Consider the following 72089-nt stretch of genomic DNA (forward strand, 5'->3'; position numbering starts at 1 on the left):
TTTGTCACTTGTTATTTAAGGTAACTTTGTGTCTTTATTTTTCGAACACCACCTTTATATGACCTTTCTTCTTAAAAGGGTAAGGCGTGAGGCAAATGTCTTGATTCATTGTTCCGCTTTCAAGATGGTGAGTTTTCCGTTATTAGCAAACTCCGCATGTCTTTTAATATGTTCTACATTTGTTACTTGTTATTTAAGGTAACTTTGTGTCTTTATTTTCCGAACACCACTTTCATATCACCTTTCTTCTTAAAAGGGTACAGCGTAAGGCAAATATCTTGATTCATTTTTCCGCTTTCAAGATAGTGAGTTTTCCTTTATTAGCAAACTTTGCATGTCTTTCATTACTGATTGGATATGCCTTCTTATTAAAATAAAACATTTTTGTGTAAATAACTAAAGAACAATCTATGCTTCAATATGAAAATATTTTCTAGTGCGTATAAGCAATTAATTATCTATTTACCACACAATTATATTAGTTAAATGCTAATCAGTAATGGCAGCATTCTGTTTTATATTAAAGAATGTTAAAGTTCATGCAACTAAAATTGATAAACATAAGTTGGTATTTGCCTTAAGGATGATATTTTTTTTTTAAATAAAAGGGACCTTTGGGTGAATAAAATAGGTAAATATGGGACCTTTGGGCGAATTCAAAAATAAAAAAATAGTTTCTTCATCGGAATTATTTCTTTCCAATATTCTATTTAATTATTAGTATTGTATCAAAAAAGGACAATAATATGTTCTACATTTATTACTTGTTATTTAATGTAACTTTGTGTCTTTATTTTCCGAACACCACTTTTATATCAACTTTCTTCTTAAAATGGTACAGCGTAAGGCAAATATCTTGATTCATTTTTCCGCTTTCAAGATAGTGAGTTTTCCTTTATTAGCAAACTCTGCATGTTTTTCATTACTGATTGGATATGCCTTGTTATTTAAATAAAACATTTTTGAGTAAATAACTAAAGAACAATCTATGCTTCAATATGAAAATATTTTCTAGTGCGTATAAGCAATTAAGTATCTATATACTACACTGTTATATTAGTAAAATGCTTCTCATTGAAGGCAGCATTATGTTTTATATTAAAGAAGGTTAGTTAAAATTATTGCAACTAAAATTGATCAACATAAGTTGGTATTTGCCTTAAGGTTGATAATGTTTTGATCAATTAAAAGGACCTTTGGGTGAATAAAATAAGTAAATATGGGACCTTTGGGCGAATTCAAAAATAAAAAAAAAGTTTCTTCATCGGAATTATTTCTTTCCAATATTCTATTTAATTATTAGTATTGTATCAAAAAAGGACAATTAATATTTTCTTCATCTGTCACCTGTTATTTAAGGTAACTTTGTGTCTTTATTTTCCGAACACCACTTTCATTTCAACTTTCTTCTTAAAATGATACGGCGTAAGGCAAATATCTTGATTCATTTTTCCGCTTTCAAGATGGTTAGTTTTCCTTTATAAGCAAACTCTGCATGTCTTTCATTACTGATTGGGTATGCCTTTTTATTTAAAAAAAACATTTTTGTGTAAAAATAAAGAACAATCTATGCTTCAATATGAAAATATAATTATTCTAATGCGTATAAGCAAGTAATTATCTATGAACTTCACTACTATATTCGTAAAATGCTTATCATTAATGACAGCATTATGCTTTATATCAAAGAAGGTTAAATGTCATGCTACAAAAATTCATAAACGTAAGTTGGGCATTACCTTAAGGTTTGCAGTTTTTTTATAAATAAAAGGGACCTTTGGGTGAATAAAATAAGTAAATATGGGACCTTTGGGCGAATTCAAAAATTAAAAATAGTTTCTTCATCGGAGTTATTTCTTTCCGATATTCTGTTTAATTATTAATGTTGTATCAAAAAAGGACAATAATATGTTCTTCATTTGTCACTTGTTATTTAAGGTAACTTTGTGTCTTTATTTTTCGAACACCACCTTTATATGACCTTTCTTCTTAAAAGGGTAAGGCGTGAGGCAAATGTCTTGATTCATTGTTCCGCTTTCAAGATGGTGAGTTTTCCGTTATTAGCAAACTCCGCATGTCTTTTAATATGTTCTACATTTGTTACTTGTTATTTAAGGTAACTTTGTGTCTTTATTTTCCGAACACCACTTTCATATCACCTTTCTTCTTAAAAGGGTACAGCGTAAGGCAAATATCTTGATTCATTTTTCCGCTTTCAAGATAGTGAGTTTTCCTTTATTAGCAAACTCTGCATGTCTTTCATTATTGATTGGATACGTCTTGTTATTTAGATAAAACATTTTTGTGTAAATAACTAAAGAACAATTTATGCTTCAATATGAAAATATTTTCTAGTACGTATAAGCAATTAATTATCTATATACTACACTGTTATATTAGTTAAATGCTTACCATTAATGACAGCATTATGTTTTATATTAAAGTAAGTTAAAGTTCATGCAACTAAAATTGATAATCATAAATTGGTATTTGCCTTAAGGTTGATAATGTTTTGATCAATTAAAGGGACCTTTGGGTGAATAAAATAAGTAAAAATGGGACCTTTGGGCGAATTCAAAAATAAAAAAAAGTTTCTTCATCGTAATTATTTCTTTCCAATATTCTATTTAATTATTAGTATTGTATCAAAAAAGGACAATAATATTTTCTTAATTTGTCACTTGTTGTTTAAGGTTACTTTGTGTCTTTATTTTTCGAACACCACTTTCATATGAACTTTCTTCTTACAGTGAGTTGCTTATAGGTGTTACTGTAAAATTTTACCTATAGCTCAACCTGTTTTTAAAATTGTCAACACAATAGGGACATTTGAATTGACCAGTTGGTATTGTTAGATTTAAAATATACCTTGATTCTACCTGTACAGATTTTTATTCACCTAACCTAAAGTTTCAGCATGCTTTTTTCCTGAAGATTTTATTACCTAGGATTATTCTATTAAAAATTGATAGGGAAGAAAATAGTTTTGGTTTTCATTGTTTTAAATCCCTGATATATATGATTTATCTATTTTTTACCTAAAATTCTAAATCAGTAAAAGATTAAAATAAATATGTATTAATTTGTTTGAAAATTTAAACTGTTTTTACACCAAAATGCTTCTTTAAAATTCTAACCCTTATACATGTATAGTATTCTAACCCTTATACATGTATAGTATTGTCCAGCTGCCAGTGAAACAAGAAATAGCTGCTCAGGTGTTTACAGTTTAAATTTTCAGAGGGATATGTTGTTCTTTTCTTCACATGACCCTTCAAGATTCTCATTTTGGATTATTATTTGCAATATTTTAATCTTTTGGTGTCATTGTGTGTACAATATTGGATTTATTTTATTTGAATTCACTACTCAGACTTTTTATAGCAATTTTGCTTCTTAAAATGTGGTGTGTTTCTTTCAAGATTTTATTGTCATGAAGGACATCAAGGAGGAAATAATTCATTCAAACCGTTTTGTGGTGCTTACATATGATGTTGTACATATAAAATTCAAAATAATTTTGGAGTATACCTTGATGTGTTTTTTATTTGAATTCAATTATAATATAAGTGGGAGTTTTGAGCATAAAATGCTGTGATCACTAAAGGAAATTCAATTTTTCATACGATGGGATTTAGTTATGTTAAAGATTTAAAAATTTCAAAACTGGAATTCAAGTAGGAGATATAGTGTGTGTTCATCCAACATGTTTCTGTGGCTTTAAATGTGATTTTTGAAATATTCATTATTAATTTTGGGATCTATTACAAATTTAAGATGATTCCCTATTTAAATGGGATCTTGGAAATGAAATAAAATGTTGAAGTAATGCAGTGGATATAGTCTAATCTAGTGATAAAGTGAAAAATGAAAGTAAAATATTCTAAAATACTCCTAACATGAGTCAATGTTTTAAGTGAATGTGAAATTGTTAATAGTCATTATAAAATTCTGAATCAAATATTGTTTGATTTGGAAATTTATTATAGGAAATGAAATAAAATGTTTACTGTGGATATATTAAAATCAGGTGATATACAGTAAAAATATAAATAAAATTTTACAAAATATAAGTGAGGATAACTATTTGGAATAAAGTAATGGAAATGATTCTGAATTATGTATAAATTCTGCACCTGTTAAATTAGGATGTATATCATTGGAAGTTAATCAGAATTCATACTATGGATTTAGAAAAAAATCTTGTGAAGTAGTGAAAAATGAATAAAATTGGGAATTATTTAAAATCTTTGGAATTCTGGATGAGATGTCAAATATTAGTGTAAAAAAATAAAGGAAATTGTTTATTCAAATATGATTTTGAGGTTTCATTATAGTGAGTGAAATATTACGACTGGATTATTTGGGGTATTAAACACTGCTAGTAGTGGCTATGCAAACATTTAGATGAAATGTAGTGCATTTTAGGTCATGCAATTTTGAATTAACTGCAAGAAAATAAAATATATGATAAAGTCATTCTTGTTTGGCTTGATCACTCATAAGATTTTGAATGACAGTAAAATAAAAATCTCTCAATAGAATAATCCTAGGTAAAAAAAAGTTCAGGAAAAAAGCATGCTGAAACTTTTGGTTAGGTGAATAAATATTTTTACAGGTAGCATCAAGGTAGATTTAAATTTAACAATACCAACTGGTCAATTTAAATGTCCCTATTGTGTTGACAATTTTAAAAACAGGTTGAGCTATAGGTAAAATTTTACAGTAACACCTATAAGCAACTCACTATAAAAGGGTACGGCGTAAGGCAAATATCTAGATTCATTTTTCCGCTTTCAAGATGGTGAGTTTTCCTATATTAGCAAACTCTGCATGTCTTTCATTATTGATTGGGTATGCCTTTTTATTTAAATAAAACATTTTTGTGTAAATAAATAAAGAACAAGCTATGCTTCTATATGAAAATATATTCTAATGCGTATAAGCAAGTAATTATCTATGAACTTCACTATTATATTCGTAAAATGCTTATCATTAATGACAGCATTATGCTTTATATCAAAGAAGGTTAAATGTCATGCTACAAAAATTCATAAACGTAAGTTGGGCATTACCTTAAGGTTTGCATTTTTTTTTTAAATAAAAGGGACCTTTGCGTGAATAAAATAAGTAAATATGGGACCTTTGGGCGAATTCAAAAATAAAAAAAGTTTCTTCATCGGAATTATTTCTTTCCGATATTCTGTTTAATTATTAATGTTGCATCAAAAAAGGACAATAATATGTTCTTCATTTGTCACTTGTTATTTAAGGTAACTTTGTGTCTTTATTTTTCCAACACCACCTTCATATGACCTTTCTTCTTAAAAGGGTAAGGCGTGAGGCAAATGTCTTGATTCATTGTTCCGTTTTCAAGAATGTGAGTTTTCCTTCATTAGCAAACTCTGCATGTCTTTCATTACTGATTGGATATGCCTTGTTATTTAAATAAAACATTTTTGTGTAAATAACTAAAGAACAATTTATGCTTCAATATGAAAATATTTTCTAGTACGGATAAGCAATTAATTATCTATATACTACACTGTTATATTAGTTAAATGCTTACCATTAATGACAGCATTATGTTTTATATTAAAGAAGGTTAAAGTTCATGCAACTAAAATTGATAAACATAAGTTGGTATTTGCCTTAAGGTTGATACTTTTTTGTTCAATTAAAGGGACCGTTGGGTGAATAAAATAAGTAAATATAGGACCTTTGGGCGAATTCAAAAATTAAAAAAAGTTTCTTCATCGGAATTATTTCTTTCCAATATTCTATTCAATTATTAGTTTTGTATCAAAAAAGGACAATAACATGTTCTTCATTTGTCACTTGATATTTAAGGTAACTTTGTGTCTTTATTTTTCGAACACCACCTTCATATGACCCTTCTTCTTGAAAGGGTGTGGCGTGAGGCAAATATTTTGATTCATTGTTCCGCTTTCAAGATGGTCAGTTTTCCTTAATTAGCAAACTCTCCATGTTTTCGATTTCTAATCGGATATGACTTTGTATTTAAATACAACATTTTTGTGTAAATAACTTAAGAACAATCTATGCTTCAATATGAAAACATATTTTAGTGCGTATAAGCAATTAATTATCTTTATACTACACTATTATATTAGAAAAATGCTTATCATAAATGTCAGCATTATGCTTTATATTAAAGAAAGTTAAATGTCATGCTACAAAAATTCATAAACATAAGTTGGTCTTTACCTTAAGGTTTGTAGTTTTTTGATAAATAAAAGGTCTTTCACTACTGATTGGATATGCCTTGTTATTTAAATAAAGCATTTTTGAGTAAATAACTAAAGAACAATATATGCTTCAATATGAAAATATTTTCTAGTGCGTATAAGCAATTAATTATCTATATACTACACTGTTATATTAGTAAAATGATTATCATTGAAGGCAGCATTATGTTTTATATTAAAAAAGGTTTAAGTTATTGCAACTAAAATTGATCAACATAAGTTGGTATTTGCCTTAAGGTTGATAATGTTTTGATCAATTAAAGGGACCTTTGGGTGAATAAAATAAGTAAATGTGGGACCTTTGGGCGAATTCAAAAATAAAAAATAGTTTCTTCATCGGAATTATTTCTTTCCAATATTCTATTTAATTATTAGTATTGTATAAAAAAAGTGACAATAATATGTTCTTCATTTGTCACTTGTTATTCAAGTTAACTTTGTGTCTTTTTTTTCCGAACACCACCTTCATATGACCTTTCTTCTTAAAAGGGTAAGGCGTGAGACAAATGTCTTGATTCATTGTTCCGCTTTTAAGATGGTGAGTTTTTCTTTATTAGCTAACTCTGCATGTCTTTCATTACTGATTGGATATGACTTGTTATTTAAATAAAACATTTTTGTGTAAATAACTAAAGAACAATCTATGCTTCAATATGAAAATATTTTCTAGTGCGTATAATTAATTAACTGTCTATATACTACACTGTTATATTAATAAAATGCTTATCATTGAAGGCAGCATTATGTTTTATATTAAAGATAGTTAAAGTTCATGCAACTAAAATTGATAAACATAAGTTGGTATTTGCCTTAAGGTTGATAATTTTTTGATAAATAAAAGGGACTTTCGGGTGAATAAAATAAATAAATATGGGACCTTTTGGCGAATTAAAAAATTAAAAATAGTTTCTTCATCGGAGTTATTTCTTTCCAATATTCTATTTAATTATTAGTATTGTATCAAAAAAGGGCAATAATATTTTCTTAATTTGTCACTTGTTATTTAAGGTAACTTTGTGTCTTTATTTTTCGAACACCACCTTCATAGGACCTTTCTTCTTAAAATGGTAAGGCGTGAGGCAAATGTCGAGATTCATTGTTCCGCTTTCAAGATGGTGAGTTTCCTTTATAAGCAAACTCTCCATGTTTTCCATTTATAATCGGGTATGCCTTTGTATTTAAATACAACATTTTTATGTAAATAACTTAAGAACAATATATGCTTCAATATGAAAATATATTCTAGTGCGTATAAGCAATTAATTATCTATATACTTCACTACTATATTAGTAAAATGCTTATCATTAATGGCAGCATTATGCTTTATATGAAAGAAGGTTAAAATTCATGCAACTAAGATTGATAAACATAAGTTGGTCTTTGCCTTAAGGTTGATAATTGTTTGATAAATAAAAGGGACCTTTGGGTGAATAAAATAAGTAAATATGGGACCTTTGGGCGAATTCAAAAATAAAAATAGTTTCTTCATCGTAGTTATTTCTTTCCAATATTCTATTCAATAATTAGTATTGTATCAAGAAAGGACAATAATATGTTCTTCATTTGTCACTTGTTATTTAAGGTAACGTTGTGTCTTTTTTTTTTTCGCACACAAACTTTATATGACCTTTCTTCTTAAAAGGGTAAGGCGTAAGACAAATTTCTTGATTAATTGTTCCGCTTTCAAGATGTTGAGTTTTCCTTAATTAGCAAAATGTCCATGTTTTCCATTTCTAATCGGATGTGCCTTTGTATTTAAATGCAACATTTTTGTGTAAATAACTTATGAACAATATATGCTTCAATATGAAAATATATTCTAGTGCGTATAAGCAATTAATTATCTATATAATACACTACTATATTAGATAAATGCTTATCATTAATGACAGCATTATGCTTTATATTAAAGAAGGTTAGATGTCATGCTTCAAAAATTCATAAACATAAGTTGGTCTTTACCTTAAGGTTGAAGTTTTTTTTATAAATAAAAGGTATCTTTGGTTGAAAAAAAATAAGTAAATATGGGACCTTTGGGCGAATTCAAAAAATAAAAAGTAGTTTCTTCATCGGAAATATTTCTTTCCAGTATTCTACTTAATTATTAGTATTGTATAATAAAAAATGACAATAATATGTTCTTCATTTGTCACTTGTTATTTAAGGTAACTTTATGTCTTTTGTGTCAGTTGCATGGATAACAACAATAAATTTGTTCAGAAAGTATATTTTTGTTTTAGATAATTATGTTACTTTTTAACAGCTACTAGTATGAATAATGCATAAGATCATGACCATATTAACATTTCCTTAGTAGTTATTTCCCAATGTTATATGAATATCAATTAACCTGAAGCAGTTAGATATGAATATTCATGAACTGAAAGCAGTTTTTTGTACCTAATTTAAATATTTCGTAAAAAAAAAATGCTAACGAACTGCCTAAAACAGCTAAGGAACTGCTTTGAACTGCCAGAATAACTGTGAAGGTTTAGAAAAACTGCTATTTTTTTATATGAAGTAACTGGTTAATTTTGAAAGGTTAACAACTACCAAGCATCAGAAACTGCTAAATTTCTGAACTGGGAAGGCTAAAAAACTGCCAAGAAACTGCCTTTAACTTTGACTTGGGATATGTTATTAGATTTTAAACATATACATGTAACACTTTGACATACGCTTGGTTCAAATAAGTGCAGCAATTTTGCAATTTCGAAATGAATTTAGTGAGTGGTTTAGTATTTTTTGATTGGAAGTATTTATGTAAATTTCTAATACCCCGTTTACACTTGTAAAAGAGATCAATCTTTCTTGAGATCGATCTTTTTTGAGACCGATTCTTAGTCTAATGTAAACGGGAAAGATCGATCTTTAATCGGACTTAAAAAGATTTGAATCGATCTTTCTTCAAGTGTAAACGCTAAGATCGATCGCAATCGATCGTGATCGAGCTTTCTTCAAGTGAATGTTCTATTTGGATATGAAAATAAATCTGTGCATGTTCGGTGGCAAAAACACACGTGTTTAAAAACGATGAATGGGAAATGATTCCGCCGTTTTTGGATCATTTTTCTGAACCGATAAATTCTAGTTCTTTGCTGCAAATCCTTATCTTCAAAGGCATTGACAGTTTGTTTTTAAGTGATAGTCGTCTCGCATTTCTTTGTTTAATAACTTGTGACTTGTGAACCAAAAAGATAATTGATAACTGCATACCACATTCCAATGATCCAACTATTTTCTCCATAATTTTGCAGTGTGTGATAGTCCGCGCGAAATGCGCTCGTTATTATTCAATTCTATTTTTACGATTATTTGTTTACGAAATGTAAAGTAATCAGATCAGACCGTTTCTGTTTATGATGCAGTGTAAACGCACTAGATTAAATAAGATCGATCTCGATCGATCTTGCTTTTGCAAATGTAAACGCGAACTGGTCTTTTTAAGATCGATTCAAATAAAGATCAGTTCAATTTCGTACAATTGTAAACGGGGTCTAATATTTTAAAGAAGACGTGTTTCGTGTAGTATGTGTTCCGTGACACAAATTCAATGTTGAATCAAATGCTTATTATAAATATTATACTTGTTGCTTTCAAATTTAATCAATACTGAATGGTAATAACTGAGGACAATCAATAACAAGCTTTTATAGCCGACCATATGGTATGGTTTTTTTCTCATTGTTAAAGGCCGTACGGTTGTCTTTAATTGCTACATCCACTTCATTTGAACTTTGATGGATATTTTTTTTCGTTGGCAATCATACCACATCTCCTTATTTTTATTTTGTTTTGTATCCATATTGTTTTAAAATAAAACATGAAGTTGTTAATTCTTTTTTGCTTGTTTTGCTTATTTTCATTTTAATTTTTCGTTTAATCATTTTGACTTTTCTTTTTCGTCTTGTTTTTTTTTTTTACTTTTGGAAAAAGGGGGAATAGTTTATTTTTTCAAATTATTTTTACAAAACGTGGACTGTTTGAATTCAATTATAATAATATATTTTTTCTTTAAAGGAAAGTATTAATTGGTTGAGTAAATAAATTATTTATACTTAACTCTTACTATTGCATTACAGTTTTTATTAAGTTATGTGAATTCAAGTGTACAGAATATTCTGCAAAGTAACCCAAACTATTTTTTATAAACAAAGGGAATTAACCTTTATATGACAATATTTCATGAAGTTAGTTTTCGAGCGTTCTTTGTCGTATTTGTGCATGGAAGTAAATATGTATTCGAATTTATAATCTGATTAATTGACAACAATGGATCGTGAATAACGCAACCATTACGTTCGTCAGTGTATTTTTTTTTTAGCAGAAATTGAAAGTTTAACTAACTGCATGATGATGTGAACAGTGAATAAATCTAACGTTACGGCGCTTTTTGGTTCTTTTAATGCTGGACCTTGCCGCCTTTGACGCACTGGCGCCTCGTCAATTCGTAACACATTTACCTAAACTGGCCATTGTTGTAAAGATGATATGTTGTAGATTGCGTGGAGCGATGGATCTGTAACGTGTAACCAGGCGTTAATATCCCAAACGTCCGTTCCAGTCAATACTTGGATCCAAGTTGTCCACAAACAATACGGTAATGCTAAAAACTACAACTATCTAAATTATGCACAATGAACTAAAATATACACATTGACTCTTTGTCGATATAAAGTAACAATGGACAATTATATATATACAAATATAATACAATAAACCAGCCTGTCCTCAAGATGGGACGATGTGTCACTGATAGACAGTTTGGCTGGTACAGCTTGTCCTCCGGATGGGACAGTCTGTCAATACAAGCAAGCGGTCTGGTACAACTTGTCCTCCCAGTGGGACAACCTGTCACTACCAGACAGTGCGGGCTGGAACAACTTGTCCTCCGAATGGGACAACCTGTCACTACCAGACAGTGCGGGCTGGAACAACCTGTCACTACCAGACAAGGCGGGCTGGTACAGCCTGTCCTCCGAGTTGGACAGTCTGCCTTGTCAATCCTGTCAATGTGTACGTTCACTTTGTACTTGGTACAAAGTGTCCTTTATATATTAAGGCTCTTACTAGCGCTTAATATAATCAACGTACGCTCTGTTGACTTGAGACGGCTCATCGACAGCCAACCGACAGCCTCGAGTGCCGTTTCTCACTCTGTTATATACCCCAGGGCGACTATACTATTTCCTTGATAGGGGTGTTCTCTAAATGTTACCCTTACGGACAGCCAACCGACAGCCTCGAGTGCCGTTTCTCACTCTGTTATATACCCCAGGGCGACTATACTATTTCCTTGATAGGGGTGTTCTCTAAATGTTACCCTTACGGAGCATAGCAAGTCCTTTACGATCACCCCTATAACTTTCGACCCTGCCACTAATTTCCCCGCCAAACGTCTAAATCTGCGTAACTCTTTCTCGAGCGTAAACCATACATTGTTACACTAAGATTCTACTTGATTTATAACCATAACGACCAATAAACATTACATAACCCACGCCTCAATCTACATGCGTCCCGCATGATACATTCAAAATTACAAAATATAATTCAACAAAATTTAGACACAATATGAATTTCACTTATTTACATTATCAGCCATACATGCTGGTCTCTTACTCTCATGACGACCATTACCCTCCTCTAATCTTATTGAGACACGCTTCCTTTTCATTTGGCGTTTTCTCTTATAACACTTAGCACAACTAGCGACATATGCCCTAACGTCGGACTGTATACCAGGCCAATAGTAAGACTGACATATCTTCTCTCGAGTCGTACGCGTACCTAAGTGACCAGCATAGTCTGTGTCATGACAGTATTCTAATACTTGCTTGCGCTCCGACATTGGAATTACCGCTTGTAATTTCACAATGTTCCGCTCCCGATCGTCGTGACGTCTAACTACTACATCACGAAGGACTTCTAAACAACCAAACTGACTCCATAATGACCTTAGAGAATATCCCTTACTTGATACCTCATTGCACTGTGGCCTTTGACCTTCTGTCAGCCACCGCTTAACAAGTGTAAGGTCCGAGTCATTTGATTGCAACTCTATTAAAGTCAAGTCTTTACTTTTGTCGGGCATCTGACTTTTAACTGTATTCACCTGACTTTGTTCTCTCTTAGAACAATCAGAAACCGTTATTGACTGTCTGTCTGATGTTAACCGACATTGTTTTCTCTGAACATCAGCATTTCTATTTTGGGTACCTTGAACACATAGGGGGACCTTGACGTTATCGATGTGTAATACGTTAGCAGACACGTCAATCAAACACTTATTTTTCTTCATAAAGTCTAAACCTTGAATTCCTTCGACTTGTAGGTCAGCTACAACAGCCTCTGAAGTAAGCTTCTCTTGACCAAAATCAAGTGTAAAATTACCTTTTCCCCGAGGGCTTAAATACTTGTCACTGACGGACTTTATCTGTGACCTAGTTTTACTCAAATGTGGCCTACATAAATCAGGAATTGAATCATATACTCTTGTAGAAACTAAAGTAAGTGTAGCTCCGGTATCAACCACAAATTTGACTGGTACACCTTGAATGCTCAGCTCAACAAACATTCCTGCATTCTCTGATGCTGTAACAACAACAGCGCCTTTGTCATTATACTTAACCTCAGACTTCAGTGTCTTGACCGTACCGTCCGTATATGTTCCGTTATTATCTGTTTCCCGAGTACTAAGTATCTGAATATTATTGGGACAATTTCTTGCAAAGTGTCCTATTTCTTCACAACTAAAACAAGGACCACCCATTTTACCTTTACTTTGTAAGTTATTTATCTTTCTCCGTGGTTGGAACTTTCTTTGGGACTTTAAATCTTTAATTTCTTTTGTTAAGGATTGTATACTATTTTCAATTGTCTGCATCCACGTCGTCATTTGTGTCATAGATACAGCCGTATCAGGACTAGTAGGTGCTTCTGTCCGTTCGTCACTAGTAGTCCGTCGTAAGTGACCTATACTTTCTATTGCTCTACTCTCAGGTTTGTTATATGCTTCAAGTTCAACTGCCAACCGTATAGCATCGTTAAGACCTTTTGGACGAGACTGTTTAATTCTCAATCTCATTTCAGAGTCTACTAACGCATCTATAAATTGTTCTTTGGCGAGCGTGTCTCTTAATTCTAACGGAGCAGTCGGGTATGCCAGATTAGAAAGTCTTCGAACTGACTGACCTAACCCCGGCAAAGTGTCACTTGCTTTTTGTCGATATTCCTTGAATTGTACACGATACAGTTCAGTTTGACAAGATGGAGCAAAGCGTTCCTCCAATGCATATACTAGGTCTGAAAATATTTGTCTCTTTTCCTTTGGTAAATCACCAAGGACTGCTTGAGCCTTTCCAACCAGTGACACGGCCAAGTACAAACCTTTCTGGTATTCAGACCACATATTAACAAGTGTACACATCTCAAAGTGTGCTAAGTAATCTATCCAAGGAGTATTGCCATCATATTTTGAAGGTTTGATTTTCAAATCATTCGAACCATAGCAAACAGTATGAGCAGTACTTTGATTTTTCGTTAATTCCTGCTTATGATTGAAATATCTATCTTTATCTTTAACAACCATTGGACGTACACCCTGCTCTTTAGGTGTAGATGATATAAAACCTTGTCCATGTTGTATTGTGCTTTCACTAAGAGACTGTATTTGTCTACTTATTTCTGCAATCTGATCGTCAATATTTGACATATTTATTACAGTACAGTGTAATCAAAATAATACAATTTTTATTAAATAATACACTCGTGTTACAACTCAGCCGTGACTAATAACTATGCCTCACGGTTGATCCGCTTTAATCTTTCAAATCAATACTGAAAACACATTAAATGACGACAAATCAATCCAAAAATTAATTGATAGACAACTTGAATCCCAACCGCTAGCCACCAAATATGTAACGTGTAACCAGGCGTTAATATCCCAAACGTCCGTTCCAGTCAATACTTGGATCCAAGTTGTCCACAAACAATACGGTAATGCTAAAAACTACAACTATCTAAATTATGCACAATGAACTAAAATATACACATTGACTCTTTGTCGATATAAAGTAACAATGGACAATTATATATATACAAATATAATACAATAAACCAGCCTGTCCTCAAGATGGGACGATGTGTCACTGATAGACAATATGGCTGGTACAGCTTGTCCTCCGGATGGGACAGTCTGTCAATACAAGACAGAGCGGCCTGGTACAACTTGTCCTCCCAGTGGGACAACCTGTCACTACCAGACAGTGCGGGCTGGAACAACTTGTCCTCCGAATGGGACAACCTGTCACTACCAGACAGTGCGGGCTGGAACAACCTGTCACTACCAGACAAGGCGGGCTGGTACAGCCTGTCCTCCGAGTTGGACAGTCTGCCTTGTCAATCCTGTCAATGTGTACGTTCACTTTGTACCCGGTACAAAGTGTCCTTTATATATTAAGGCTCTTACTAGCGCTTAATATAATCAACGTACGCTCTGTTGACTTGAGACGGCTCATCGACAGCCAACCGACAGCCTCGAGTGCCGTTTCTCACTCTGTTATATACCCCAGGGCGACTATACTATTTCCTTGATAGGGGTGTTCTCTAAATGTTACCCTTACGGAGCATAGCGAGTCCTTTACGATCACCCCTATAACTTTCGACCCTGCCACTAATTTCCCCGCCAAACGTCTAAATCTGCGTAACTCTTTCTCGAGCGTAAACCATACATTGTTACACTAAGATTCTACTTGATTTATAACCATAACGACCAATAAACATTACAGATCCTTGAAAAATATGTGAACAATGGGTATCTTTTCGGGGGAAAACTCAAAATTTTGTTGATTTTCTTCAAAATTAGACACCTTATTGACAACATTGGATTAGGATACCTACAAAACTTTACTGTTCTCAACTTCAGGATGATGCATGTAAAATTTTGATGTCTGTTTACGATTCTATAAATAGCGCTAGGTCCCGATAGCATATTAAATTGTTGCATATGATAGCGAAAAATAAACGTTGTGGATAATATTACCGATTTTCACATTGTTATGAATTACAGATACAAAAAGGTAAAATCTATAACTTTTAGCCTAGTTTGAAGAGCTAAAATTTAAGTTTCCTGTGATATTTAATTTTTAACGGACATCGAGTGAAAAAGTCTTTTTTTGTAATTTTTTACCAACGTCGATAACACCAATTATGCATTACGGCAGATATGAGTTTATTGACGTGACGTTCCCACAGAGTCCTTACTTATATGCCATTAAAGGTATGCTGATTTTTTTCAGTACATTAAGACACCATAAAGTGTTGCTTTGACATGCAATGATTGTCACTTTATTTGAACTTAAAACAAAAGAGCTGTGTCTGCTTGAAATTGAGGAATTAACATAGCAAGCAATGGGGCCATGAATTAGTGGTGTACTTCCTATTACAGAGAATCATCAGAAATTCAATTTTTAGAAGTTTTACCTATTCCAATGAAAATTGGTCATATTTGATGTCAGTAATCATGATTAATCAACTTTTGTGGATGAACAATTCTGTTTATGCCAAGTTTCAGCTCTTAAATTGACACAATAAGGTATTTTAGCCTTTTATGGTCATACAACATGCATGCAGTTAAGACTTGTCACCCCAAGTTCTTATTTTTGCATTATTTGGGATTTAAATCAATAAAACATGCATATTATGACTTGTTTATTTTTAAAAAAAAATAGCTCTTGGTCAAATAATCCAATGATTTTTCAAGTTTTATTGGTTTTATACACTCATATAAGAATTCCAAAATCTCACTGTACATGCAATTTTGAACCAGTTTTGCATGTTATCCAGCTGAGGGATATATAAATTGCTCTCAATAATCTGTATTGTACCACAGAAGTTTGGTTTGTACCAAAAATGTCCCTTTTCTAATTTGAAGAAAAAAGGGGGGACAATATTCTCAATTATGTCTTAGGTTTGGACTAATATATTTTTATTAAATGAACATCCTCTGACAAAAATATGACTATTGGTAAGCACATTGTTTTCCTAGTTTAAATTAACAAATAGAACCACGATATTGAGAATAAAAAAAATCATACTGGCCATTGGTAATATCCCTATATGCAGGTTTTTTTTGCATAACACATATGTTACTACCAGTCCAATTTGAGCTTAAAATCAGTAAAATAGTGTTTGGACTAAAGCTTTATATGTTTTTTATTGCTTAGAATATATCATAGAATGAAATTAAGAAATGCTGAAGTCAATATGGCAAGTTTGGTTTTGTTATAGGTGTAACAACACTAATTCGGGCCCGGCCGGAAAGCACATACCATTGCCAGAAAGTAGTACGTATTTAACACAAAATAGTTCCTACGCATGGGTGTAACTTTCAAAATATGTAGAATATTTAGGCAATTTTGATATCAAATGAAAGCTGAATGACTGGTGATCATTGTTGAACACTTTTTGACTTATAATTTTTAATAATAAAAAAAATTGCATGAAATTTAAAAAAGAGGGTACATTTTGCCTGTTTGTCAGATCTGAAGTACCTATTTTGGTACATCCGAAGTTTTGGGAACCAGTTCTTTCTTATATGCCATTAAAGGTATGCTGATTTTTTGTCAGTACAAGACACCATGAAGTGTTGCTTTGACATGCAATGATTGTCATTTTATTTGAACTTAAAACAAAAGAGCTGTGCCTGAGTGCTTGAAATTGAGGAATTTAACATAGAAAGCAATGGGGCCATATGAATTAGTGGTGTACTTCCATCATGACATCTATAGTTGTGCACCTTGCCATTTTAATTATTTATCTGGTCAAAATTGTGGTCAACATCCTGAGGATTTAATACCAATGTGGGAAAGTAGTTTTGTCATGGTCTTTACTGTTGTGAATTAAAGTAGTAGAGATAACAAGAAAAATAGTGTTTGGGGAGATAACTCTTACGAAGAAAGGCGTTCAGTTAAACTGGGTCAGTTTCAATAATGTATAATCTGCTTGATATCATATATAAAATAACTTGGAAACATCTTTTTAAAACAAGAAAACCTTGCAATTTAAAGAATAAGACGGGGGAAATTTTTTTTTTTAAAAATTGTTCAGAGAATAATTGACTGAGGTCTAATTCCACCAAAATTCACTTAAGATAAAAAAAATAATTGATAAAGTATGACTGGTAGCAGAAGATACCTTATCTCATATTGATTTTAAAAATACAATGTTTAAAGGGTTTTAGCTACAAGAAATATAATAAAGCAAGATATAGTTATTTTTGGCCAAGTTCATTCATAGTCAAACAGTGAAATAATAATACGCTTTTAGTGGCAAGTTTGCTTCAATTTTGACAAAATAAGCTCAGAAACATTGCTGATGAACTATATTCACTTGCAAGTTTAGATACTCTTCATTACAGATTCTTGTGTTATTTGGAGGAAGGTTCAAACCCATTTTTCGGTGATTCAGTGTTGAACTAGTAAATTGGATACGTCTACAAAAAACCCAGAATGAACATTTTTGTCTGTTCTTTGAATAAATGTAGGTGAAAAACTGTTGAAATGGGTGCAATTTGACGTATTTACACTTGTATGCAAATTTGTCCGCCATTACGTAGAATCACACAGGTTCCCGTAAACTTTGACATAACAATTCACAATAAAAAAGTGATTATTGCTTGACGTCAAAGGGTTATTTGGAGGCGATCTAAGGTCATTTGGAGACAACATCCAGCCAAATACCAAAAGTGTAAAAACGTTTAAGATAAAGTACTGATAGTTAATTTCAAATAAAATAATACTTATTTCGTTTATCATACTTTTATCTTTTAGCAGTCCGAGTTTGTGATAGGCTGAGTCTGTTATAGACCAAGTTTGTGAAGCCGACTTTGTAATAGGCCGAGTTTGTTTTGGGCCGAGATATCTGGTAGTCCGAGTTGAGAACAATTATACTCGGCACAACCCACAACATGGCGTCATCCTCGAAACCTAAACGCAAACGGCACCGCTCAAATTCAAAAATTTCTAAACATGACAAGCAGACATCCTTAAAAAGATATATTTGATAAACCGATATATACGCCTCGTTAAAAGTTTTTTTTTCTAGCAATGAATCTCACGTGATGAAATACATCACATGTAATGTGAAGGACATTTGATTTTATGTACAATCTGTAGAAAATGAAAGTTATATATATTTTGAGATTTACACTATATATAATATTACGAGTTTATCAAGGTATGAGACTTCCAAATAGAATTTGGTTTGTCTGGACATCGGTGGACATGCAACTTTGCCAAACCACTCATTTACAAATGAAAATCAACATGTGTTGATGTGTGACGTCAGCGACGTAAGCTTTGTTAATGTAGCAAATCAAGTCACCGTCCCGCAAACCAGCTTTTCCAGCAACGCTCTTGGGAGATACCTATAATTAAAGATCTAATAATATAACGTATACAAGTATTAAACTATAATAGACTTTTGATATTAATACCATTAATACTCATCGTTGAAATTAAAGGGCGTCTCCGTATGGATGAATACATATAGATCAAATAATTTTTTTATTGATTACTGGGTACTTTTTACATAAGAGAAATATTCAGCTACAATAATTATGGGATATGACTATAACAACTATAATATAGGTCACAATTTATTTAAAAAAAGGAGCGACAAACACCTCGTTATCATTTAATCAGACCAAGGAGGTTATATGTCTCATATAACCTCCTTAATCACTGAGACAAACAAACGAAACTGATAATTATAATCTAAGACTACTGTGATTACAATATATATATATAATATATTATATTATGTTGTGTTTATTTGTGGTCATTCAGGTCACAATTGTTTGTCGGTATTTAGCTAACAAGTGCTGCGCATGACTTTTAAATGGTTCTGGGGACGTATTCCGGTGCTGCATTCGAACGGTTCTGTGACCGTACCGGCTGCCGTATACTGATGAGTTGAGAACAATTATCCTCGGCACAACATGGCGTCATCCTCGAAACCTAAACGCAAACGGCACAGCTCAAATTCAGAAGATGCTCCACTGTGGACAAATAGATTAGATGGCGATTATTATTCCGCATCAAGCGATAAGAAGAAGAAATTAACTGCACTGAGTAGTTACATTCCGCGTGAAACAAGTGATTGGACGATGAGCGAACTAGAAAATCTTCAGATTAATTGGAACTGGATCGACCCATCCACGAAGAGCATTGATGAATTTTTCGACATGTTTTCAAATATAAATGCAGGTTTGCCACCCCTCGATGCAGATTTAATCAAGATGATGGATTATTTGAATGCTAACTTGACATTTGACACAAGTGTCAAAGAACTTGAACAGGAAAATTATGTTAAAGTTAGAGAATATCTTGTTAAAAACTTTCTTCCCAAAGTTGATGCTGATTCAGATGAAGAGTTGATGAAAACTGTGGGTAGTAGTTCCAGGTAAAATTAAAATTACCATCTTTTCATTCACTACTGCAATGTCAGTCAGGTACTTCTCAAGTTCTTGTAGCTTTCATGTCAATCGGGCCCTTAGTCGATCCGCCCCAATATAAAAAAATATTTATAGGGAATAAAAATTAAGATACGATGCAGTCTTGTAACTCCGCCCATCTAAGGCTTTGATCGTGTATATTTCTTCTTTATTATATAAAAATTGCATCAAATTTGATTTGAATCTATTCACTGAAAACTCAATGTTACGTACATTTTTTACTATCTTATTTCCGCAATCATATATCTGAAAAGATTTGAAAATCAATCAGACAAATGGGTCACCTCTGTTTTCACAGAAGTGTGGTTGTCCGGTAAGTCCGTCCATGCGTAGTAAACATGTATGGATGACAGGTTTATCATCATGATCATATATTAACGAACTAGAACTTAAGGAAATGATGTTTTATCATGTTTATAAATGGACCACTAAGAAAGGAACTTTAGATGAACAAAATAAAAAAATTCAAGCCAATATGATAAAGAAATTGTTGAAATAGAAAAATAAACCAAAAATATAAAAAAAAACAGAAAATAAAGAAAAGTAAAAAATATGATTATAGATAAAGATAAGAATGTCAATAGCATGGTTAAAAGTATTTTCTTTAAAAAAATGCCCTCATTCAACATGTTCGGTATTCTGAATTGCAGTTACTTAGACACCATCATCCTTGTCAATGGGTTTAAAGTCTGTGCAGTATCATGAGTATATAGTGGTTTTAATATATAACCCAAAATTTTAATTTCAGAGTCAATATATTTTATTTTCAGTCTTTAAAATCGAAAAAAAAACCACCAAAAAAACAGAAAGCTTGTGTCAAACTTTTCCATACATCATTGTACATATTTATTAAAGATAATGGATCTTTAAGATTTTTTTTATTATTTTGCCTTATATTAAATGGCATTGTCTCCCTTTTTAGATCACCGGAGCCCAAAGGGCCCCATGTGAGCTTATGCCATCACTTGGCGTCCTTCGTCGTCTGTTGTCATAAAATATTTCAAAAATCTTCTTCTCTGAAACTCCGAAGATTTGATCCATGGTCAAACATGGCCACCATGGCTACAAATAGAACATAGGGGTCAAATGCAGTTTTTAGCTTATATCTTAAAAACTAAAGCTTTTAGAGCAAATCTGACATGGAGTTAAATTGTTCAATTTGTCAAGATCTATCGGCCCTGAAATTATCAGACAAATCGAGCAACCCATTGTTGGGTTTCTGCCACCAAATTGGTAGTTTTAACAAAATTTTGCAGTTTTTTGTTATTATCTTGAATATTATTATAGATAGATATAAGAAGAAGTCTTAAAAGCTGTACATGTATTTCATGCTTATCTTCGAAAAGCAGCAGGAAGAGTTGATATTCCTGCTGAGGTCCTGACAAACGTTATTAGAACTTCTAATAAAAGATCCAACTATAAAGACCTTGAATCAGGGCCGTAACTACAATGAGGCAGACGAGGCAATTGCTGGCAAAAAAAAATAATAAGGGAAAAAAAGAAAATGGAGAAAGTTAGGCATGCATGCAGAGGGTAGAACACATCCTTGCATTTTAACATCAAGAATTAAGTAATGCATACTTCGAATAGTAATTTATGTTGACGTGCAGCTTCTGTACTTTTATTTCAACGTAATATCTCTGTATCTGATTACCATCGCCAGTAAACCGGCATTTGGTTCTGTAATTATTTATTTCCCGTTAAAATGAATTATTGATAATGGATATTTCCAACATTATCAGTTCGCAAAGTAAATCAAAATTAAAATAGTTTGAATTCTTCACCTTGCTCAGTTAATATTATTAAAGAAGCATTCACAGATCACACATGAATACCTAAACACCCCACAATTTGTATGTAGTTCTCTTTCAAATAAAATGAAGATTTGAGGCATTTTCAAATGTTTTGCTACAAACCTGGCTGCTATTCGAAAACAAAACATTTATTTTGGATGGATGGAGGATTTGTTTGGTTTAACGGCAAATACATGAAGTAGGCTTTCTTTTAGCTATATATAGAGAGCAAGTTACAAAATGTATGTGATTATTCCATTCAAATGTTAAAAGGACAGGACAAGACCTTGGCAGAATGACAATTTGATTGCTTGATACTTTGAATTTCCATGGAGTATTGTGGGAATACTTTGGGCTTGTGAAATAAAGACGGTCGCACAATTAACCATGGTAAAGGTGACTAGAGAGTATTTAATTTTTATCATTATTGATTGGGTGTAATAAAATTGAGAATGGAAATGTGGAATGTGTCAAAGAGACAACAACCCGACCAAAGAGCAGAAAACAGCCGAAGGCCACCAATGGGTCTTCAGTACAGCGAGAAAATCCTGAATCCAGAGGTGTGCTTCAGCTGGCCTCTAAACAATAATGTGTACTACAGTACACACAGAGAGGATGTAATGTCATACTCCCTACACTGTAAAAACTTGGTGTCACACCAAGAAATTCCAGCAACTCTCTCCAAATCTTGGGAGGAAACTTGGACTAATTCCTCCCTAAAACTCCTTAATTGTTTATTACCTTGGTGTGGTTTCTCCCAACAACATGATTTTTATTGCTATGATTACCTTTGAAGTGTGCCATTAGTAGATGACTACAATAAACATTTCTTGTGTTTCCTGTCATTAAATGACAGTCACAAAAATGATGAAAAGTGTGAGATTTGTTAAATTTAATCAGAGACATATTATAATCTGATTTTATTAAAGAATCCTGTACAACTTTATTTATTATAATTATATTCAGCATTTGTTCTGACAGTGTTGGTTTTTCATACCTAAGAAACATACAAAAACAAACAAAACATCACCTGTAAGTGGAGTATTATTAATAGAAAATAAAGACATATATATTTTAATTGAATTTATTCAATCGTTTTTTCTAAATTTAAATGATAAGAAATAAAGGAAGATTATATAAATATAATATATATATGTAATTTATCTACATTATTTTATTTTATTCATTATTTTTTTTTTGTATCATTACTATTATTTTTTAAACCATGTATATGGACCATAATTTGCTATTGGGCTCCGTTTCCTATAACTATAGAAAAGTGATAAAATGTGAATTACTGTAAGAAAAGTTGCAACTACATCTAAAGATGCCATTATTTTTATCAACATACAAGTGTATGCTACTCTTCCCTAGAAAAAAAAATAAAATATACGAATATCAAAGATTCTACAACCGTATTTTTGTGTCGTTTCTCGCGACCAATAAGAATAGTGAGAAGAAAATGCCCAGAACTATAAGTATTTATGTAGCAGATGTAAGAACAGTGGCGTGATTTTTGTGTCGGATTTCGTAACGCAATTTTTAGATGATGTAATCTGCTTTGTTGTAATAGCATTCTTAAAAACAATATGCAAATATGAACTCTTGCGAGATGTTCAAACAGATAAATCCAAGATGATTTACATTCTTGTTTTGATCTTCGTAATAATTAAGTAAGAAAATTACTTTATCGTTATGCGTTACATTTCACAGGAAACAGAAGTCCAGTTATATATTAAAATTGTTTTTGTCCTAAAGTTCTAATCATTTCCAGTCATACGTGAAACATGTGACTAACATGTGATAACGCCATTACGGCCGGATGTACGAAATACTAGGTCTAAACATTGTTTTTGTTTCCAACGGGATGTTAGCAAACATAATCTGTAGACTTGTTTCGTCTTGTTTAAAAGAGGAAAATACAATTGTCAAAGAGATTGCGCCGGTGGTCTGTTATTTTTCCTATGTGCATAATGTTAAATACGATCCTGTGTGAAAATAAATGCACAATGACTTGACAAAATCGACTTCATATTTGACAGACGTTAGAACACACTTTGTTTCCCGATATTTTACCGTAAATATGAAACAAAAACAATAAATATGATACAAACAACGGAGGTAACAAGATATATTTCGAACCATAATGTTACAATTTTCGGCCAGGGGGCCTCAATCGGCGGCTCCCATTAAACCCCTGCCTCGTCTGTTCCCAAGGCCTAGTTACAGCCCTGTGAATTGTTTATTTAGAGCTAATTTCCTAATGCATGTAGAGCAAGACTTTCAGGTTAGCTTACTTACTTGCTTTGTTTGTATATTGTACAATTTTATTGGGATAACGTCCAATTAAATGTAAATATAATATATACAGGTTTAACTATGCCTATATATATTGTTTGAAGATGTCAAAGCTTGAGTTAAAAGTTTATACAAACAAAGCAAGCAAGCCACCAAAGTTTTACTCTACAAGAATTAGGAAATTAGCTCTTAGTAAATTTTAATAGCTATGATTTTAATTGAATTAAGTGATTACGACCAGCCTTACTTTGGTTCACGATCATCAGACAATTGTTGAATAAACAAACCAATTACAAATGTATCTATAGACTAATGATCATTATGGTAATTACATTATTATGTGTTCCAGTGGATTGTGAATATCTATTTATCTCTTCTATGTGTCGGAATTGAATATAAACTTTTCCCAATTGTATTCTGAGTTATCATGGAAAATAACTTCATATTCATATAGAGTGGGGTGCTCATTTTCGCCATATCTTTCCATGTTTTCTTCAGTTTATGTTCAGGTCTTTATGTTTTTGAAGTATACTGATATTTCTATATGAAGATAACTTCAAATGCAAAATATTCTTAGCTTGAAAGCGTGTTTGTTTTGAGTAAAATCATCTGCAGAGTTGGATTAAAGGGTGTTTGAAATTTCCTAACATTTTGTCGATGGGAGACACATATTCGCCGTTTTGACATATCTATTTAAAACCAAATAACTGCAGCTTTTAACTTTATTTATCAAATAAATTTCATTATAGACGAATAGCAGACATTTGAAAGATGTAAAAAACTGAAATTTAGGGCAATCAGTCAAACAATTATTTAGGAATGCTTCTTTGAAATCGTTTTTGTCATTCAGGAAATTGGCTGAAAATCGTTGTCCATTTTTCGGTCCTTTGCCGTAGGTGCCGAAGTTTAGTCACATTTTCTAAAATAATCATATTTGTTATAAAAATATGATTTAACAGCATATTTCTTCCATTTCAACCATCCTTTGAAGTTTTTACACCTCAAAATCATAAAACGGCGAAATTGTGTCCACGGCGAATATGAGCGCCCCACTCTACTAATATCGATGCTGCTTAACAAATTGTACAAATCATACTGATTACTCATTTTTGTATCGATTTAAAGTAATTCATCTGAATGTTTCTCTAAACATGCTAAAGGTAATATTAGGCATCCTTCACTTACCTGCTGTCACTATTCATCGATACTTTTTACAAATTCCATTTATACTGATTCAGATATGTCACAAAATCCGCCGAAGTTAATTATTCATTATTATTTTATTATAGGGCCGGATCAACTAAGGGTGGATAATAATAACTTGTACAAGTAGTACCCCTGACTGAATGTGTCAAGTTTGCAGCATTCTAGACACTTCAGCACCGAGACAAATCGTCACCAGCATGGTGACAGACATTATGTTCTCAACAACTTTGCTTTATATTTTAAAAATCACATTTTTCTAATACTGGATGTTGACTTGACAATGGTAAAACATGGACCAGAGACGGATATGTTAAATCTGTGTACGTTTTCAAAGCACGATTGCTTTTAAGAAGTTCTTCACAGTTATTTCTTCAGGAAAATACTCTAAATGAATGTAAGATAAAGGTATCAGTGATAATTTTAGCATTTTGGAAAATTTGTATGCATAATTAAACCTCACAGCTGTAAAACTGTCAGACAACTTCTTATGGGAGTTATTGCCCTTACACATGGAAATGACAAATGTTACCATTTTTTTTCCATTTTTATACGACTGCAAAAAAATTTTTGTGGTCGTATATTGGTATGAAGTCGGCGTCGTTGTCGTTGTCGTCAGAAGACACATTGGTTTTCGCACTCTAACTTTAATTTAAGTGAATAGATCTCTATGAAATTTTACCATAAGGTTCAATACCACAACAGAAAGGTTAAGATTGATTTTAGGGATAATGGTACCAACAGTTAAGGAATAAGGGGTCAAAAAGGGGACAAAAAAAACCTTCCAGACATAACTTGTGTGTTAGTGTATGGATCTCTCTGACATTGTACCACAAGGTTCCATATCACAAAGGGAATGCTGGGATTGATTATGGGGGTAATTGCCTTAAAATTTTAGGAATTAGGGGCCAAAAAAGGGGCAAAAAACAAGCATTTTTCTAGTTTCATGACAATAACTTGTGTGTAAGTGTATGGAATTTTCTGAAATTGTACTACAAGGGTCCATATTACAAAGGGAAAGCTGGAATTGAGTTTGGGGGTAATTGCCCAAAACGTTTAGGAATTTGGGGCCAAAAAGGGGCCTAAAAACAAGCATTTTTCTACTTTCAAGACAATAACTTGTGTGTAAGTGTATTGATCTTTCTGAAATTATACTACAAGGTTCCATATCACAAAGGGAAAGCTTGGTTTGAGGTTGGGGTAATTGCCCTGAACGTTTAGGAATTTGGGGCCAAAAAGGGGCCTAAAAACAAGCATTTTTCTACTTTCAAGACAATAACTTGTGTTCAAGTGTATATATGGATCTCTCTGAAATTGTACTGCAATGTACCATACTATAAAGGGAAGGCTGGGATTGAGTTTGGGGGTAATGAATCATAAGGGCCACAGGTTCAAAAAATTTGGGGGAGGGATTTTTTTTTCCTTTTTTTTCCTTTTTTTTCTTTAAAATTTTCCATTTTAAATTGGTTATTTCTGATTTATATATAAAAGCAAATAATAATGATATGGTTTGAATAGGTAAATTAAAAATATCTTTAAGTTCTTAGACCACATTCATTCTGTGTCAGAAACCTATGCTGTGTCAAATATTTAACCACAATCCAAATTCAGTGCTGTATCAAGCTTGAATGTTGTGTCCATACTTGCCCCAACTGTTCAGGTTTCGACCTCTGTGGTCGTATCAAGCTGCACCCAGCGGAGCATTTTATTTACATTTATAAGTTTTCATTATTTACAGGCCCTCATTAAAATTCAAATATCTGTAATTGGGAGATATCTGTATTGTATTTTAAGCTTGGCCTTCGTGAAACGTAGATTTGACTGTCACAAATTGAGTTTACCTATATACTGAGCTAGCAACGAAATACAATACAGATATCTCCATTCTAATGCAACATATTAAAATAAATTCCATTTGATAAATATTTTGGCTTACTTCCCAAAGTTGGTTTCCGTCCTCTAACTTTAGTTTGCCTCAACCAAATGTTATAAAACTTCTACAAAAGGCTTATTACCACAAAACACAGATCAAGTTTAAATTTCAGTGGCGTCACTTAAACCGTTCTAGAGTTATGCCCCTTTACAAATGGAAAAATTGCTGAATTTTTCATTCCCGTTCTCTAGTTTAGGAGGGGCCTCAGTGGCCGAGTGGTCTAAGTAGTTACTACTGTAATCACTAGCCAGTCAACACTGAGGTTGTGAGTTCGAATCCCGCTTGTGCGGGTGCACTAGACTCCAATCTAAATTGACTAGGATTGTCAGTTTTCCTATCACAGGTCGGTGGTTTTCTCCTGGCACTCCGTCTCCCTCCACCAATAAAAATTGGCCCAAAAGCGGTGCTTAAAAGTGGCGTTAAAACACCAAAAATCAAATCAAATCTAGTTCAGGTTGCCTCAACCAAATGTTATGAAACTTATTCACAATGCTTATTACCATAAAACACAGATCAAGTTTGAGTTTTGGTAGTGTCACTTTTACTGTTCTAGAGTTATGCCCCTTTACAAATGGAAAAAATACTAGTTTTCCTTTCCATTCCCTAACTAAAGTTAGCCTCAACCAAATGTTATGAAACTTATACACAATGCTTAATACCACAAAATACAGACATGACAGATCAAGTTTGAATTTTGGTGGTGTCACTTTTACTGTTCTAGAGTTATGCCCCTTTACAAATGGAATAATTGCTGAATTTTTTGTTTCTGTTCTCTACCTTCAGTTTGCCTCAACGAAATGTTATAAAACTTATACACAATACATATAACCACAAAACTCAGATCAAGTACAAATTTGAGTAGCGTCACTTTTACTGTTCTTCAGTTATGTCCCTTTCAAGGTTACCGCTGGCGTTCTCCATTTTCGCATTTTGCAAAAAAATAAAAATTGTGGCCATTAAAATTCATCATTTGCGAAAGAATTTGGCGAAAGAAATATACATAATGATTTGATTTCATCCATCTTATTTATTTTTCGTTTTGGCGACGCACGTGTTTCAAGCATATTTTTACGTCTCAACTTTTTCATTTACGATGGTCCAGAAAAGAAAACTGTTGTTATGAAGAAATATATTCAACAGGTTGGGAACAACTCCTCAAATAAGTAACCCTTCAATGTAATAACTATCCCTTAAATCAGGGATCAATTTCAAGTGATAAAAAAAAAATGTTTTGTTGTAAAAACCACTTCTTAGTACAAAAGGGCACATATTCATATCATTTGAAGAAACTTTTCCCAAAGAACTATACAACTATCTGGTATTATATGGTCAAAACATGTCCAAGAATTTTGTAATATTCCTGGACTTATACATGTATCTTCTTTATTTTTAAAAATAAGTGGACCCCTCTTTAAGAAAAGTTGTTCCAAATATAATGAATTTTTCCCCTTTTAAGTTAAAAAAAAGCTAAATTTTTCTTTTTACTTTTCTACAACAGCAAAATGATCCCTTGTCTGAGGGACAGTCCCTTATTTAAGGGATATCCCACATTTGGAGGGTTGTTCCAAAACCTGTTGAAAAGTAAGAAAAGTCTCTGCCTTTAGTCTTTATCCTTCAACTGGAAGGGAAATGTATATCCGATAAACTTTTGAAGATGAATCTTGTGTCCCAGAAGTCAAAATTATGATGTCTATATTGCTATTTTTATAGTATCTTTTAAAAAGTAAATGGGGGGGGGGGGGGGGGGGGGAGTTAGAAAGAAGGAACATTTTAAACGAAAAATATATTTATGTAAGTTGGTGAAAAAAATAATTGACTCGGGGAAAACCCTGCCCTTTATAACTTTATATGATATGCTAGCGGGGGCATCATCTGTGTCCCATAGACATATTCCCCATTTATTTGATTTTGCATATATATATATGTACAGGTACGACTCAAATAGACACCAAGTCTGACTTAATAATAGATTATAGAACAAGTTTCCAAATCGACAGCAGATTCTATGCACCTCTAAGCAGTGTCCAGTTCTTATATAAATAATTAGGATTTTTTTTTCAGAGTTTTGATACATCATATTGAAGCTGGAAGACATGACTTTCAAAATGACCTAAAAGAAATACTTTATGATTTGTTGTTGACTTCTAGAACAGTGGAAGAAATGAGGTTCACAACAATGCTGGAGAAGTTTTGCAGAATGTGTAACCTAAAGGGAAGGTAAATTCTTTAAAAAATATGGTGAAAATAAATTTTGACCATTACTATCATGACTATTGACAAGACTGTTTCTTTAACCACTTTGTGCTTAACCTTAACATACTGCAGAATGAGGACTGACTTTTCAGGGTTTTTTTTCACATTGCTGGACTATTGTGTTACAATACATGTACATACATGTAAAACCAGTAAGATCTTGTTTTTTTTAAATTGAGAATAGCAGTAAGATTCCTTACCAACATCTTGCTACAACAAGAATTGAAACAACATGAGCAAGCTTAATTAGTGGAATGAAAATGTTATTTCTTTATAATTTTGAAATTCAGACAGACATGATACAATGTATATGTAACACTTCCAAAAGTGTCAATCTCCCCAACAATGCCCAAACGTGTCCTCAAAATCCTAAATGATCCAAAGGTGTTCAATTATTATTATTTGCAAAGCGTGTCCACTTTAAAACACCAGAACATCTCAAAACTTTTAGCAATAATATGTCCTCAATAAAGGCAATAACTTTTATGGCAATTTAATTTTTGAAAACATGATTAAAGACGTCTGGTTTTGGTTGCAGGATTCTAAAACAGATCAAACAACATCTGCAGGAAATAAAGGTATTATGTTTGGTAAAGACGAATGCCCAAGACATGGAACATTATCCTGTCTATCCACAGTGAAAGATGATATCAATGACTTCTGCTTTCAAATAGACACCAGATAAGAATTAAAGAATGGCACAATAAAAATGCGTTTTGCTTGCAGTGGTTTTATTGTCGAGCCTGCGACTTTAGTTGCAGAAAGCTCGACTTAGGGATAGTGTTCCGGCGGCGGCTACGGCGGCGGCTACGGCGGCGGCGGTGTTAGCTCACTTCTTAAAAGCTATATATTTTAGAAGGTGGAAGACCTAGATGCTTCATACTTTGTATATAGATGCCTCATGTTACGAAGTTTCTGTCAGTCACATGTCCAATGTCCTTGACCTCATTTTTATGGTTCAGTGACTACTTGAAAAAAAAGTTAAAATTTTTTGTATTGTTGAATTCTCTCTTATTCTAAGTAATAGGATAACTATATTTGGAATGTGTGTACCTTGCAAGGTCCTCATGCCAGTCATACAGTTTTCACTTTTAGCCCAAATTGTACCTTGTCCTATAAACATTTAGGAAGATCAAAATCAGTGACAAGAAAAGCATCAACAAAAAACCTCACAAAAATATTTAGCCCTTGACATATTTAAAATCCATGAAATATTGTAACCACCTTAAATAACTGATTAAAACAAGATCGCAATCGATTGACTCGACCTAAATCATCAAATCCTGGTACCCTGTATATGAAAATGATGAAAGGTTAATTTTGAAAATGGTTCTTTTTGTAGTATAGGATTGGTCGAGGAAACCATGATCAAGGATGTACGTGTTGTGGCAGTTCCAGACTTAACTTTCAGAATTTCATCAAATGAAATGCCTGATGTAATACAGATAATGACAGTTGCAGAGGTACTTCTTCATATATAAATAAAGTAAAAAAAATTCAGGCTTGTGTGTCAACAATTAATTTTCATTTCCAATTGTAAAACATATAACTCAAAAACTGTGAAAGTACTTATATTTTCGTGGTACATGTGGTATGAGCAAAAGCTACAATACATGTTCATGGATTTTAGTTTTTTGAAAAAAATCAGTGGAGAAATTTTAAGCCATCTGATATAAACCTTCGATATAAATTCTTTAAATATTTGGCAAAAATAGTACACAGGAGAGCACTTACAAGACTAGACTTAAGAAATCTGCATACAGAACTATGTATCAGATATCAGAATGCAATTTTTAGCTCAACTGGCCCAAAGGGCCAAGTGAGCTTTTCTCATCACTTGGCGTCCATCATCATCGTCGTCCCTTAACTTTTACAAAAATCATATCCTCTGAAACTACTGGTCCAAATTAAAGCAAACTTTGCCTAAATCATCCTTAGGGTATCTAGTTATAAAAAAACTATTCGATGACCCCGCCCATTAACCAAGATGGCCACCATGGCTAAAAATAGAACATGGGTGTAAAATGCAGTTTTTGGCTTATATCTCTGAAACTAAAGCATTTAGAGCAAATCTGACAGGGGTGAATATGTTCATCAGGCCAAGATCTATCTGCCCTGAAATTTTCAGATGCATCAGACAATCCGTTGTTGGGTTGCTGCCTCTGAATTTGTAATTTTAAGGAAATTTTGCAGTTTTTTGTTATTATCTTGAATATTATAATAGATCAGTCAGGGGCATTACTTAAACAAGTAACAATTAAAATTACCTATACAAGTAATGTTGAAAACGAGGCTAATTTAAATATAACTTATACAAGTTATTTTTCTAAATATTATTTTTATAGGTGTTTAAGAATACAGATTTTACTAGCTTTAAATAATTTTCACAGTTATCTGGTTATTTTTCCCTTGATATATAAAAACTAATTCTTCAGAAACACTAATTAACTTTCCCACACACTTATCTTACATACCAACGCTTCTGGGTCAAAGATTGGTCTCTTGGGACTATTAAATTATCATTTTCCTCTAAAATCTTGAAGGTAGACTGATATAAATAGATTGATACTTGTGAATTAATTAAGACCTGAAGTTATTTATAATTTGTAACCTAATTCAATTATGTGCCTTTAATAGGTAAGTGTAATTTCTATTTTTTTTCAAAAATGTTAAAAATAACTTATTCAAGTAATATTTTTGACATTATTTTCAAAGTAACCCTTTATCTCTATACTCCTCTCAAATCTGATAAATTCTTTATTTTATCATATAAAATGGTGTTTAAAATCATGAAAACTACATTTAGTCTATGAAGACCGATTGGTTTTCGCACTCTTAACTTTAGTTTAAGTGAATGGATCTCTATGAAATTTTACCATAAGGTTCGATACCACAAAAGGAAAGTTGGGATTGATTTTGGGGATTATGGTACAAACAGTTAAGGAATTAGGGGCCAAAAATAAGCATTTTTGTAACTTCCTGACATAACTTGTGTGTTAGTGTATGGATCTCTCTGACATTGTACCACAAGGTTCCATATCACAAAGGGAATGTTTGGATTGATTTTGGGGGTAATTGCCTTAAAATTTTAGGAATTAGGGGCTAAAAAAGGGGCAAAAAACAAGCATTTTTCTAGTTTCATGACAATAACTTGTGTGTAAGTGTATGGAATTTTCTGAAATTGTACTACAAGGGTCCATATTACAAAGGGAAAGCTGGAATTGAGTTTTGGGGGTAATTGCCCAAAACGTTTAGGAAAAAGGGGCCAAAAATAAGCATTTTTCTAGTTTCCAGACAATAACTTGTGCAAGTGTATGTATCTCTCTGAAATTGTACTGCAAGGTTCCATATCACAAAGGGAATGTTTGGATTGATTTTGGGGTAATTGCCTCAAAATTGTAGGAATTAGGGGCAAAAAAAGGGGCAAAAAACAAGCATTTTTCTAGAGTCATGACAATAACTTGTGTGTAAGTGTATGGATCTTTATGAAATTGTACTACAAGGTTCCATATCACAAAGGGAAAGCTGGGTTTGAGTTTGGGGGTAATTACTTTAAATGTTTAGGAATATGGGGCCAAAAAGAGGCCAAAAAACAGGCATTTTTATACGACCGCAAAATTTGAAAAAATTTTCGTCGTATATTGCTATCACGTTGGCGTCGTCGTCTGCGTCGTCGTCGTCGTCTGAATACTTTTAGTTTTTGCACTCGAACTTTAGTAAAAGTGAATAGAAATCTATGAAATTTTAACACAAGGTTTATGACCACAAAAGAAAGGTTGGTATTGATTTTGGGAGTTTTGGTCCCAATATTTTAGGAATTAGGGGCCAAAAAAGGCCCAAATAAGCATTTTCTTGGTTTTCGCACTATAACTATAGTTTAAGTTAATATAAATCTATGAAATTTTGACACAAGGTTTATGACGACAAAAGAAATCTTGGGATTGATTTTGGGAGTGTTGGTTTCAACATTTTAGGAATTAGGGTCCAAAAAAGGGCCCAAATAAGCATTGTTCTTGGTTTTCGCACAATAACTTTAGTTTAAGTAAATAGAAATCAATGAAATTTAAACACAATGTTTTTTTCCACAAAAGGAAGGTTGGTATAGATTGTGGGAGTTTAGGTCCCAACAGTTTAGGAATAAGGGGCCAAAAAGGGACCCAAAAAAGCATTTTTCTTGGTTTTTGCACCATAACGTTAGTATAAGTAAATAGAAATCTATGAAATTTAAACACAATGTTTTTTTCCTCAAAAGGAAGGTTGGTATTGATTTTGGGAGTTTAGGTCCCAACAGTTTAGGAATTAGGGGCCAAAAAGGGACCCAAAAAGGTATTTTTCTTGGTTTTTGCACCATAACGTTAGTATAAGTAAATAGAAATCTATGAAATTTAAACACAAGGTCTATGACCATAAAAGGAAGGTTGGTATTGATTTTCGGAGTTTTGGTCCCAACAGTTTAGGAATAAGGGGCCCAAAGGGTCCAAAATTAAACTTTGTTTGATTTTATCAAAATTGAATAATTGGGGTTCTTTGATATGCTGAATCTAACTGTGTATGTAGATTCTTAACTTTTGGTCTCGTTTTCAAATTGGTCTACATTAAGGTCCAAAGGGTCAAAAATTAAACTTAGTTTGATTTTGACAAAAAATGAATCGGTTGGGTTCTTTGATATGCTGAATCTAAAAATGTACTTAGATTCTTGATTATTGGCCCAGTTTTCAAGTTGGTCCAAATCGGGGTCCAAAATTAAACTTTGTTTGATTTCATCACAAATTGAATAAATGGGGTTCTTTGATATGCCAAATCTAACTGTGTATGTAGATTCTTCATTTTTGGTCTTGTTTTCAAATTGGTCTACATTGGTCCAAATCAGGATCTAAAATTTTTATATTAAGTATTGTGCAATAGCAAGTCTTTTCAATTGCACAGTATTGCGCAATGGCAAGAAATATCTAATTACACAATATTGGGAAATAGCAATTTTTTTTTTAATTAGAGTTATCTTTCTTTGTCCAGAATAGTAAGCAAGAAATATCTAATTGCACAATGTTGTGCAATAGCAAGAATTTCTTTTAATTGGAGTTATCTTTCTTTGTCCAGAATCAACTTAAATCTTTGTTATATACAATATACAATGTATATTCACTTTTTACTACCAACTAATAAATTAAAATAATCTTTACCATTCAGTGATAACAAGCAGTTTTGTTTACATCTTAATATTTTATGATGTATTTAAATGAGTAGTTATTGTTGCAAACTCCATTAGAAATTTTAATTGAGATTAGTTTTGGAATAAGGGAAAGGGGGATGTGATTAAAAAAATTAGGTTCCATTTTCTCATTTGAAATTTCATAAATAAAAAGAAAATTTCTTCAAACATTTTTTGAGAGGATTAATATTCAACAGCATAGTGAATTGCTGTAAGAGAAAACAAAAATTTTAAGTTCATTAGAACACATTCATTCTGTGTCAGAAACCTATGCTGTGTCAACTATTTAATCACAATCCAAATTTAGAGCTGAATCCAGCTTGAATGTTGTGTCCATACTTGCCCCAACCGTTCAGGGTTCAACCTCTGCGGTCGTATAAAGCTACGCCCTGTGGAGCATCTGGTTCTAGTTTCCAGACAATAACTTGTGTTCAGGTGTATAGATCTCTATGAAATTGTACTGCAAGGTACCATACCACAAAGGGAAGGCTGGTATTGAGTTTGGGGGTGATGAATCATAAGGGGGTTCACAAAATTAGGGGGGGGGGATTTTTTTTCCCTTTTTTCTTCTTTAAAATTTTCCATTTTAAATTGGTTATTTATGATTTATATATAAAAGCAAATGATAATGATATGGTTTGAATAGGTAAATTAAAATTTTTTTTAGTTCTTAGAGCACATTCATTCTGTGTCAGAAACCTATGCTATGTCAAATATTTAATCACAATCCAAATTCAGTGCTGTATCAAGCTTGAATGTTGTGTCCATACTTGCCCCAACTGTTCAGGGTTCGACCTCTGCGGTCGTATCAAGCTGCACCCAGCGGAGCATTTTATTGTAGTCTTTTACAAAAATCTCCTCTGAAATTACTGTGCCAAATTAAACCAAACTTGGCCTAAATTATGCTTAGGGTATCTTCTTTAAAAAATGTATCCGATGACCACACCCATTGACCAAGATGGCTGCCATGGCTAGAAATAGAACCTTGTGGTCAAATGCAGATTTTGGCTTATATATCTGAAACTAAAGCATTTAGAGCAAATCTGAGAAGGAGTAAAATTGTTTATCAGGTACAAATCTTTCTGCCCTGAAATTTTCAAATGCATCAGACAACCTGTTGTTGGGTTGCTGCCCCTGAATTGTTAATTTTAAGGAAATTTTGCAGTTTTTTTATGCCCGTTTACGGGTCGTATTATGGTATACCGTTGACCGTCTGTCCGTCCGTCCTTCGTCAACATGTCGGACATTAACTCAAAAAAGCTTTAACCAATATGCATGAAACTTTGGTGAATTGTTTATATCTATTGACGTGAGCTCCCTTTCATTTTTTATAAATTTCAGAATTACCGTTTCCAAGTTTTGGGGTTTTATTCATATAACCAATTCCAAGTTCTTTGGCTACATTTATTCAGAAACCTATAATATGTCAAATATTTAATTACAATCCAAATTCAGACCTGTATCAAGCTTGAATATTGTGTCCATTTTTGCCCCAACTGTTCAGGGTTGGACCTCTGGGGGCGTATCCAGCTGCGCTCAGCGAAGCAGTTTATTGGTTATAACCTTGAATATTATAATAGAAAGAGATAAACTGTAAACAGCAAAGTAAGCTCTACAAATAAGTCACCATGATCAAAATTGTCAATTGACCACTTCAGGAGTTAATCTTCTACAAAAATTTTCTGCTCTGAAACTACTGGGCCAAGCTCATTATAGATAGAGATAACTGTAAGCAAGAATGTTCAGTAAAGTAAGTTCTACAAACAAGTCACTGACACAAAAACAGAGAGTTTTGTCATGAATTCTATTCTTGTCTTAAATAATGTAGAGTGTCCTTTGTTTAATATGCACTGCAACACATTGACCAAGGTGAGCAACACCGGCTCTTAAGAGCCTCTAGTTATTATTGCGATATTAAACCAGTCAAATTATTTGTATAAAGAAACCTTGCAATAATTTCTGAATGTACAGTAGTTATTAATTATGAATTAGTGGGTCCTATATGGTTTTCCTTGTTCTTAGGTTAAAGTTTCAACCAATGATTCATTAGTTGATCAAAAGATTCATGTTACTAGACAAAAACCAGAGGCTATTGATAAGGAGACACTTCAAACTATGGATCCATCAAAGATAAGAGGATTTAGCCAACATGTTGGACAGCTGATCATTGGACTAGGCAATTCTTGCTTCAAAAAAGAATGTCTTGGCCTTTTGCTCCATGAGACAAAGGTAATGTTAATATATAGCTAATTGATTAAAATGTTTCGATCAACTCTTAAATGATTAACACTTTCAGTCCAGTAAAATTAATGATCCCTTTTGATAGATAAATGATATTTTCTATAAAATTGCATTACTATCAGTACAAATCAGTTTAGTTATTTGGATGCCCTGTCCCGATGTCATGGTCTAGCGACTTTGTATTAATTGTCAATGCTGCTGTCCCTCAAATTGTCTTTTTCAGAATTTTCTGCTGACAGCAAGACATTTCTCTGTGTCAGCAGTTAATTATACCCCACACAACAAATAAGGACTTACTATGTAGATGTGCATATCGACAGGAAATTACGATTTTTTTTTGTAGGAGTTATGCCCCTTTAACTTAGAATTTTGGCCAAAATATACTACTGCAACAGTTTGTCATCCCAACTTCTCTGAAACCACACAACAGAATTTCATGAAACTTTGTAGATAATAAGGACTTACTATGTACATGTGCATATCGACAGGAAATTACGAATTTTTTTTTGTAGGAGTTATGCCCCTTTTACTTAGAATTTTGGCCAAAATATACTACTGCAACAGTTTGTCATCCCAACTTCTCTGAAACCACACAACAGAATTTCATGAAACTTTGTAGATAATAAGGACTTACTATGTAGATGTGCATATCGACAGGAAATTACGATTTTTTTTTTTGTAGAAGTTATGCCCCTTTAACTTAAAATTTTGGCCAAAATATACTACTGCAACAGTTTGTCATCCCAACTTCTCTGAAACCACACATCAGAATTTCATGAAACTTTGTAGATAATAAGGACTTACTATGTAGATGTGCATATCGACAGGAAATTACGATTTTTTTTTTGTAGGAGTTATGCCCCTGTAACTTAGAACTTTGGCCAAAATATACTACTGCAACAGTTTGTCATCCAAACTTCTCTGAAACCACACAACAGAATTTCATGAAACTTTGTAGATAATAAGGACTTACTATGTAGATGTGCATATCGGCAGGAAATTACGATTCAATTTTTATTGTAGGAGTAATGCCCCTTTAACTTAGAATTTTGGCCAAAATATACTACTGCAACAGTTTGTCATCGCAACTCCTCTGAAACCACACAACAGAATTTCATGAAACTTTGTAGATAATAAGGACATACTATGTAGATGTGCATATCGACAAGAAATTACGATTCAATTTTTTTCTAGAAGTTATGCCCCTTTTACCTAGAATTTTGGCCAAAATATACTACTGCAACAGTTTGTCATTGCAACTTCTCTGAAACCACACAACAAAATTTCATGACACTTTGTAGATAATAAGGACATACTATGTAGATGAACTTATTGCAGGAAATTACGATTCAATTTTTTTTCTAGGAGTTATGCCCCTTAGAACTTAGAATTTTGGCCCAATTATACTACTGCAACAGTTGAAACTTTGTAGTTTATGAGGACATAATATGTTAATTGTGCATATCCACAAGAAAATTTTTATCAGTTGACTTTTGTAGAGTTATGAGTCTTTGAACTTAGGAATCTGGTGAGATTTTGTTTGTCAAGTGACAATGTGGGGGTGTGGGGTATGTGAGGTTCTTTAATTTTTTTATTAAAATTATTTTTAGGGTTTCCCCTTAGCAAATCATGGACTTTGCAAGGGGAAGGGTTTATCATTTTGTGGAGCAAGATCACTGGGTACTTCTACTTTTTTTCCAGTGTGCTATATTCACAAATATCAGTTTAAAGTGTCTTTTATACCATCTCTTGGGCAGGTAACAAGTAACTTTCTAGTGGTATACTAATTAAGTATAACTGATTTTTCTTTTCAGATACTGATAACATGCCTGTCTACATCACCCAGGTATTGTACATATATCAAAGATAAATTAGGTCCAGAAGACAAAGCTACTCTGCATTTTATTGGACCTTATGATATATTAAAGGCAAGGGAGAGGAGCCAGCTGATAAAAGCTTTTCTACGTTTAGGAAACCGACAAAGATTAGGAATACCAAAAGTATAATCTGCCTTTTGTGTTACTAGAATCTGCTCACCCTATCAAAGCTAAAGTGAATACCAAAGTTGATTCATAGTAATGAATATAGAGGTGTAATACCACCAAATCATGGTACGTCACATCTGGTTGCATACGAAAGTAGGTCTTAAAAAATATTCCCTTGAATTTGACCGTTGTAGGTAATTAATCCTACATTTTATTGCAGTAAAACTATTTCTGTGTCATAAACATATGTCTTGGGTATTTCAAAACACCATTATTTTTATTTGTGATTTCTATAGAAAATTTTGTAATCTTGAGGTTACATGGTTACTAAACCTTGTACACAGATAGAATAAGAGGAGAAATTTGATTGGTTAACTTCCAATGATTTTTATTTTCTTATATGCAATGAAATGTTATGTGAAACTTTTTCTATAGAACTGGACAGGATAAAACTTTACTCATGCCAAGTATTTCTTTATTTGAAACAAAGATAAATTCTGCACAATTTTTTGAAAAGTGCAAATTTAACAAAGACTAATAGGGGAAAATCAATGATGGTATTACACCTAGAGGTGGAATCTCTTAAAATACATTTATTTTTTAGTACAAAATCTTAGTGAAATTGTTGCCACAACATTTTGTAATTCAAGAACAAAGCAACAAAAAGTTTATTTATACAGCATCAGAGTTATTTTCAGAGCTAGATATAAAGATATGTATATATATTAACATTATTGTGACATAGGAAATGTACTAGAAAATGCAAGAATGGTGAAATTCATCTATTATCCATTACTTATCATCCCCTGTTTGACACATTGCAAGGGACATAGAAATACCCTGCATCCATCCAGTCTTGTAAGTGCTCTCCTGTGTACTATTCTTGCAAGATATTTATAGAATTTATATTGAAGGTCAGCAATGTCTAGAACAAGTTTGAAAAATCAGTGCAGATCAATTTTTATGCCCCCGCCATAGCGGAGGGGGTATTGCGATTAACCCTTGTCCGTCTGTACGTCCGTCCCAAAATTGGTTTCCCTTCTCTAACTTTAGTTTGCCTCCACCAAATGTTATGAAATTTATACACAATGCTTATTACCACAAAAACACAGATCAAGTTTGAATTTTGGTGGCGTCACTTTTACTGTTCTAAAGTTATGCCCTTCTACAAATGGAAAAATTGTTGACTTTTTGGTATCCCTTCTCTTACTTTAGTTTGCCTCAACCAAATGTTATGAATCTTATGTTGTGTTTTGTGTACTATTGTTTGTCTGTTTGTCTTTATCTTTTGTAGCCATGGCGTTGTCAGTTTATTTTTGATCTAGGAGTTTGAATGTCCCTCTGGTATCTTTCGCCCCTCTTATATGCACAATGCCAATTACCACAAAACACAGATCATGTTTCAATTTTTGGGGCGTCACTTTTACCGTTCTTGTATAAAAATTACCATCATGTAACATCTATCAGCCCAGCCCTGACATATAAAAGTATATTTACAGTAAACATCTTATTTATTTGTAAACCTGTTTTCTCTTAACCATACATACAGATTTTATTACTATTTGCCTTTTTAGTTCACCTGGCACGAGGTCCACTGTGAGCTTTTGACATCACTTATTGTCAACTGTCGTCTTCTGTTAAATTATACATAGATCATCTCCTCTGCAACTACTAAACCAAATTTAACCAAACATGGCAAAAATTATCAACGGGATATCTATTTTAAAAAGTGTGTCATCTCAACCTGCCTGCCGACAAACATGGTTCACATGGCTAAAAATATAAGAGCAATTTTTGTCTATTAACTTGAAAGCGCTATAGATAAAGAAAATTGGGCAGGAACAAATATTTCAGAATGATGAGATCTACATAATATCATTTGACATCAAAACTGTCAGATCACTTCTTATACGAGTTATTGCCCTTAATTGAGTTTAGTAAAAAGTTATGTTTGCCTATTATTTCGAATTATGATAGATAGACAGAAACTTTAAATAGCAAAAATGATCAACAAGACAAGAAAATTAATAAATAAGTCAACATTATTGAAATCCCCAGTCAACCCCTTATTGAAGTTGTTGCCCTTTAATGACGATGTTTCCCTTTTTTTCCAGGATTACCAATTTCTTGAAAACTATGATAAATAAAACTTTAAAATGCAAAAATTATTGGCAAGACAAGATCAACAAATAAGTCAATATTTTGCAGTTTTGTCTATTTCCTTGAAAACTATATAGATAGATAAAAAATTGTAATAGAAAAATGATCACCAGGACAACATCTACAGATAAGCCATAATGGCTGAAATCTTTAGTTGATTTGATTAAATTTTTTGAGTTATTTACCATTTAATGATAATTATTACTATTTTTTTTCTTTTTTGCCTTTTATCTTGAAAACTATAATAGATATATAGAAACTTTAAAAACAAAAAAATATTCAGCTGAATAGAATCTACAAATGTGTTAAAATGACTTAAATTGCAAGTTAACTAATAAAGTTATTCTCCTTTTATGATGATTTTTACTTAAAAGTGGCCATTCTGAAAGATGCAGGTGAGCAACACAGGCTCTTTAAGAGTTCTGTTTATTGACAAAAGCATTAAAAGACAGGTGTTAAATTTTAACTGAATGTATTCGACTTTGTTCTTATATCTATATTGTTATTCTTATTTGTGCATATGCAAAAATGATGGCAGTTATTTATACACATTAATAGATAACTTGTAAAAGAAATATGTGATATTTAAACAAAAAATAATCTACTTGATTGTGTTTTACTTTGAATATAAGTTTGCTTTCTATTATTATGGACAATAAAATCAATTCTTACTTTGTTTCTGTTTAAGATGATGAATTGTGCAGGAACATATATATAAATAGTAACAATATAATGCATTGAACTTTCTTGACCAGATTTTATTTTTACCTGAGCCACAACAAAACTTCAGACTCGCCTATAAAATGCTATATTTTTGAGTAACTACACATTCAAATAATTTATTTAATAAATAGTGTTTTTTTATTTTAATCAGTATATTACGGGTGAAATATTCTATATATTTACTAAATTTTTAAAGAGAGTTTTCAATTGCAAAAATTGTACTTGCTAAACATGTAATCAATTTGAATGATTAGTTGAAATCAAGTACAAATACTTTATTTATATATAACTTATCTGAATTTGTAAATTGGTGTGAAATTTTATAGTTATTACTGTTTACTTTGAATCATTTACATTTATAAATATATATTTGTATATACACTTATAACATTCATAACATTATTGCAAAATTAATTTTAATCAATATAAAAATTTCATTTCATTTTTGTATACATTATTTAACGATCATAATTATGTGAACTATCTGATGTTGCTACATTTTGCATTTATTCATCTACATATATGTATGTCTCACCTTGTAACATCACTATCATATTTGAATCATTTATTGTTAAATGTTCATTCACTATTTGTATATATTAAATGAATATATGTGTATAATTTGTAGTTAATCATTATCTTAAAATAAATTTGTAAGTGGTGGTTATATGAGAAAATAAATTTGTAAGTGGTGGTTATATGAGGAGTGTTTTTGATTTACTACAAAATATACTCGTTTTGATGCTGAAATCTAGATACAGGTACACCAGTCTCCATTTTAGTTCTTTAAATTTTGGACTCAAAAAGAGATGTGACAAAGCACAATGAAAATTAGTTTTTTCTTCTATTTTGCAAATTAAGTTAAATGTTGAAGGTTTTTTGGCTAAAGATCTATGGGTTTTATTTCAATTCCTGAATACTTACATAATTATGTTACTTCGTGTGGAATTTTGTTTGACCACTGTCTAACATATCCCACTGTCCACATAGGGTAGTTGGTTTGTCTAGCTAACTCCTACAGTGTTCTAGCTAGAACATTTATATTATGTAGGGTGTTAGTACATATTCTAAAGGTGTGCACATTATCAGGATTTGCATGTTCCTTATATTTTCCACAAATGAAAGGATGTTGAACTTTCTCATTTTTAACTCACTTGGGGTGCACAGAAATGCTATGTTGAGGTATAAGTACATTTAGTGTTTGTACCAAAAATATCAGATGACTTATTAAAGTGTAACCCCATTAAAATGAAGATTGTTTGCTAGTTTCCATGTTTTTACCTGTATACTTAAAACTTATATTATATCGTAAGAAACTGCCATAGGAATTAATAATCAGCAAAACAAGATCTGTAGAACATTGTAGAAAATAAGGTCATAGTGATTGACCTTATATAACACAGGTCCCTGGTGTACATAACATAGGAGGCTGTAGTGCACCTTGTATAACACAGGTCCCTGTTGAATGTAACAGGAGGGTGTAGTGCACCTTATATAACACAGGTCCCAGGTAAATGTAACATAGGAGGATGTAGTACACCTTATATAACACAGGTCTCTGGTGAATGTAACATAGGAGGGTGTAGTACACCGTATATAACACAGGTCCCTGATGGATGTAACATAAGAGGATGTAGTGCACCGTATATAACACAGGACACTGTTGAATGTAACAGGAGGGTGTAGTGCGCCGTATATAACACAGGTCCTTGGTGAATGTAACATAGGCGGGTGTAGTGCACCGTATATAACACAGGACTCTGTTGAATGTAACAGGAGGGTGTAGTGCGCCGTATATAACACAGGTCCCTGGTGAATGTAACATAGGAGGGTGTAGTGCACTGTATATAACACAGGTCCCTGATGGATGTAACATAAGCGGATGTAGTGCACCGTATATAACACAGGTCCCTGGTGAATGTAACAAAGGAGGGTGAAGTGCATTTTATATAATACAGGTCTCTGATGGTTTTAACATAAGAGGATGTAGTGCATTTTATATAACACAGGTCCAAGGTGGATATAACATAGGAGTGTGAAGTGCATTTTATATAATACAGATCTATGGTGGTTGTAACATAGAAGGTAGTTGTACACCATATATAACACGGGCACCTTGTAAATGTAACATAGGAAAGTGTAGTACACCTAATATAACACAGGTCCCTGGTAAATGTAACATAGGAAGGTGTAGTACACCTCATATAACATGGGTACTTGGTAAATGTAACATAGGAAGGTGTAGTACATCATATATAACACAGGTCCCTGGTAAATGTAACATAGGAAGGTGTAGTACACCATATATAAAACAGGTCCTTTGTGAATGTAACGTTTGAGGGTGTAGTGCATCTTATATAACACAGATCTCTGGTAGATTTAACATATGATGGTGTAGTGCAATTTATAACACAGGTTCCTGGTGGATGTAACATATTACGGTTTAGTACACCTCATATAACACGGGTCCATGGTAAATGTAACATAGGAGGGTGTAGTACCTTGTATATAACAGGTCCCTGGTGAATGTAACATTTGAAGATGTACTGTACCTGATATAACACAGGTCCCTTGTCAATGTAACAAAGGAGGGTGTACGGTATGCCTTATATGATATAAGCCCCTGGTGAATGTAACATATGAGGATATAGTGCACCTTTTATTACAGGTCTCTGGTGAATGTAACATAGGAGTGTGTAGTGCACCTTATATAACACAAGTACCTGGTGTACATAACATAGGAGGATGTAGTACACCTTATATAACACAGGTCCCAGGCGAATGTAATATAGGAGGGTGTAGTACACCTTGTATAACACAGGTCTCTGGTGAATGTTACATAGGAGTGTGTAGTGCACCTTATATAACACAGGTCACTTGTGGATGTAACATAGGAGGATGTAGTACACCTTATATAACACAAGTTCCTGTGGAATGTAACATAGGAGGGTGTAGTACATGTACACCATATAAGGCACAGGTCCCTGTCGGTTGTAACAGGATGGTGAAGTACACCATATGTAACACGGGTCCCTTGTAAATGTAATATAGGAGGGTGTACGGTATGCCTTATATGATATAAGACCCTGGTGAATGTAACATATGAGGATATAGTGCACCTTTTACTACAGGTCTCTGGTGAATGTAACAAAGGAGGGTGTACGGTATGCCTTATATGATATAAGCTCCTGGTGAATGTAACATATTAGGATATAGTGCACCTTTTATTACAGGTCTCTGGTGAATGTAACATAGGAGTGTGTAGTGCACCTTATATATTACAAGTCCCTGGTGTACATAACATAGGAGGATGTAGTACACCTTATATAACACAGGTCCCTGGCGAATGTAATATAGGAGGGTGTAGTACACCTTGTATAACACAGGTCTCTGGTGAATGTTACATAGGAGTGTGTAGTGCACCTTATATAACACAGGTCCCTTGTGGATGTAACATAGGAGGATGTAGTACACCTTATATAGCACAGGTCTCTGGTGAATGTAACATAGGAGGGTGAAATGTAGCTTGTATAACACAGGTCCCTGGTGGATGTAATTTAGAAGGAAGTTGTACACCTTATTTAACACAAGTCCCTGTGGAATGTAACATAGGAGGGTGTAGTACACCATATAAGGCACAGGTCCCTGTCGGTTGTAACAGGAGGATGAAGTACACCATATATAACACGGGTCCCTTGTAAATGTAACATAGGAGGGTGTAGTGCGCCTCATATAACACAGGTCTCTGCTGAATGTAACAGGAGTGTGTAGTGCACCTTAAATAACACAGGTCCCAGGTTGATGTAACATAAGAGGGTGTAGGCAGAGGCGGATTTAGGGGGGGCCAGGGGGCCCGCCCCCTTTTGTGGCAAAAGATTTGGCTGATTATATAGGGATTCACTGAAGCATGACTGGAGCGGGCGCCCCTCTTATGCAGTCAGTGGATCCGCCACTGGAAGGTCACCATATATAACACAGGTCTCTGCTGTATGGAACAGGAGTGTGTAGTACGCCTTATGAAACACAGGTCCCTGGTGAATGTAACAGGAGGGTGTAATGCGCTGTATATAACACAGGTCCCTGGTGATTGTAACATAGGAGGGTGTAGTGCACCGTATATAACACAGGTCCCTCGTGAATGTAACAGGAAGGTGTAATGCGCCGTATATAACACAGGTCCCTGGTGAATGTAACATAGGAGGGTGTAGAGCACCGTATATAACACAGGACCCTGGTGAATGTAACAAAGGAGGGTGAAGTGCATTTTATATAATAGAGGTCTCTGGTGGTTTTAACATAAGAGGATGTAGTGCATTTTATATAACACAGGTCCCAGGTGGATGTAACATAGGAATGTGAAGTTCATTCTATATAATACAGGTCTATGGTGGTTGAAACATAGTAGGGTGTAGTACAACATATATAACACGGGTACCTGGTAAATGTAACATAGGAAGGTGTAGTATACCTTATATAACACAGGTCCTTGGTAAATGTAACATAGGAAGGTGTAGTACACCTTATATAACACAGGTCCCTGGTAAATGTAACATAGGAAGGTGTAGTACACCATATATAACACAGGTTTTTGGTAAATTTAACATTGGGGGGGTGTAGTACACCATATATAACACAGGTCCCTGGTAATTGTAACATAGGAGGGTGTAGTACACCATATATAAAACAGGTCCTTTGTGAATGTAACGTTTGAGGGTGTAGTGCACCTTATATAACACAGGTCTCTGGTGGATTTAACATAGGAGGGTGTAGTGCAATTTATAACACAGGTTCCTGGTGGATGTAACATATGACGGTTTAGTACACTTCATATAACACGGGTCCATGGTAAATGTAACATAGGAGGGTGTAGTACCCTGTATATAACAGGTCCCTGGTGAATGTACCATTTGAGGATGTACTGTACCTTATATAACACAGGTCCCTTGTAAATGTAACAAAGGAGGTAGTACGGTATGCCTTATATGATATAAGCCCCTGGTGAATGTAACATATATGAGGAAATAGTGCACCTTTTATTACAGGTCTCTGGTGAATGTAACATAGGATAGAACATCTTACATTATAGTACTATCTTACTTCACAATAAAAACCAATTATACCAAGCATGTTTCAAAAGATAGAACATCTTACATTATAGTACTATCTTACTACACAATAAAAACCAATTATACCAAGCATGTTTCAATAGATAGAACATCTAACATTATAGCACTATCTTACTACACAATAAAAAACCAATTATACCAAACATGTTTCAATAGATAGAACATCTTACATTATAGCACTTTCTCACTTCACAATAAAAACCAATTATACCAAGCATGTTTCAAAAGATAGAACATCTTACATTATAGTTCTATCTTACTTCACAATAAAAACCAATTATACCAAGCATGTTTCAAAAGATAGAACATCTCACATTATAGTACTATCTTACTACACAATACAAACCAATTATACCAAGCATGTTTCAATAGATAGAACATCTAACATTATAGCACTATCTTACTTCACAATAAAAAACCAATTATACCAAGCATGTTTCAATAGATAGAACATCTTACATTATAGTACTTTCTCACTTCACAATAAAAACCAATTATACCAAGCATGTTTCAAAAGATAGAACATCTTACATTATAGCACTATCTTACTACACAATAAAAACCAATTATACCAAGCATGTTTCAAAAGATAGAACATCTAACATTATAGTACTATCTTACTACACAATAAAAACCAATTATACCAAGCATGTTTCAATAGATAGACCATCTAACTTCATAGTACTATCTTACTACACAATAAAAACCAATTTAACCAAACATGTTTCAATAGATAGAACATCTTATAAGCGGGAAACACGAAAAACCATCATGACATTGAGGTATGTTATAGCTCATACTTATGCTTAGGGTGTCTACTACATGCTTGAATCTTTATTTATACTGAAATATGCGAATGTAAGCCAAAAAAATATTTCATCGACCCCTACCCCCAATTTGGATAGCCAGACGCCAATATTGACCATACCTACCCCGGATCTTTTCACCCTAGAGACAAAACTGAGCATGTCATTGGTCTATACAAGGTATCATTTTTACTGTAAAGGCCTTGGCTAACTTTAACATGTGTTTTCCAACATAAATAGGTGCCTCATTAGGCGGAAAACACGAAAAACAATAAAAAAGGCAAGAAAACCAACATAAAGGCAAATATCAATTATAGTAAAAATCTTCCCCCAGCACCGCCCAGACATGCCATTGAGGTATGTTATAGCTCAAACTAATGCTTAGGGTGTCTACTACATGCCTGAATTTTTATTTATATTGAAACATGTGAACGTAAGCCAAAAAAATATTTCATCGACCCCTACTCCCAATTTGGATCGCCAGACGCCAATATTGACCATACTTACCCCGGATCTTTTCACCCTAGAGACCAAACTGAGCATGTCTTTGGTCTATACAAGGTGTCATTTTTACCGTAAAGGCCTTGGCTAACTTTAACATGTGTTTTTCAACATAAATAGGTGCCTCATTAGGCGGAAAACACGAAAAACCATAAAAAAGGCAAGAAAACCAACATAAAGGCAAATATCAATTATAGTAATAATCTTCCCCCAGCACCGCCCAGACATGCCATTGAGGTATGTTATAGCTCATACTAATGCTTAGGGTGTCTACTACATGCTTGAATCTTTATTTATACTGAAATATGCGAATGTAAGCCAAAAAAATATTTCATCGACCCCTACCCCCAATTTGGATAGCCAGACGCCAATATTGACCATACCTACCGCGGATCTTTTCATCCTAGAGACAAAACTGAGCATGTCATTGGTCTATACAAGGTGTCATTTTTACTGTAAAGGCCTTGGCTAACTTTAACATGTGTTTTCCAACATAAATAGGTGCCTCATTAGGCGGAAAACACGAAAAACCATAAAAAAGGCAAGAAAACCACCATAAAGGCAAATATCAATTATAGTAAAAATCTTCCCCCCAGCACCGCCCAGAAATGCCATTGAGGTATGTTATAGCTCAAACCAATGCTTAGGGTGTCTACTACATGCCTGAAATTTTATTTATACTGAAACATGTGAACGTAAACCAAACAAATATTTCATCGACCCCTACTCCCAATTTGGATCGCCAGACGCCAATATTGACCATACCTACCCCGGATCTTTTCACCTTAGAGACAAAACTGAGCATGTCTTTAGTCTATACAAGGGTTCATTTTTACCGTAAAGGCCTTGGCTAACTTTAACATGTGTTTTCAACATAAATAGGTGCCTCATTAGGCGGAAAACACGAAAAACCGTCAGAAAAGCCAAGAAAACCAACATAAAGGCAAATATCAATTATAGTGAAAATCTTCCCTCAGCACCGCTCAGACATGCCATTGAGGTATATTATAGCTCCAACTAATGCTAAGGGTGTCTACTACATGCCTGAATCTTCATTTATACTGAAATATGTGAACGTAAGCCAAAAAATATTTAATCGACCCTAATCCCAATTTGGATCGCCAGACGCCAATGTTTACCATACCAACCGCGGATCATTTCACCCTAGAGACAAAACTGAGCATGTCATTGGTCTATATAAGGTGTCATTTTTACCGTAAAGGCCTTGGCTAATTTTAACATGTGTTTTCCAACATAAATAGGTGCCTCAATTGGCGGAAAACACGAAAAACCATAAAAAAAGGCAAGAAAACCAACATAAAGGCAAATATCAATTACAGTAAAAATCTTCCCCCAGCACCGCCCAGACATGCCATTGAGGTATGTTATAGCTCAAACTAATGCTTCGGGTGTTTACTACATGCCTGAATTTTTATTTATACTGAAACATGTGAACGTAAGCCAAAAAAATATTTCATCGATCCCTACTCCCACTTTGGATCGCCAGACGCCAATATTGACCATACTTACCCCGGATCTCTTCACCCTAGAGACCAAACTGAGCATGTCTTTGGTCTATACAAGGTGTCATTTTTACCGTAAAGGCCTTGGCTAACTTTAACATGTGTTTTCAACATAAATAGGTGCCTCATTAAGGGAAAAACACGAAAAACCGTCAGAAAAGCCAAGAAAACCAACATAAAGGCAAATATCAATTATAGTGAAAATCTTCCCTCAGCACCGCCCAGACATGCCATTGAGGTATGTTATAGCTCCAACTAATGCCTAGGGTGTCTACTACATGCCTGAATTTTTATTTATACTGAAATATGTGAACGTAAGCCAAAAAATTATTTCATCGACCCCTACTCCCAATTTGGATTGCCAGACGCCAATATTGACCATACTTACCTGGGATTTTTTCACCCTAGAGACAAAACTGAGCATATCATTGGTCTATACAAGGTGTCATTTTTACCGTAAAGGCCTTGGCTAGCTTTAACATGTGTTTTCCAACATAAATAGGTGCCTCATTAAGCGGGAAACACGAAAAACCATCATAAAAGCCAAGAAAACCAACATAAAGGCAAATATCAATTATAGTGAAAATCTCCCCCCAGCACCGCCCAGACATGCCATTGAGGTATGTTATAGCTCAAACTAATGCTTAGGGTGTCTACTACATGCCTTAATCTTTATTTATACTGAAATATGTGAACGTAAGCCAACAAAATATTTAATCGACCTTACCCCCAATTTGGATAGCCAGACGCCAATATTGACCTTACCTACCCCCGATCTTTTCACCCTAGAGACAAAACTGAGCATGTCATTGGTCTATAAAAGGTGTCATTTTTACCGTAAAGGCCTTGGCTAACTTTAACATGTGTTTTTCAACATAAATTGGTGCCTCATTAAGCGGAGAACACGAACAAGCATCATAAAAGCCAAGAAAACCAATCTAAAGGCAAATATCAATTGTAGTGAAAATCTTCCCCCAGCACCGCCCAGACATGTCATTGAGGTATGTTATAGCTCATACTAATGCTTAGGGTGTCTACTACATGCCTGAATTTTTATTTATACTGAAATATGTGAACGTAAGCCAAAAAATATTTCATCGACCCCTACTCCCAATTTGGATCGCCAGACGCCAATATTGACCATACCTACCCGGGATCTTTTCACCCTAGAGACAAAACTGAGCATGTCATTGGTCTATACAAGGTGTCATTTTACCGTACAGGCCTTGTCCAACTTTAACATGTGTTTTCCAACATTAATAGGTGCCTCATTAAGCGAGAAACACGAAAAACCATCATAAAAGCCAAGAAAACCAACATAAAGGCAAATATCAATTATAGTGAAAATCTTCCCCCAGCACCGCCCAGACATGCCATTGAGGTATGTTATAGCTCAAACTAATGCTTAGGGTGTCTACTACATGCCTGAAACTTAAATTCTACTGAAATATGTGAAAGTAAGCCAAGACAGTATTTAATCGACCCCTACCCCCAATTTGGATAGCCAGACGCCAATATTGACCATACCTACCCCGGATCTTTTCACCCAAGAGACAAAACTGAGCATATCATTGGTCTATACAAGGTGTCATTTTTACCAAAAAGGCCTTGGCTAACTTTAACATGTGTTTTCCAACATAAATAGGTGCCTCATTAAGCGGGAAACACGAAAAAATTTATAAAAGCCAAGAAAACCAACATAAAGGCAAATATCAATTATAGTGAAAATCTTCCCCCCCCCCCCCCACACTATAATTGGTCTATACAAGGTGACATTTTTACATGTGTCTTCCAACTTAATTAGGTGCCTCATTAAGCGGAAAACACGAAAAACCATCATAAAAGCCTAGAAATCCACATAAAGGCAAATATCAATTATAGTGAAAATCTTCCCCCAGCACCGCCCAGACATGCCATTGAGGTATATAATAGCTCAAACTAATGCTTAGGGTGTCTACTACATGCCTGAATCTTTATGTATACTGAACTATGTGAACGTAAGCCAAAAAATATTTAATCGACCCCTAATCCCAATTTGGATCGCCAGACGCCAATATTGACCATACCTACCCCGGATCTTTTCACCCTAGAGACAAAACTGAGCATGTCATTTGTCTATACAAGGTGTCATTTTTACCAAAAAGGCCTTGGCTAACTTTAACATGTGTTTTCCAACATAAATAGGTGCCTCATTAAGCGGGAAACACGAAAAAATTTATAAAAGCCAAGAAAACCAACATAAAGGCAAATATCAATTATAGTGAAAATCTTCCCCCCCCCCAGCACCACCCAGACATGTCATTGAGGTATGTTATAGCTCAAACTAATGCTTAGGGTGTCTACTACATGCCTGAACCTTAATTTCTACTGAAATATGTGAAAGTAAGCCAAGACCAGGCCTGGGGCCATTACATTGCAATGTAATGCATTACATTACAATTACTTTGTGATTCTTCCATTACAATTACAATTACAATTACATTTTTTCTCACATGTAATGCATTACATTACAATTACTTTGCCTGTGAAATGCACTACATTACACATTACTTTTTCACTATAAAAACTAGAAACCTTTCACAAAACAGATTTTTATAAGAAATTGATAAATATTACAGGGGTATATGTAGATATATATACAGTGTTAGTGACTTAGACTTCAAATACTGGTTAATCAATATGTTCATTGAACTTTATTATCATAAGAGGTTCAAAAGTGATGTCATTAAGAGAACAGCGATCAGTTCTGTACACCTTTCTGGCAATACTAAAAAGCCTTTCTACAGCAGCTGATGTGTGTGAAATGGCTAAATACTTGATAGCTGTATTAGCCAAAGAAGAAAGGCACACTGAATTTGACTTCAATCATTCCAGTGCATTGATTGAAATTTCTTCACATGGCTCAGACAAGTAGATGTCATCATGTAATGCACCATACCTGTGTCTATACTCTTTGATGGAGTAGTAGGAGGCATGAAACTGGAAAAGTCACTTTTAAGATTCTTAATTGGTGGTAAAAAATAAATAAATTTTCATATAATTTTGTTTCTTACATTGATCACTTAATCATTATGACATCATTAAGGGATTTCAAAGGAATATAATAAATGTGTCATTAAAGGATTATCTTTTGAAATGCTTAAGGGCTCTGTGAGGACAAACATAATGATAAGATTTGATTGCAATACAAACATTTTGATATTAATTAGATGAAATAACAACACAGACAGGACCCAAACCACAGTTTGGTTTAAAAATGTTGTTTGACATATTCAATCTTTCACTGAAATACATGTATAAATCATGAAAATTTAATCTTCATATTTTTTCCATTCATCTATATAGTTTTGTTTGATAAATTTTTATAAGATTTTTCACTGAACCACCAAACACCAAAATATTTCTAATATCATATTAAACAAATATCAGAAACAAAAACCAAGACTTGATGATTTTTACCATTTTATATTTATTACCTTAAAATGTGTGTTTTAAAGATTGATGTAATTTATTTAATACAGTAATTAACTGTGACAAATTTTTTTTTCATACTTTCTTTTGTTTTTGTTAATATTTTATTTTTATTATACAATATTCTTCAATTTTATGTATTTTACCAATTTGTAATGAAAAGTAATGTACTGTAATGGAGGCATTACATCAATTTTTAACTTAAGTAATCATTACATTACATGTAATTGTAATGCAGAAAATGTGCATTACAAATTACTTTGCATTACATCCCAAAAATGTAATATTACAATGCATTACAATTACAAATTACCATTACCCCAGGCCTGGCCAAGACAATATTTAATCGACCCCTACCCCCAATTTGGAACGCCAGACGCCAATATTGACCATACCTACCCCGGATCTTTTCACCCTAGAAACAAAACTGAGCATGTCATTTGTCTATACAAGGTTTCATTTTTACCTTAAAGGCCTTGGCTAACTTTAACATGTGTTTTCCAACATAAATAGGTGCCTTATTAAGCGGGAAACACGAAAAACCATCATAAAAGCCAAGAAACCAACATAAAGGCAAATATCAATTATAGTGAAAATCTTCCCCCAGCACCACCCAGACATGCCATTGAGGTATGTTATAGCTCAAACTAATGCTTAGGGTGTCTACTACATGCCTGAACCTTAATTTCTACTGAAATATGTGAAAGTAAGCCAAGACAATATTTAATCGACCCCTACCCCCAATTTGGAACGCCAGACGCCAATATTGACCATACCTACCCCGGATCTTTTCACCCTAGAGACAAAACTGAGCATGTCATTTGTCTATACAAGGTTTCATTTTTACCTTAAAGGCCTTGGCTAACTTTAACATGTGTTTTCCAACATAAATAGGTACCACATTAAGCGGGAAACACGAAAAACCATCATAAAAGCCAAAAAACCAACATAAAGGCAAATATCAATTATAGTGAAAATCTCCCACCAGCACCGCCCAGACATGCCATTGAGGTATATTATAGCTCAAACTAATGCCTAGGGTGTCTACTACATGCCTGAATTTTTATTTATACTCAAATATGTGAACGTTAGCCAATAAAATATTTAATCGACCCCTACCCCCAATTTGGATAGCCAGACGCCAATATTGAACATACCTACCCCGGATCTTTTCACCCTAGTGACCAAACTGAGCATGTCATTGGCCTATACAAGGTGTCATTTTTACCGTAAAGGCCTTGGCTAACTTTAACATGTGTTTTCCAACATAAATAGGTGCCTCTTTAAGCGGGAAACACGAAAAACCATCATAAAAGCCAAAAAAACTAACATAAAGGCAAATATCAATTATAGTGAAAATCTTCCCTCAGCACCGCCCAAACATGCCATTGAGGTATATTATCGCTCCAACTAATGCTTAGGGTGTCTACTACATGCCTGAATCTTCATTTATACTGAAATATGTGAACGTAAGCCAAAAAAATATTTCATCGACCCCTACCCCCAATTTGGATAGCCAGACGCCAATATTGACCATACCTACCCCGGATCTTTTCACTCTAGAGACAAAACTGAGCATGTCATTGGTCTATACAAGGTGTCATTTTTACTGTAAAGGCCTTGGCTAACTTTAACATGTGTTTTCCAACATAAATAGGTGCCTAATTAACCGGAAAACACGAAAAACCATCATAAAAGCCAAGAAAACCAACGAAAGTAAGCCAAACAAATATTTCATCGACCCCTACCCCCAATTTGGATCGCCAGACGCCAATATTGACCATACCAACCCCGGATCATTTCACCCTAGAGACAAAACTGCGCATGTCATTGGTCTATACAAGGTGTCATTTTTATCGTAAAGGCCTTGGCTAACTTTAACATGTGTTTTCCAACATAAATAGGTCCCTCATTAGGCTGGAAACACGAAAAACCATAAAAAAGGCAAGAAAACCAACATAAAGGCAAATATCAATTATAGTGAAAATCTTCCCAAAGCACCGCCCAGACATGCCATTGAGGTATGTTATAGCTCAAACCAATGCTTAGGGTGTCTTCTACATGCCTGATTTTTTTATTTATACTGAAACATGTGAACGTAAGCCAAACAAATATTTCATCGACCCCTACTCAAAAATTAGATCGCCAGACGCCAATATTTACCATACCTACCCCCGGACCTTTTCACCCTAGAGACCAAAGTGAGCATGTCTTTGGTCTGTACAAGGTTTCATTTTTACCGTAAAAGCATTGGATAACTTTAACATGTGTTTTCCAACTTAATTAATTGCCTCATTAAGCGGACAACACGAAAAATCATCATAAAAGCCTAGAAAACCAACATAAAGGCAAATATCAATTATAGTGAAAATCTTCCCCCAGAACCGCCCAGACATGTCATTGAGGTATATTATAGCTCAAACTAATGTTTAGGGTGTCTAATTCATGCCTGAATCTTTATTCATACTGATATATGTGGACGTAAGCCAAAATAATATATAATCGACCCCTACTCCCAACTTGGATCGCCAGACGCCAATATTGACCATACCTACCCCGGATCTTTTCATCCTAGAGACCAAACTGAGCATGTCATTGGTCTATACAAGGTGTCATTTTTACCATAAAGGACTTGGCTAACTTTAACATGTGTTTTCCAACATAAATAGGTGCCTCATTAAGCGGGAAACACGAAAAACCATCATAAAAGCCAAGAAAACCAACATAAAGGCGAATATCAATTATAGTGAAAATCTCCCCCCAGCACCACCCAGACATGCCATTGAGGTATTTTATAGCTCCAACTAATGCTTAGGGTGTCTACTACATGCCTGAATCATCATTTATACTGAAATATGTGAACGTAAGCCAAAAAAATATTTCATCGACCCCTACCCCCAATTTGGATAGCCAGAAGCCAATATTGACCATACCTACCCCGGATCTTTTCACTCTAGAGACAAAACTGAGCATGTCATTGGTCTATTCAAGGTGTCATTTTTACTGTAAAGGCCTTGGCTAACTTTAACATGTGTTTTCCAACATAAATAGGTGCCTCATTAACCGGAAAACACGAAAAACCATCATAAAAGCCAAGAAAACCAACGAAAGTAAGCCAAACAAATATTTCATCGACCCCTACCCCCAATTTGGATCGCCAGACCCCAATATTGCCCATACCTACCCCGGATCTTTTCACCCTAGAGACCAAATTGAGCATGTCATTGGTCTATTCAAGGTGTCATTTTTACCGTAAAGGCCTTGGCTAACTTTAACATGTGTTTTCCAACATAAATAGGTGCCTCATTAGGCGGCAACCACGAAAAACCATAAAAAAGGCAAGAAAACCAACATAAAGGCAAATATCAATTATAGTGAAAATCTTCCCCAAGCACCGCCCAGACATGCCATTGAGGTATGTTATAGCTCAAACCAATGCTTAGGGTGTGTTGTACATGCCTGATTTTTTATTTATACTGAAATATGTGAACGTAAGCCAAGACAATATTTAATCGACCCCCACCCCAAATTTGGATAGCCAGACGCCAATATTGACCAAACCTAGTCCGGATCTTTTCACCCTCGAGATCAAATTGAGCATGTCATTGGTCTATACAAGATGTCATTTTTACCGTAAAGGCCTTGTCTAACTTTAACATGTGTTTTCCAACATAAATAGGTACCTCATTAAGCGGAAAACACGAAAAACCATCATAAAAGCCTAGAAAATCAACATAAAGGCAAATATCAATTATAGTGAAAATCTTCCACCAGCACCGCCCAGACATGCCATTGAGGTATATAATAGCTCAAACTAATGCTTAGGGTGTCTACTACATGCCTGAATCTTCATTTATACTGAAATATGTGAACGTAAGCCAAGACAATATTTAATCGACCCCCACCCCAAATTTGGATAGCCAGACGCCAATATTGACCAAACCTAGTCCGGATCTTTTCACCCTCGAGATCAAATTGAGCATGTCATTGGTCTATACAAGATGTCATTTTTACCGTAAAGGCCTTGTCTAACTTTAACATGTGTTTTTCAACATAAATAGGTGCCTTATTAAGCGGAAAACACTAAACACCGTAAGAAAAGCCAAGAAAACAACATAAAGGAAATATCAATTATAGTGAAAATCTTCCCCCAGAACCGCCCAGACATGCCATTGAGATATAATATATCTCAAACTAATGCTTAGGGTGTTTACTACCTGCCTGGATCTTTATTTATACTGAAATATGTGAACGTAAGCCCAAAAAAATTTAATCGACCCCTACTCCCAATTTGGATCGCCAGACGCCAATATTGAGCATACCTACCCCGGATCTTTTCACCCTAGAGACAAAACTGAGCATGTCATTGGTCTATACAAGGTGTCATGTTTACCTTAACGGCCTTGGCTAACTTTAACATGTGTTTTCAAACATAAATAGATGCTTCATTAAGCGGAAACACGAAAAACCATCATAAAAGCCAAGACAACCAACATAAAGACAAATATCAATTATTATAGTGAAAATCTTCCCTTAGCACCTCCCAGACATGCCATTGAGGTATATTATAACTAAAACTAATGCTTAGGGTGTCTTCTACATGCCTGAATCTTCATTTATACTGAAATATGTGAACGTAAGCCAACAAAATATTAAATCGACCCCTACTCCCAATTTGGATCGCCAGACGCCAATATAGACCATACCTACCCCGGATCTTTTCACCCTAGAGACAAAACTTAGCATGTCATTGGTCTTTACAAGGTGTCATTTTTACCGTGAAGGCCTTGGCTAACAATAACATGTGTTTTCCAACATAAATAGGTGCCTCATTAAGCAGAAAACCCGAAAAACCATCATAAAAGCCTAGAAATCCACATAAAGGCAAATATCAATTATAGTGAAAATCTTCCCCCAGCACCGCCCAGACATGCCATTGAGGTATATTATAGCTCAAACTAATGCTTAGGGTGTCTACTACATGCCTGTTCATTTAACTATACTAAAATATGTGAACGTAAGCCAAGAAAAAATTTAATCGATCCATACCCCCAATTTGGATCGCCAGACGCCAATATAGACCATACCTACCCCGGATCTTTTCACCCTAGAGACCAAACTGAGCATGTAATTGGTCTATACAAGGTGTCATTTTTACCGTAAAGGCCTTGGCTAACTTTAACATGTGCTTTCCAACATAAATAAGTGCCTCATTAGGCGAAAAACACGAAAAACCATAAAAAAGCCAAGCAAACCAACATAAAGGCAAATATCAATTATAGTGAAAATCTTCCCCCCAGCACCGCCCAGACATGCCATTGAGGTATATTATAACTAAAACTAATGCTTAGGGTGTCTTCTACATGCCTGAATCTTCATTTATACTGAAATATGTGAACGTAAGCCAACAAAATATTTAATCGACCCCTACTCCCAATTTGGATCGCCAGACGCCAATATAGACCATACCTACCCCGGATCTTTTCACCCTAGAGACAAAACTGAGCATGTCATTGGTCTTTACAAGGTGTCATTTTTACCGTGAAGGCCTTGGCTAACAATAACATGTGTTTTCCAACATAAATAGGTGCCTCATTAAGCAGAAAACCCGAAAAACCATCATAAAAGCCTAGAAATCCACATAAAGGCAAATATCAATTATAGTGAAAATCTTCCCCCAGCACCGCCCAGACATGCCATTGAGGTATATTATATCTCAAACTAATGTTTAGGGTGTCTACTACATGCCTGAATCTTTATTTATACTGAAATATGTGAACGTAAGCCAAAAATTTATTTCGTCGACTGCTACTCCCAATTTGGATAGCCAGACGCCAATATTGACCATACCTACCCCGGATCTTTTCACCCTAGAGACAAAACTGAGCATATCATTGGTCTATACAAGGTGTCATTTTTACCGTTAAGGCCTTGTCTAACTTTAACATGTGTCTTTCAACTTAAATAAGTGCCTCATTAGGCGGAAAACACGAAATACCATAAAAAAAAGCCTAGAAAACCTACATAAAGGCAAATATCAATTATAGTGAAAATCTTCCCCCAGCACCGCCCAGACATGCCATTGAGGTATATTATATCTCAAACTAATGTTTAGGGTGTCTACTACATGCCTGAATTTTTATTTAAAGTGAAATATGTGATCGTAAGCCAAGAAAATATTTAATCGACCCATACCCCCAATTTGGATCGCCAGACGCCAATATAGACCATACCTACCCCGGATCTTTTCACCCTAGAGACCAAACTGAGCATGTAATTGGTCTATACAAGGTGTCATTTTTACCGTAAAGGCCTTGGCTAACTTTAACATGTGCTTTCCAACATAAATAGGTGCCTCATTAGGCGGAAAACACTAAAAACCGTCAGAAAAGCCAAAAAACCAACATAAAGGCAAATATCAATTATAGTGAAAATCTTCCCCCAGCACCGACCAGACATGCCATTGAGGTATATTATAGCCCAAACTAATGCTTAGGGTGTATTCTACATGCCTGAACCTTAATTTATACAGAAATATGTGAACCTAAGCCAAGGCAATATCTAGTCAACCTCCACCCCTAATTTGGATAGCCAGACACCAAAATTGACCATACCTACCCCGGATCTTTTCACCCTAGAGACAAAACTGAGCATGTCATTGGTCTATACAAGGTGTTATTTTTACCGTAAAGGCCTTGTCTAACTTTAACATATGTTTTCGAACATAATTAGGTGCCTCATTAAGCGGAAAACACGAAAAACCATCATAAAAGCCTAGAAAACCAACATAAAGGCAAATATCAATTATAGTGAAAATCTTCCCCCAGCACCGCCCAGACATGCCATTGAGGTATATTATAGCTCAAACTAATGCTTAGGGTGTCTACTACAAACCTGAATCTTTATTTATAGTGAAATATGTGAACGTAAGCCAAGAAAATATTTAATCGACCCCTACCCCCAATTTGGAGAGCCAGACGCCAACATTGACCATACCTACCCCAGATATTTTCAATCTAGAGACCAAACTGAGCATGTCATTGGTCTATACAAGGTGTCATTTTTACCGTAAAGGCCTTGGCTAACTTTAACATGTGTTTTCCAACATAAATAGGTGCCTCATTAGGCGGGAAACACGAAAAACCATAAAAAAGGCAAGAAAACCAACATAAAGGCAAATATCAATTATAGTGAAAATCTTCCCTTAGCACCGCCCAGACATGCCATTGAGGTATGTTATAGCTCAAACCAATGCTTAGGGTGTCTTGTACATGCCTGATTTTTTATTTATACTGAAACAAGTGAACGTAAGCCAAACAAATATTTCATCGACCCCTACTCAAAATTTAGATCGCCAGACGCCAATATTTACCATACCTACCCCCGGACCTTTTCACCCTAGAGACCAAATTGAGCATGTCTTTGGTCTATACAAGGTGTCATTTTTACCGTAAAAGCCTTGACTAACTTAAACATGTGTTTTCCAACAAAAATAGGTGCCTCATTAGGCGGGAAACACGAAAAACCATAAAAAAGGAAAGAAACCAACATAAAGGCAAATATCAATTATAGTGAAAATCTTCCCCCAGCACCGCCCAGACATGCCATTGAGGTATGTTATAGCTCAAACTGATGCTTAGGGTGTCTACTACATGCCTGAATTTTTATTTATACTGAAACATGTGAACGTAAGCCAAAAAAATATTTCATCGACCCCTACTCCGAATTTGGATCGCCAGACGCCAATATTGACCATACCTACCCCGGATCTTTTCACTCTAGAGACCAAACTGAGCATGTCTTTGGTCTATACAAGGTGTCATTTTTACCGTAAAGGCCTTGGCTTACTTTAACATATGTTTTCCAACTTAAATAGGTGCCTCATTAAGCGGGAAACACGAAAAACCATCATAAAAGCCAAGAAAACTAACATAAAGGCAAATATCAATTATAGTGAAAATCTTCCCCCAGCACCGCCCAGACATGCCATTGAGGTATATTATAGCTCAAACTAATGCTTAGGGTGTCTAATACATGCCTGAATCTTCATTTATACTGAAACATGTGAACGAAAGCCAAAAAAATATTTAATCGACCCCTACCCACAATTTGGATCGCCAGACGCCAATATTGAGCATACCTACCCCGGATCTTTTCACCCTAGAGACCAAACTGAGCATGTCTTTTGTCTATACAGGGTGTCATTTTTACTGTAAAGGCCTTGGCTAACTTTAACATGTGTTTTCCAACATAAATAGGTGCCTTATTAAGCGGGAAACACAAAAAACCATCATAAAAGCCAAGAAACCAACATAAAGGCAGATATCAATCATAGTGAAAATCTTCCCCCAGCACCGCCCAGACATGCCATTGAGGTATGTTATAGCTCAAACCAATGCTTAGGGTGTCTTGTACATGCCTGATTTTTTATTTATACTGAAACAAGTGAACGTAAGCCAAACAAATATTTCATCGACCCCTACTCAAAATTTAGATCGCCAGACGCCAATATTTACCATACCTACCCCCGAACCTTTTCACCCTAGAGACCAAATTGAGCATGTCTTTGGTCTATACAAGGTGTCATGTTTACCGTAAAAGCCTTGACTAACTTAAACATGTGTTTTCCAACATAAATAGGTGCCTCATTAGGCGGGAAACACGAAAAACCATAAAAAAGGAAAGAAACCAACATAAAGGCAAATATCAATCATAGTGAAAATCTTCCCCAAGCACCGCTCAGACATGCCATTGAGGTATGTTATAGCTCAAACTGATGCTTAGGGTGTCTACTACATGCCTGAATTTTTATTTATACTGAAACATGTGAACGTAAGCCAAAAAAATATTTCATCGAACCCTACTCCGAATTTGGATCGCCAGACGCCAATATTGACCATACCTACCCCGGATCTTTTCACCCTAGAGACCAAACTGAGCATGTATTTGGTCTATACAAGGTGTCATTTTTACCGTAAAGGCCTTGGCTTACTTTAACATATGTTTTCCAACTTAAATAGGTGCCTCATTAAGCGGGAAACACGAAAAACCATCATAAAAGCCAAGAAAACTAACATAAAGGCAAATATCAATTATAGTGAAAATCTTCCCTTAGCACCGCCCAGACATGCCATTGAGGTATGTTATAGCTCAAACCAATGCTTAGGGTGTCTTGTACATGCCTGATTTTTTATTTATACTGAAACAAGTGAACGTAAGCCAAACAAATATTTCATCGACCCCTACTCAAAATTTAGATCGCCAGACGCCAATATTTACCATACCTACCCCCGGACCTTTTCACCCTAGAGACCAAATTGAGCATGTCTTTGGTCTATACAAGGTGTCATTTTTACCGTAAAAGCCTTGACTAACTTAAACATGTGTTTTCCAACAAAAAAAGGTGCCTCATTAGGCGGGAAACACGAAAAACCATAAAAAAGGAAAGAAACCAACATAAAGGCAAATATCAATTATAGTGAAAATCTTCCCCCAGCACCGCCCAGACATGCCATTGAGGTATGTTATAGCTCAAACTGATGCTTAGGGTGTCTACTACATGCCTGAATTTTTATTTATACTGAAACATGTGAACGTAAGCCAAAAAAATATTTCATCGACCCCTACTCCGAATTTGGATCGCCAGACGCCAATATTGACCATACCTACCCCGGATCTTTTCACTCTAGAGACCAAACTGAGCATGTATTTGGTCTATACAAGGTGTCATTTTTACCGTAAAGGCCTTGGCTTACTTTAACATATGTTTTCCAACTTAAATAGGTGCCTCATTAAGCGGGAAACACGAAAAACCATCATAAAAGCCAAGAAAACTAACATAAAGGCAAATATCAATTATAGTGAAAATCTTCCCCCAGCACCGCCCAGACATGCCATTGAGGTATATTATAGCTCAAACTAATGCTTAGGGTGTCTAATACATGCCTGAATCTTCATTTATACTGAAACATGTGAACGAAAGCCAAAAAAATATTTAATCGACCCCTACCCACAATTTGGATCGCCAGACGCCAATATTGAGCATACCTACCCCGGATCTTTTCACCCTAGAGACCAAACTGAGCATGTCTTTTGTCTATACAAGGTGTCATTTTTACTGTAAAGGCCTTGGCTAACTTTAACATGTGTTTTCCAACATAAATATGTGCCTTATTAAGCGGGAAACACAAAAAACCATCATAAAAGCCAAGAAACCAACATAAAGGCAGATATCAATCATAGTGAAAATCTTCCCCCAGCACCGCCCAGACATGCCATTGAGGTATATTTTAGCTCAAATTAATGCTTAGGGTGTCTACTACATGCCTCAATCATTATTTATACTGAAATATGTGAATGTAAGGCAACAAAATATTTCATCGACCCCTTCCCCCAATTTGGATAGCCAGACGCCAATATTGACCATACCTACCCCGGATCTTTTCACCCTAGAGACAAAACTGAGCATGTCATTGGTCTATACAAGGTGTCATTTTTACCGTAAAGGCCTTGGCTAACTTTAACATGTGTTTTCCAACATAAATAAGTGCCTCATTAGGCGGAAACACGAAATACCATAAAAAAGGCAAGAAAACCAACATAAAGGCAAATATCAATTATAATGACAATCTTCCCCCAGCACCGCCCAGACATGCCATTGAGGTATATTATAGCTCAAACTAATGCTAAGGGTGTCTACTACATGCCTGAATTTTTATTTAAAGTGAAATATGTGATCGAAAGCCAAAAAAATATTTAAGCGACCCCTACTCCCAATTTGGATCGCCAGACGCCAATATTGACCATACCTACCCCGGATCTTTTCACCCTAGAGACAAAACTGAGCATGTCATTGGTCTATTCAAGGTGTCATTTTTACCGTAAAGGCCTTGGCTAACTTTAACATGTGTTTTCCAACATAAATAGGTGCCTTATTAAGCGAGAAACACGAAAAAACATCATAAAAGCCAAGAAACCAACATAAAGGCAAATATCAATCATAGTGAAAATCTCCCCCCAACACCGCCCAGACATGCCATTGAGGTATATTATAGCTCAAACTAATGCTTAGGGTGTCTACTACAAACCTGAATCTTTATTTATAGTGAAATATGTGAACGTAAGCCAAGAAAATATTTAATCGACCCCTACCCCCAATTTGGATAGCCAGACGCCAACATTGCCCATACCTACCCCAGATATTTTCATTCTAGAGACCAAACTGAGCATGTCATTGGTCTATACAAGGTGTCATTTTTACCGTAAAAGCCTTGGCTAACTTTAACATGTGTTTTCCAACATAAATAGGTGCCTCATTAGGCGGGAAACACGAAAAACCATAAAAAAGGCAAGAAAACCAACATAAAGGCAAATATCAATTATAGTGAAAATCTTCCCTTAGCACCGCCCAGACATGCCATTGAGGTATGTTATAGCTCAAACCAATGCTTAGGGTGTCTTGTACATGCCTGATTTTTTATTTATACTGAAACATGTGAACGTAAGCCAAACAAATATTTCATCGACCCCTACTCAAAATTTAGATCGCCAGACGCCAATATTTACCATACCTACCCCCGAACCTTTTCACCCTAGAGACCAAATTGAGCATGTCTTTGGTCTATACAAGGTGTCATGTTTACCGTAAAAGCCTTGACTAACTTAAACATGTGTTTTCCAACATAAATAGGTGCCTCATTAGGCGGGAAACACGAAAAACCATAAAAAAGGAAAGAAACCAACATAAAGGCAAATATCAATCATAGTGAAAATCTTCCCCCAGCACCGCTCAGACATGCCATTGAGGTATGTTATAGCTCAAACTGATGCTTAGGGTGTCTACTACATGCCTGAATTTTTATTTATACTGAAACATGTGAACGTAAGCCAAAAAAATATTTCATCGAACCCTACTCCGAATTTGGATCGCCAGACGCCAATATTGACCATACCTACCCCGGATCTTTTCACCCTAGAGACCAAACTGAGCATGTATTTGGTCCATACAAGGTGTCATTTTTACCGTAAAGGCCTTGGCTTACTTTAACATATGTTTTCCAACTTAAATAGGTGCCTCATTAAGCGGGAAACACGAAAAACCATCATAAAAGCCAAGAAAACTAACATAAAGGCAAATATCAATTATAGTGAAAATCTTCCCCCAGCACCGCCTAGACATGCCATTGAGGTATATTATAGCTCAAACTAATGCTTAGGGTGTCTACTACATGCCTGAATCTTTATTTATACTGAGACATGTGAACGTAAGCCAAAAAAATGTTTAATCGACCCCTACCCACAATTTGGATCGCCAGACGCCAATATTGAGCATACCTACCCCGGATCTTTTCACCCTAGAGACAAAACTGAGCATGTCTTTTTTCTATACAAGGTGTCATTTTTACTGTAAAGGCCTTGGCTAACTTTAACATGTGTTTTCCAACATAAATAGGTGCCTTATTAAGCGGGAAACACGAAAAACCATCATAAAAGCCAAGAAACCAACATAAAGGCAAATATCAATCATAGTGAAAATCTTCCCCCAGCACCGCCCAGACATGCCATTGAGGTATATTATAGCTCAAATTAATGCTTAGGGTGTCTACTACATGCCTGAATCATTATTTATACTGAAATATGTGAATGTAAGGCAACAAAATATTTCATCGACCCCTACCCCCAATTTGGATAGCCAGACGCCAATATTGACCATACCTACCCCGGATCTTTTCACTCTAGAGACAAAACTGAGCATGTCTTTTGTCTATACAAGGTGTCATTTTTACCGTAAAGGCCTTGGCTAACTTTAACATGTGTTTTCCAACATAAATAAATGCCTCATTAGGCGGAAACACGAAATACCATAAAAAAGGCAAGAAAACCAACATAAAGGCAAATATCAATTATAATGACAATCTTCCCCCAGCACCGCCCAGACATGCCATTGAGGTATATTATAGCTCAAACTAATGCTAAGGGTGTCTACTACATGCCTGAACCTTAATGTATACCTAAATATGTGAACGTAAGCCAAGACAATATTTAATCGACCCCTACTCCCAATTTGGATCGCCAGACGCCAATATTGACCAAACCTACCCCGGATCTTTTCACCCTAGAGACCAAATTGAGCATGTCATTGGTCTATACAAGGTGTCATTGTTACCGTAAAGGCCTTGACTAACTTTAACATGTGTTTTCCAACATAAATAAGTGCCTCATTAAGCGGGAAACACGAAAAACCATCATAAAAGCCAAGAAAACATTCATAAAGGCAAATATCAATTATAGTGAAAATCTTCCCCCAGCACCGCCCAGACATGCCATTGAGGTATAGTATAGCTCAAACTAATGCTAAGGGTGACTACTACATGCCTGAACATTAATTTATACCTAAATATGTGAACGTAAGCCAAGACAATATTTAATCGACCCCTACCCCCAATTTGGATAGCCAGACGCCAATATTGACCATACCTACCCCGGATCTTTTCACCCTAGAGACAAAACTGAGCATGTCATTGGTCTATACAAGGTGTCATTCTTACTGTAAAGGTATTGGCTAACTTTAACATGTGTTTTCCAACATAAATAGGGGCCTCATTAAGCGAGAAACACGAAAAACCATCATAAAAGCCGAGAAAACCAACATAAAGGCAAATATCAATTATAGTGAAAATCTTCCCCCAGCACCGCCCATACATGCCATTGAGGTATATTATAGCTCAAACTTATGCTTAGGGTGTCTACTACATGCCTGTCTCTTTATTTATACTACAATATGTGAACGTAAGCCAAGAAAATATTTAATCGACCCATACCCCCAATTTGGATAGCCAGACGCCAAAATTGACCATACCTACCCCGGATCTTTTCACCCTAGAGACCAAACTGAGCATGTAATTGGTCTATACAAGGTGTCATTTTTACCGTAAAGGCCTTGGCTAACTTTAACATGTGCTTTCCAACATAAATAAGTGCCTCATTAGGCGAAAAACACGAAAAACCATAAAAAAGCCAAGAAAACCAACATAAAGGCAAATATCAATTATAGTGAAAATCTTTCCCCCAGCACCGCCCAGACATGCAATTGAGGTATATTATAGCTCAAACTAATGCTTAGGGAGTCTACTACATGCCTGAATTTTTATTTAAAGTGAAATATGTGATCGTAAGCCAAAAAAAAATTTAATCGACCCCTACTCCAAATTTGGATCGCCAGACGCCAACATTGACCATACCTACCCCGGATCTTTTCACTCTAGAGACCAAACTGAGCATGTCATTGGTCTATACAAGGTGTCATTTTTACCGTCAAGGCCTTGTCTAACTTTAACATGTGTTTTCCAACATAAATAGGTGCCTCATTAGGCGGAAAACACGAAAAATCATCATAAAAGCCTAGAAAACCAACAAAAGGCAAATATCAATTATAGTGAAAATCTTCCCCCAGAACCGCCCAGACATGCCATTGAGGTATATTATAGCTCAAACTAATGTTTAGGGTGTCTAATTCATGCCTGAATCTTTATTCATACTGAAATATGTGAACGTAAGCCAAAATAATATTTAATCGACCCCTACTCCCAACTTGGATCGCCAGACGCCAATATTGACCATACCTACCCCGGATCTTTTCATCCTAGAGACCAAACTGAGCATGTCATTGGTCTATACAAGGTGTCATTTTTACCGTAAAGGACTTGGCTAACTTTAACATGTGTTTTCCAACATAAATAGGTGCCTCATTAAGCGGGAAACACGAAAAACCATCATAAAAGCCAAGAAAACCAACATAAAGGCGAATATCAATTATTGTGAAAATCTCCCCCCAGCACCACCCAGACATGCCATTGAGGTATATTATAGCTCCAACTAATGCTTAGGGTGTCTACTATATGCCTGAATCTTCATTTATACTGAAATATGTGAACGTAAGCCAAAAAAATATTTCATCGACCCCTACCCCCAATTTGGATAGCCAGACGCCAATATTGACCATACCTACTCCGGATCTTTTCATTCTAGAGACTAAACTGAGCATGTCATTGGTCTATACAAGGTGTTATTTTTACTGTAAAGGCCTTGGCTAACTTTAACATGTGTTTTCCAACATAAATAGGTGCCTCATTAACCGGAAAACACGAAAAACCATCATAAAAGCCAAGAAAACCAACGAAAGTAAGCCAAACAAATATTTCATCGACCCCTACCCCCAATTTGGATCGCCAGACCCCAATATTGACCATACCTACCCCGGATCTTTTCACCCTAGAGACCAAATTGAGCATGTCATTGGTCTATACAAGGTGTCATTTTTACCGTAAAGGCCTTGGCTAACTTTAACATGTGTTTTCCAACATAAATAGGTGCGTCATTAGGCGGGAAACACGAAAAACCATAAAAAAGGCAAGAAAACCAACATAAAGGCAAATATCAATTATAGTGAAAATCTTCCCCAAGCACCGCCCAGACATTCCATTGAGGTATGTTATAGCTCAAACCAATGCTTAGGGTGTGTTGTACATGCCTGATTTTTTTATTTATACTGAAACATGTGAACATAAGCCAAACAAATATTTCATCGACCCCTACTTAAAATTTAGATCGCCAGACGCCAATATTTACCATACCTACCCCGGATCTTTTCACCCTAGAGACCAAATTGAGCATGTCATTGGTCTATACAAGGTGTCATTTTTACCGTAAAGGCCTTGACTAACTTAAACATGTGTTTTCCAACATAAATAGGTTCCCCATTAAGCGGAAAACACTAAAAACCGTCAGAAAAGCCAAGAAAACCAACATAAAGGCAAATATCAATTATAGTGAAAATCTTCCCCCAGCACCGACCAGACATGCCATTGAGGTATATTATAGCTCAAACTAATGCTTAGGGTGTCTTCTACATGTCTGAACCTTACTTTATACTGAAATATGTGAACCTAAGCCAAGACAATATCTAGTCGACCCCCACCCCCAATTTGGATAGCCAGACGCCAAAATTGACCATACCTACCCCAAATCTTTTCACCCTAGAGACAAAACTGAGCATGTCTTTGGTCTATACAAGGTGTCATTTTTACCGTAAAGGCCTTGTCTAACTTTAACATATGTTTTCGAACATAATTAGGTGCCTCATTAAGCGGAAAACACGAAAAACCATCATAAAAGCCTAGAAAACAAACATAAAGGCAAATATCAATTCTAGTGAAAATCTCCCCCCAGCACCGCCCAGACATGCCATGGAGGTATATTATAGCTCAAACTAATGCTTAGGGTGTCTACTACATGCCTGAATCTTTATTTATACTGAAATATATGAACGTAAGCCAATAAAATATTTAATGGACCCCTACCCCCAATTTGAATAGCCAGACGCCAACATTGACCATACCTTCCCCGGATTTTTTCACTCTAGAGACAAAACTGAGCATGTCATTGGTCTATACAAGGTGTCATTTTTACCGTTAAGGCCTTGGCTAACTTTAACATGTGTTTTCCAACATAAATAGGTGCCTCATTAGGCGGGAAACACGAAAAAACATAAAAAAAGGCAAGAAACCAACATAAAGGCAAATATCAATTATAGTGAAAATCTTCCCCCAGCACTGCCCAGACATGCCATTGAGGTATATTATAGCTCAAACTAATGCTTAGGGTATCTACTACATGCCTGAATTTTTATTTATACTGAAACATGTGAATGTAAGCCAAAAAAATATTTCATCGACCCCTACTCCGAATTTGGATCACCAGACGCCAATATTGACCATACCTACCCCGGATCTTTTCACCCTAGAGACCAAACTGAGCATGTCTTTGGTCTATACAAAGTGTCATTTTTACCGTAAAGGCCTTGGCTTACTTTAACATATGTTTTCCAACACAAATAGGTGCCTCATTAAGCGGGAAACACGAAAAACCATAAAAAAGCCAAGAAAACCAACATAAAGGCAAATATCAATTATAGTGAAAATCTTCCCCAAGCACCAGCCAGACATGCCATTGAGGTATATTATAGCTCAAACTAATGCTTAGGGTGTCTACTACATGCCTGAACATTAATTTATACTGAAACATGTGAACGTAAGCCAAAAAAATATTTAATCGACCCCTACTCCCAATTTGGATCGCCAGACGCCAATATTGACCATACCTACCCCGGACCTTTTCACCCTTGAGACCAAACTGAGCATGTCTTTTGTCTATACACGGTGTCATTTTTACTGTAATGGCCTAGGCTAACTTTGACATGTGTTTTCCAACATAAATAGGTGCCTCATTAAGCGGGAAACACGAAAAACCTTCATAAAAGCCAAGAAACCAACATAAAGGCAAATATCAATCATAGTGAAAATCTTCCCCCAGCACCACCCAGACATGCCATTGAGGTATATTATAGCTGAAACTAATGCTTAGGGTGTCTACTACATGCCTGAATCATTATTTATACTGAGATATGTGAATGTAAGGCAAAAAAATATCTCATCGACCCCTACCCCCAATTTGGATAGCCAGACGCCAATATTGACCATACCTACCCCGGATCTTTTCACCCTAGAGACAACACTGATCATGTCATTGGTCTATACAAGGTGTCATTTTTACCGTAAAGGCCTTGGCTAACTTTAACATGTGTTTTCAAACATAAATAAGTGCCTCATTAGGCGGTAACACGAAATACCATAAAAAGGCAAGAAAACCAACATAAAGGCAAATATCAATTATAATGAAAATCTTCCCCCAGCACCGGCCAGACATGCCATTGAGGTATATTATAGCTCAAACTAATGCTAAGGGTGTCTACTACATGCCTGAATTTTTATTTAAAGTGAAATATGTCATCGAAAGCCAAAAAAATATTTAAGCGACCCCTACTCCCAATTTGGATCGCCAGACCCCAATATTGACCATACCTACCCCGGATCTTTTCACCCTAGAGACCAAATTGAGCAAGTCATTGGTCTATACAAGGTGTCATTGTTACCGTAAAGGCCTTGACTAATTTTAACATGTGTTTTCCAACATAAATAAGTGCCTCATTAAGCGGGAAACACGAAAAACCATCATAAAAGCCAAGAAAACATTCATAAAGGCAAATATCAATTATAGTGAAAATCTTCCCCCAGCACCGCCCAGACATGCCATTGAGGAATAGTATAGCTCAAACTAATGTTAAGGGTGTTAACTACATGCCTGGATCTTTATTTATACTGAAATATGTGAACGTAAGCCAAAACAATATTTAATCGACCCCTACTCCCAATTTTGATAGCCAGACGCCAATATTGACCATACCTACCCCGGATCTTTTCACCCTAGAGACCAAACTGAGCATATCATTGGTCTATACAAGGTGTCATTTTTACCGTAAAGGCCTTGGCTTACTTTAACATATGTTTTCCAACTTACATAGGTGCCTCATTAAGGGGGAAACACGAAAAACCATCATAAAAGCCTAGACAATCAACATAAAGGCAAATATCACTTATAGTGAAAATCTTCCCCCAGCACTGCCCAGACATGCCATTGAGGTATATCATAGCTCAAACTAATGCTAAGTGTGTTTACTACATGCCTGGAACTTTATTTATACTGAAATATGTGAACGTAAGCCAACAAAATATTTAATCGACCCCTACTCCCAATTTGAATCGCCAGACGCCAATATTGAGCATACCTACCCCGGATCTTTTCACCCTAGAGACCAAACTGAGCATGTAATGGGTCTATACAAGGTGTCATTTTTACCGTAAAGGCCTTGGCTAACTTTAACATGTGTTTTCCATCATAAATAAGTGACTCGTTAGGCGGAAAATACGAAATACCATAAAAAAGCCAAGAAAACCAACATAAAGGCAAATATCAATTATAATGACAATCTTCCCCCAGCACCGCCCAGACATGCCATTGAGGTATATTATAGCTCAAACTAATGCTAAGGGTGTCTACTACATGCCTGAATTTTTATTTAAAGTGAAATATGTGAACGTAAGCCAAGACAATATTTTATCGGCCCCTACCCCCAATTTGGATAGCCAGACGCCAATATTGACCATACCTACCCCGGATC

The 72089-nt window shown here is 34.8% G+C and overlaps 3 protein-coding genes across 5 annotated transcripts; 2 read left to right on the plus strand and 1 right to left on the minus strand.

The window, feature by feature from the left end:
- Positions 1-11851: 11851 nt before the first annotated feature.
- LOC134722783 (uncharacterized) lies at positions 11852-13984 on the minus strand. The gene has a single exon (XM_063586411.1). It carries the CDS (start codon positions 13982-13984, stop codon positions 11852-11854), a length of 2133 nt encoding a protein of 710 aa, XP_063442481.1.
- Positions 13985-19189: 5205 nt separating this feature from the next.
- On the plus strand, positions 19190-39485 carry LOC134721491 (uncharacterized). 3 transcript variants are annotated; one of them, XM_063584550.1, is made up of 6 exons: positions 19190-19737; positions 29078-29233; positions 30612-30732; positions 36501-36532; positions 36587-36707; positions 38534-39485. In XM_063584550.1, the coding sequence occupies exons 1-6, from the start codon at positions 19274-19276 to the stop codon at positions 38723-38725; spliced, it is 1086 nt and encodes a 361-aa protein (XP_063440620.1). In that variant the 5' UTR covers positions 19190-19273; the 3' UTR covers positions 38726-39485. The 3 variants fall into 3 exon arrangements, 2 of the variants coding, with proteins under 2 accessions (XP_063440620.1, XP_063440619.1); XR_010107864.1 differs by having other exon boundaries at positions 19211-19737; positions 36501-36707; positions 38534-38809; positions 39277-39485; XM_063584549.1 differs by having other exon boundaries at positions 19209-19737; positions 36501-36707.
- A 1768-nt stretch (positions 39486-41253) lies between these two features.
- LOC134722784 (uncharacterized) lies at positions 41254-45105 on the plus strand. The gene is made up of 4 exons (XM_063586412.1): positions 41254-41259; positions 43648-43800; positions 44256-44591; positions 44821-45105. Exons 1-4 carry the CDS (start codon positions 41254-41256, stop codon positions 45103-45105), a joined length of 780 nt encoding a protein of 259 aa, XP_063442482.1.
- The last annotated feature ends 26984 nt before the right edge of the window (positions 45106-72089 follow it).

This window comes from Mytilus trossulus, chromosome 6, assembly GCF_036588685.1.
Source record: "Mytilus trossulus isolate FHL-02 chromosome 6, PNRI_Mtr1.1.1.hap1, whole genome shotgun sequence".
Taxonomy (NCBI): domain Eukaryota; kingdom Metazoa; phylum Mollusca; class Bivalvia; order Mytilida; family Mytilidae; genus Mytilus; species Mytilus trossulus.

Coding starts and splice junctions, on each gene's coding strand:
- LOC134722783 (XM_063586411.1), bottom strand. CDS start 13,984: ATGTCAAATATTGACGATCAGATTGCAGAAATAAGTAGACAAATACAG.
- LOC134721491 (XM_063584549.1), top strand. CDS start 19,274: ATGGCGTCATCCTCGAAACCTAAACGCAAACGGCACAGCTCAAATTCA. Junction 19,738..29,077: donor ACTGTGGGTAGTAGTTCCAG/GTAAAATTAAAA, acceptor TTTTTTTTTCAG/AGTTTTGATACATCATATTG. Junction 29,234..30,611: donor ATGTGTAACCTAAAGGGAAG/GTAAATTCTTTA, acceptor TTCTTTTTGTAG/TATAGGATTGGTCGAGGAAA.
- LOC134722784 (XM_063586412.1), top strand. Junction 43,801..44,255: donor GTACACCTCATATAACATGG/GTACTTGGTAAA, acceptor CTTTTATTACAG/GTCTCTGGTGAATGTAACAT. Junction 44,592..44,820: donor CTGTCGGTTGTAACAGGATG/GTGAAGTACACC, acceptor CTTTTATTACAG/GTCTCTGGTGAATGTAACAT.